Source organism: Juglans regia, chromosome 16 (genome assembly GCF_001411555.2).
Source record: "Juglans regia cultivar Chandler chromosome 16, Walnut 2.0, whole genome shotgun sequence".
NCBI classification, from domain to species: Eukaryota; Viridiplantae; Streptophyta; class Magnoliopsida; order Fagales; family Juglandaceae; genus Juglans; species Juglans regia.
The window spans coordinates 23,342,931-23,399,853 of record NC_049916.1 but is presented as its reverse complement, the minus strand read 5'-3'; the positions used below and the strand labels follow the sequence as shown (position 1 = coordinate 23,399,853).

Below are 56,923 nucleotides of genomic sequence, written 5' to 3'. Positions count from 1 at the left end.
GGTGAGATACTCACAACCCCGTTTCCTAGCCATCCGATTGCTTTATCAAATCCGGATGTACCTTTCTTTGACGGCTCTGCAATTTTCTCAAAGGTTGCTGACAAACTAATTTCAGGAGTTGGGAACTTTCCAAGTGGACTTGGTCTTCAGTGGTAACAAACATTAATCCCAAGTGAGACAGTCCTGTTTGTCCAATGATCATACATATTTGAGTCCACAATTTATCACATCCGAAGCAAATTCTTTTTGTGCATTGAAAAAAAAAATTAAGACATGATATAAGCTAGAAATATATTCTTGCTAGATGATGGCTTCCAATCTTACAAATGAAACCTTTTTGCATGTGGGCCTAAGAATCAGAATGCATTAATCTGTACAAGGAAAGCCTAGTCTATTCTTCTACAATACAGTTAGGTGTAGCTCTAATCTAACTCCACATCAAGAGTCCCTCGGTTGGTCTCATAACCAGGAGTAACAAATCATAAACCAACCTTTCTATGGTTAACTTAAGTAAAAGAAGGGAATAACTCAATTATTCTCATAACTGCAATGCTAAATCTGGATGTGCTGCATCAACTCTGCTAGAACTAGGGGACCCTGGAGACTGAAATCTGACATTCAGGTCTGGAGGAACTGAATCTGGTTTCTGTTGCGGTGACAATCTGGAATCGGTTTTCTGTTGTGGTGACAGCCCTTGCCGAGATGGCCGCGGATGAAGCCCTCTTACTTGGACTGCCAATGCCTCACTACCAGAGTTTGGCAATGAGCCGTCAGAATTAGTTGAAGTTGAACTTTCCATAATTTTGGGGTCTTCCGAATTACGGCTGTTTGCAGTTGCCAGATGGGCAAGGTTAGTATTAGTCCTAGATATTGTATCAAGCATCCGAGGTGACTGTAAGCTAAACCCAGGAGGCCTGGCTGCTCCAATTAGTTTCCCCATTTGAGCTGCAACGTTAAACCCAAATGAAGCGTTAAATCCATTCATACCAGGTTGAAGAATACCGCTCTGATGAATCTGAAAAGGAGGCCTTGGCCTGTTTGCAACAGTACTACTATTCAATATGTTAACCCCAGTATGAGAATTAAATCCTTCAGCAACTTCTGGTTTAACTTTCAGGGGTTCAGGCAGTTTATGCACATAAATGGGGGATGAGGATGTGGTGGCAGATGGAAGGAGATGCTTGCCTAGATGGCCATCCAAAGCTGAGTGAGTAGAAGGTACTTGTTTTTCGGACAAATTATTTCCTTCAGGTGTCTCTGATAAGGTTTCTCCCTTCGATTCAACAGTGCGAATTGCAAAAGAGTATGAATTTTCAACAAGAGGAAATGACCGTGGTGGTGACAGTCGACCAAGTAATGAAGAAGGTAGTAGCAGTGGCCTTGGAAGTGTGACATCATTTTCTGCAACCCATCCAGGGCCAAACTTAAGGCCAGCAGGCAAAGATCTCTCGATCTTCTTAGAAGAAACTTTCCAAGCACCAGGTCCAAGATTTGCAGCAAAACGAGCCAGGCTCCTTGCATAACCAAACTCTGAAAGAAGCCCTACCTGATTCATATAAAAAAGCCAAGTCAACTAACCAACAAAAGTCAGGACCCGATAAGATAACCAAATAATTTGTCAACTAAAAACACAAAAAAATTCCGAGTTATATCTAATTAAAAATGATTCCTCAAGGGGAAATATTAGAGGCCATTGACAACGTAAATGTAGTTTAAAGGTGCACAAGTTCTATCTAATTATCACATCGTTTATAGTTTCTGTCGCTTTATGTAACTTAAAACTGCAATACACTATAGGTCATTGCCAGCTGACAGAATAATTTGGCCAGATCATCGAAGAATTTTAAGCTAACCGTTGATTCACTGGAATTTCATACGATCTTGAGTGGTATCACTTTTTCAGAATCAAAGAATTAAATAGAAAATTAAACAACAATGTAATACATACAGCCATTAGCTGCTTCCGCTCTCCAACAAAAGTAGTTAGCACGGACATCTCTTGTCCACCAGGCAATGGCTGGGAGTGCTTATATGTATTTCGTCTGTTCTCATCAAGTACAATTTGTTTCTTCCCATGCTTCATTTGATTACCCTTCATCATGGAAACTGTAAAATAAGTGACAGAAGCTCAAATCAAGCAGGATAATTGAAGATGATGGACAACCAAAAAGCAAGTTAATAATCTAGTTCCAAACCTGTAGATTCATCATTCCTGCCAAATTTGATATCACCCAACCAACTAGTATAAACATCATTATCGCGAGAACCATGAAGTCGTCCAGATGAATCTGCTAAAGCAGACTTGTCCAAAAGATGAGTTCCCTTTCTCAGATCATAATTGGACCAGTTGGTGTTTTCTCCCCCAGTAGCAAGAGTGGCATCAGTGGAAAATTCTGGACCAGCAAGCTCCAAGGAAGGCCTGCCCACTGATTTTTTAAAATTTTTGGTCGGTGGTCTACCTCTTCTAACTATTTTTGGTTCTGGGTCGTTATCATCACTATCTTGCCTCAAATTTTCAAAGTTCTTTCTTGCCAGCTCATGTATGGATCGTGCCTGAAAGAAGAAACAAGTTTTAGACAATACAAAAGATATTGAAACAATGCAAGATAGAAGTTTAAAACAGACCATACCTGTCGAAAATATATGGTATCAGGTGCATTATACTGCATTGCGTTCGAACAGATTAAGAAAACATCTTTCTGCATGATAATCAAATGAAATTTTCATTCTCAGGAAATGCAGTCACTAGCATTCTTCAAAAATATGAATAAAAAAAGTCTTCTAGAGCATCATTCCACCAAGTCATTTGCCTAATATCAATTATAGGGCTATCATTGGAAGATGATGCAGATTTAAAGATTTTTATAATATACTGTAATGAATCATTTCCTCGATATGGATTTGAGCCAATTTCTTAACAGAACATCACGACACAAGAATACATCATAAATCCTAGAATATAAGAAAAACATCAACAGAAGTTCACTCGACCTTGCCTTAGACAACTAAAAGATGATCGTAAACATGGAAGGGAACCACTAAATAATCTAACTACAACAGCAGAATGGCCCTCCTGTTTATCATCCTCAACGACACGTTGGGCTACATCAAGCATCAAGTGTTAAGCCTGATGTCTCTTTGTATTGAAACACTAATGTGACCCTGTGAAGCTCCCGTCACATGCAACTTAAAAGAAAAAACACCTCCTGTATGCTCTAAATTTAATGCAAAGAATGCAAGCAAATATACAAAGCAAAGAGCTTTTACTTCCTACAACCAGTTTCACAACCATATTACTCCTGGCTTGACATCGTTTGTTTTGTTCCACTATAAAAACAAGTTTTTTCTTTCTTTCAGCTAAAAATTGTTATCATCTGGTATCAGAGCCCAGATTGTGCAGATATGGTGGCACATAAGCAGCCAAGTCAACTGCCTGTGGGAAAAATGAGAGAAACCAATTATTTTGCATGCTTCTTAAATTCATTAACTCCAATTACCCAATAGGAGGCATGCACAGTGTGTAAAAAAGTTATTCTAGGCTATAGCCATTCCAATACATTAGCTGTTAAAATAATTGTCACAGAATTATATGTAAACAAACTGAGTATTAAGCAGTGCATCACAGCTTGGCATTTTTAACTAGATCGTGTTCACCAAGAAATCTAAAATCTAAAATCTTTTATTTCATTCTCAAATTGGTAAAGTCGATCGAGCCCACCAAACCCTTTTACAATATGAGTTAAGCCAGAGAGATGTAAAAACCCAAGGAAAGCACAAGTCACATGTGAACTTGTTTTTTTTTATAATTAATAAGAGATTTTATTACCAAGAATAGGCATAGCCCAAGTATACAGGATGTATACAAAAGAAAATACCTACATACACTCAAGAAACTGAAAAAGACTAAAGCAAATCAAGAAAATCATCTCTATTCAATACAAGAGCCCTAGCCCACAAACTCAAAGTAGTAAAGAAAAACTCCCAAAGTTCTCCCATCAAGCGTTCTCTGTCTTCAAAACACCTCCCATTCCTCTCCAACCATAAGCACGACATCAAACACGAGCCGGTCATCTTCCAAATGGCAGCAACACGTTGTCGTCCCTCAAAACCTTTCCACCAAGCAAGAAAATCCACCACTTGCTTAGGCATCACCCAAGCCATTCCCATCCTAGCAAAAATCTCATTCCACAAAATCTTGGCCACCTCACAATGAAGAAAAAGATGGTTAACAGATTCACCATCTTTTTTACACATAAAGCACCAATCTACTACATAAAGTCCACGCTTTCTTAAGTTATCCGTGGTCAGAATTTTTCAACGAGACACCAACCAACAGAAAAATGCCACCTTACTAGGCACCTTAACTTTCCAAATGCATTTCCAGGGGTAATCACAAACACAATGGCAGGTCAGCACCTTATAAAAGGAACTAACCAAAAATCTAGAACTTCCTGCATGAACCCATAGCTGTCCTCCCTTCCCTGAACAATCTTTACATCATATAATCTTCCAAAAGAATATGAGACTACATTCACTTCCCAATCATGCACATCTCTCACAAATTCAACACTCCATTGAGGATTATTATTCAAGAAAGAAAGGGAATCAGCGACTGCAGCATGTTGATCCCTAGCAATTCTAAAAAGGGAAGGGAAAACATTCTTGAGAGCTGAATCCCACACCAAATATCATGCCAAAAATTTATCCTTGTCCCATCCCCATGATTGAAAAACTCCCCCCAACCCATCCTAATGAACTTCCACAAACCCATCCCATACGCTCCTCTTACTTCATTAGAGCACCAACTCCCCCACATTCTCCCATATTTAACATCAACTATATTTTTCCATAATGCATCCCTCTCACAATGATCTCCATTACCATTTTCCAAAAAGAGCTTTGTTAAAGAGCCTTAAATTACGCACCCCCAAACCTCCACACGAAATTGGTTGACACACCTTATTCCAACTTACCAGGTGAAACTTTCTTTCCTCCCCTTTACCTCCCCACAAGAAATTCCAAAAAATCCCCTCAATTCTATTTGTCACCCCTGCTGGCATAGGGAGAAGAGAAAGGAAATAAGTGGGAAGATTAGACAACGTACTCTTTATCATAGTAGATCGTCCCCTTTTAGACAAATATAACTTTTTCCAACCAGCCAACCTTCTCACAATCTTCTCGATCGCCCCATCCCATGTCAAAACAGATTTGTGAGGAGCACCCAAGGGAAGACCAAGATACTTCAAAGGCATCGAATATATCTTACACTCCAAAATATTAGCCTTGGTTATGTTAATTCTAAGACCCAAAATATTAGCCAAGGGAAGACCAAGATACTTCAATTTCGGACTTGGTTAAGTTAATTCTAAGACCCAAAACCGCTTCAAAACATAACAACAAGGCTCTCAAAGAACGAAGATGTTCTTGATTGGTCTCACTAAAAATTAAAGTGTCATCGGCAAAAAGAAAATGTGATACTTTTAAGCAATTCCGAGACTCATCTCCCACCACAAAACCCAACAGGAAACTTCCTTCTACCGCCACTTCAATCATTCTACTCATAGCATCTATGACTAGAACAAGAAAATGAGATAACGAATCTCCTTGTCTCAAGCTAGGTGAACTATTAAAAACCCAACCGGGGTGCTATTCACCAAAACAGAGAATCTCGGAGTCGAAATGCAATGCTTGATCCACATACACCACTTCTCTCGAAAACCATATCTCCCAAGTAAGTACGAAAGGAAATCCCAACTAACATGGTCGTATGCCTTTTCCATGTCCAATTTGATCAAAATTCCAGATTCATCCAATCTAATTCTACTATCCAAACATTCATTAGCAATTAAGACCGAATCAAGAATTTGTCTCCCCCTCACAAAGGCATTTTGAGATTCCGAAAAAATTTTATCCAACACCACACTCATGCGATTAGCTAGCACCTTGGAAATGATCTTGTACACCCCATTTACCAAACTAATAGGCCGAAAGTCCCACATTTCCACAGCCCCCACCTTTTTAGGAATTAGTGCAATAAAATTAGTATTGAAACTTTTCTCGAATTTCATAAATGAATAAAATTCAAGAAAACCCTTCATAATATCTTCCCGCACTATGTCCCAACAAGATTGGAAAAAAGCCATTGAAAAACCATCCGGGCCTGAAGCCTTATCCCTCACCATTCCTCTAACCACATCAAGAACTTCATCATCTTCAAAAGCTCTCTCTAACCATTCTGCACTTACCAGGTCAATGGAATAAAAAATCAGCCTATCAAGCTTAGGTCTCCACGAAAATTCTTCCCTAAACAGCTTCTCATAGAAATTGACAATATGTTCCTCAATGGCCTCTTGATCTGAAAGGATGCAGTCATGAAGTACCTCAATAGCATTATTTCTTTGATGAGAGTTCACCATTTGGTGAAAAAAATCAGTACACTTGTCACCTTCCTTCAACCAAAGGACCCGAGATTTCTGCCTCCAAGAGATTTCCTCCATTAAAGTGATCTTCTCTAATTCAGCCATCACCTCTTTTTTTCTCTCCAATTCTTCACTGGATATGTCCCACTGGATATGTCCCCAACAGCTCCCTCTCCTCCAAGCACTGCAGTTTTTGCAGCAAAAGCTTCCTCGTATTTTCCATGATCCCAAGCTCCTCCACATTCCATTTCTTCAAATCTTGTTTTAATGTTTTGAGTTTACCAGTCAATACAAAGCTCGGAGTACCAAAAAAAAAGTACGAAGACCACCACGACCTTATCCTATCCACGTGGACTTGTACTCCAAAAGAATTAATCCATGTTACCATTGGATCATTATAAGATGCAAGAACTTCTCAGTCTCAAGTAATGGGGGATCACATTCACTATCTTCTCATACTAAATCCAGGATATTACAATACCAATTAACAGTTAACTTCAAAAGAATTAACAACGTTACAATTAGAGCTCCTTGGAATTATTATAGACCATAAGAACTCCCTCGCAGGCAATATAGAATTCACCTCTCTCATACTGAATTGGGGTATTACAAGAGGTACCTTAAGTTTCTAAAACTTAACAGTTCCAACGAGTGGTACAAACACGAAAATCAGATCTTCAAAAGGAAAAACTCACTTGGTGTTAAAAGAGCTCTTGTTGTCACGGATTGACTGAGAACTTTATACACAACTGAAATATGTAGTCAATTAGCATGAAAATCCCAGTTTAGCATACTTGAGCTCATAGGCTTGATACCACAATGTTCAACAACAAAAACTCCCGTATGGAAACTAACTAAATGCTAGGTCATGTTCCCTTTATCTATCACATCTAGGATATATTTGAATGCATCCAGTGCGCAAATTACACATAGGAGGAAGGGGAAAGGAGGCAAGACTTCCTTTTATAGAAGGTATAAAACCTACCAGCTACGACAAGATCTGTAATCTTAGCGTTATAGAACAAGGCATTTAAATTGAATAAAGCAGAGAGGAAATCGAAATCCTTCAAAGATGAGTTCAATGGTCCTGATACCACACAAATGCAACATGTATGGGAGGTTAATTGGCCAGCCAATCTAACCAATAAGATGTTTCATACAAAACACAGCCAACAGAGAGCAAATCTAAGTGCAAATTGCAAGACTTTTATATGATGTCAGTCAGGACAGCTGAAGATGAAATTTATCTCTAGTCCCTAGAAAACCAAATGCCAACTGGAACATCTACAAGAAATTAAAAAACTACAAAATTCAAATTAGGAAACAGGAAAAGGTGTCAAATGAAGTTGAAACCGCACAAGCACAACCCAACCTCAAACTGTTCCAAGATGGCATAAGCTCCACTAGTAAGTTTATTCCTCACGGTTCCAAAATCCATTGGGTGCTCTATCACCTCATGGTAGTCAGGAAGCTGCTTAAACAAAGAAATAACAATACAAAAGTAAGAAACAAATGCATAAAAGCCTTAGAAATTAATGCGTCACCTTTCATTTTGAAGAACTAACCTCATTCGGGTCCACTGGCTCAGAGAACACACCATAAGTGTCCTTCCTGGTATTAAAATCAAAAAACAAAAACACATCAGCAAACTGAAAACCTAAAGCTACATGATCAAAGTAATCAAAATACGATCTGGGAAAATGAAAGACAAACTTTTGAAGCCTGTCGAGAATGAACAGTAACAGCTTTTTATCCGGTAAAGGCGTTGGGGGTCCCGAATCCAACTGACTCCCTGCACATCATCATGCACATAAGCACCGACCAGAAGCAAAAGGCTCATTTTTTTCTTATTTAAGCAAATGGGCGTCAGGCTATTCGCAAACCTTGGTGGGCGTCTGTGGGGTTTGCACCAGAAACGGACTTGTCGCCCTGCAAAAAAATAGAAGGAACATATATTTTCCATTATGGGTATGGAAGAAGAACCAAAGCGGTATGAAAAAGCAAAGTACGCTGGCATTCAAAACGTCCAAAAAGGGCAAATACAGTTACAAACTGTGAAAACTAATTATTATAAAGAAAAAAGAAAAGACAAATTAAAGCTTTTCATCAGATTTGACAGGCAACTCATTATAAGAGAGATTCAGTAAATAAAGACGGAGAACAATCCCAAAAAAAACTCGTACGAGAATTGTAGGGTTACAAAGAGACTCAATTTCCTAGAGCAAAGCCGGGGCCGAGTCAAACCCTTTTTCCGCCTGAAATTCTAGAAGCTCAATAAAAGGCAAAGTCTACAGGGTGCGAAATTCAAGGAGTTTTCAAATTATGTCAACGCATGAGTCCGCCGAATAAAAGAATAGTTGTCCAGATTAAAAAGCCAATTTGGCGGCTATGGCCGCAAAACTATTTTTGTTTATTTTATTCAGGCAAAGCAACAAGAAATTCGATACCTTGGAGTGGTCCAGGAACCCAGATCCATTCCCGATCGCATTGATCTTCTTCTTCTTGTTGCTATTCGAGGCGGCGTTGCTCTCGTTCACTTCCTCGGCGTTGGAATCAGAACCGCACGAATCGGGAGAGGCGCCGGAATTGAGGGGCGATTTCTGGGAGGGCAATCTGAGCACCAGCTTCAGCTTCTTCTCGCGGCGCTTCCCGGCCAATTCTTCGTCTTCGTCGTCGTCGTCGTCGTCGTCGTCTTCGTGGGTGTTAGGGTTACGGCGAGTGGAACGCCGGAGAGGGGAAGTAGAGGCGGCGGGGAGAGTTGGATGATTGGGGGTGGAATGACGTTCAGAGTCGTGGTTCCGCTTCTGTTGCTGATGCTGATGTTCTTGTTCCTTGAGCGTACGCTTCTGGAGATCTAATAGAGAAGGCCGTCCTTTCTTCTTCTTCCTCCTCTCCACTATCTTACCCATCTCTCTCTCTCTGTCACAGAGTCTCTCTCTCTCCCCCCTCTGTGGCGAGAGAGGGACAAACAAACAGGGTGTTAGTTTTTTTTATTTATTTTTTAATTAAAAAAATTGTTTTGTTTTGTCTTCATTTATTTATTTAATTTTTATTTTACTTCGGAAAAAGAGGGGTGTGTTCTGTGACTGTTAGGAAGGTGGCATTCCAAGCACGTGATGTTGGCACGAGTTTCCCTGCCTTTGCCACGTGTTCTTTTGTTTCGAGCTCGAGTTCTGCTGGCTTGTTCTTGTTCAGTCGGAGTAAACATGGACAGAAACCACAGACGAGGTCAAAAAGTTCGGTCAACAAGCTGACAATATCTACCTTGACCGTCAGAAAGCGAATGAAGAGGACAGTCGCGTGGCGCAGAAGAAAAAGAACCAAAATTTATTAGGTCAAAGAAAAATTATGATCTTTATGCCACTGAATTAGCCATGTATTGCAGCGTTTCTATGGCAACTCACCCAGTATACTAATTCCTTATCTTGCTTACTAGGGACGAATTTCACATTCGGTGAGCCGGATTCTTCTTTTGGGTCTTTCTTTTACTTGGATTGATCTTGGTTTGCTTGATAAGGTTTCCGAGGCGCTAAATTTTTGGGTTTGTTTTGGTTTGGCATTTGAAGCCCGATTCCTCTTCTGGGAATGTTTTTGTTTTTTATTTACTTTTTCTGTCTGATATGGTTTCCGAGGTTGACGAAGTGCTAATATTTCTGGTATATATGTTTTGGTTTTTGGCTTTTGAAGGCCTACAAGACCATTGGAATGGTGGGAATCAGGTGGTGACATTTTGGGAGGGAGAGATGAGGTTGCTAGTGGGACATGGCTCGCTTGTAGCAGGGGTGGACGGGTGGCTTTCCTCACAAATGTCAGGGAAGTTCAGAAGTTCCAGAGGCCAATAGTAGAGGGAATCTCCCAGCCCGGTTCTTGAAGGCGATTGGTTTGATCAAATTTTGGCACCCACTCCCTGTTTGATCTGTTCTCTGTGTGAATGATTTAAAGGGTTCTAGAGATATGCATGTTGATTCGAACATATAGGTTTTGCCGTGTACTTTAGTGGACAAAGACGCGCTAGTCTCACGATACCCAAAAACACTGATCATGAGCTTTTTTAATCGCCTCCATAATCATTTATATTACTCCCAGCAAGATAGTATAATATTTTTGACAATATAGAGTAGCGTTGTTGTTGCAGGAAGTCGTTTGGTTTCGTAAGAAGTCATTTATGATCTACAATCAGTAAATCGTTATCCATAGAGAACTTATCAAAAAAATTGTCAACCATAGAGAAGTACTGATCTCATTTTCATTTGATCTAGGCCATGCAAAGTCTACCATTATACCCCTTTCCTTGTTGCTTAGATTATTTGATTTGCGTATCGATTGTGATGATTGATGTGAGATGCGCTAAAGTACTTTCGTTCTCATGCACTTCGGGGACGTTTCAACTTTGAAGTAGTTTTAAGCTTAGTTCAATTGAGGACTAACTCAAGTGATCTAGGTCGACCGACTTTGTTTCTTAGAAAAATATTATTGTTACAAGTTTCTATATCATATAGTTGTAGAGCAAGAAGAAACCCATAATGGGTTTAACCTGATATTAGCTGATCTTTGTTCCAAAACCATGCTTTACGTAACTAATAGCTAGAGTGAAAGAAGGTAACAACTTCGTTACCGATCGATCAGGTGGAACCTGGGATTCATGTGTACACAAGTGCACGGTTAGATTCTCCATGCAGGTCAAAGGTAGAAGGTATGTTACACTCGGTGTACATGATATATAATTGCAATTCTGGTTACACAAAAGAGTTTTATTTCTTTATGCCTTAATAAGAAAGGAAAATGCTTCTTGTTTCTTCAATAGCGACCTAGATAGACCTTATCTCTTGTATATCATCTTGTGTATTTGGGCTATTGCTTAATTTTATTTTTTAATAGGTAAGTTATATATTGCTTAATATGCATACAATACCCTCATACTGAGTTCAAACATCAGTTTGAAATTGTTACCCAGTCGTTGATCAGCCTGAAAAAGAAGACAAGTCATTATAATTTGCAATAGAGTAAACCGTTAAATATGCCGAAAAATAACTACTCATGAAAGAGATGGTTGAAACTCTTAACGATGAACACGGTTAAAAATTATGAAAGCATGCTCCCTCCCATTTTCCCGCAAAATGGAAAATATCAATTAAGTTCCATGCTATCAATTAATTACATCTAGGTACTAGTGAGAGATACAAACAGGTCCTAAAAATTGTTCATATTACAAATAATAGCCAAAGCTCAAGAAAATAAAGTATTGTTGAAAAATCGCTTCAGCTCCTCCAAATAACGCTCTATGTCTTCAAAGCACCTCTTATTCCTCTCTAGCCACAAGCATTACATAATGCAATAAGGATCATTCAGCAGCTATACGTGGATTCCCCTAATTCATGTCCAACACTCCAGAATATCTCTAACTTTTATAGGTATAGCCCAAGCCACTCATGTCCTATTGAGGATCTCATTCTATAAACACATTGCTAACTCATAATGTAATAAAAAATAATTCACTGATTCTTCATCACTCTTGCACAAGAAGCATTAATCTGCTATGACAAGATCACGTTTTTTCAAATTATCCGACATAAAAATCTGCCCGAGAGATGCAGTCCTTACAAGTGACTGGTAAGAACATAACTGGTTCCACAAATTCATGTGGCCAACATTGTCTGATGAGAGTACAAATGGATAGTTTTTGAGTAGACACATAAGTTTTATTGTACACATTGCAGTTGACACATGAGTTTTTTGGTTGTACTTTTGTTGTACACATTGCAAACAATTTTTCATATGAGATTTGCTAGGCATCAATCCGTATCCGCTGCACACCTCGCATATATTTTTATTTTTATTTTTTTTTACACTCAATGCATTGAGTGTGCAGCGGATACGGCTGATACAAATATTTTTCCTTTTCATATACATTATAACCTCTCTTTTTTTCTCTTTTGATTATAATGTAGATTTTTCACTCTACATTAGTTAAGCACTAATTTTTTTGTTTGTATTTAAAATTCATCTCAATTCATCTTAACTTATCTTATTTTATCATTACAATTTTTTAAATTTTCATACAAAATATAATAAATAATTCAACTTTTTCAAATCTCAAAATAATTTTCACAAATTCTCACATAAAATATAATAAATAATTTAATTTTTATTCTACTATTCACAAATCATTTTAACCCATTTATAAATTCAAACCACTCGTCCGAGCTGATAGAGAACACACTGCATATGTACTTATTCGCATAGGATGGTCTTTTACTCTCTCCTAAGGTACGGCAAGTCGAACACGTGCAAGCTACAGCACAGCACATTGTTAGAACTAGGACTCGCTGCCATTCCCAGCTGACACAGCTCTCTTAGGACATGTACAAGGGTTGCAGCTGCAGTGCTCGCCACATGAACATGTTGCGTTTGGTTGTGCACTGGTTCATCACATTACATTATATATTTTATAGTAACTGAGAATGATCCAACAATCAAACTTTATATCTATTAATTATACTAGGTGTCAAACTTGGATTCTTTTTAAGTTAGCAAACAAGTGAATTCTTTTTATCCCCGGTTACATCAACTGATGTATTATATTATTAATTTACATTTGAGCATTTTTAGGACTTGGTGATTAGGAATTAACAAGAGTATTTGAGACTCAACTGTCAAGTGGTGAAGGCCTTGATCTCGAGATATCACTCTCTTCAAGGTCTAAGGTTTAACAGGTGCAAACAATCATTTAGAACCACATCCGATTTAACTAGTTTTGTATAGGAAAAATTTCGAGAGTGAAGTACACAGGACCGAAGTTTACTCTGCAGGGATAGGTCTGAAGGGTCATGCCTGGGACAAGTTCCCGACATTTAAAAAATAAATAAAAATCTCACATGAAATACCTTTATTTCTCCTGAGTTCACATTTTATCATCTTCATTCATATTTCATGCCCATTCTTGGACTTTCAAGTTCAGAGTCCAGTTCATACTCGGCCATACAATGTAGCTAGTCCTAATGCAGTACCAAAATCATCTTCATAACGCTCAAGTGCAATTGAGACCCAATTCCTATCACGACAACAAAAATCAATGACATGCATGAGCCTAGTGGCAAATTGATTGCCCAACTACTTATAAGTTATTAATATTTTTTAGGCATTCATGTGGGGAAATGGTAGAAATTTGGTTATCATGTGCTGAACTTTTTATTAAATATATTGAAAAACGTGCTCCATGCAATCATGTTTATAGCTGATCGAGGTCCTAAAGTTGTGATAGCCAACAAAAGAGTGCGATGAATGAGAGCACTGAGAGCGATGGGTGTATGATCGAATGACTGACAGAAGTGCTCTATTTATCATCCCCTCTTTCGCGCTGCTGCTGTGTATCTTTTAATGTTTTTTTTTTTTTTTATTTCTTCTTCCATCAAGCATTGCGCATCTAAATTCTAAATGGTATGTAAAGATAAGTAACTTATATGTTTTTTTTTTTATTTTTAAACAAGTGTTAAGCAACTTTTATGTTATATTCCTAAGATGCAAAGAGTTTCCAATTTGTTTATTTATTTTAAACAGTTTTTCTATACACAATCTCCACATGTAGACGTTGTGCAGTCGGCTGACGTGGTGCCACATCAGCTGATATTAAAAAAAAAATTTGAAAACGAGAGAAAACATACCTGAAAGCATATTAAACCCATTTCATTTTGCATTTCCCGCTTCTGCTCTGTATGCAAGACCAAAGCCGATTGAACCCATTTGCCAAGCTTTTTTCGTCAATTGAAATCCATCTGCAGATTGAAACCCATCTCTTTGGGTTTCTACCTCGATCCAATTGTGTTGGGTGCCCCATCTCCTCTCCACCTTGTTCCCATCTGCCTTTCCAGTTTCTTTCGTCTTGAAATTGCTCTCAACTAGTCACAAATTTTTTATGTTAGGTTTTTTTTTTTTTAAGAGCGTGAATCTGGGTTTGATTGCAAAGAAATTTTGGGACTTGTGAGTTCATTTTTAGTCTAGAAAGCTTGCTATTTGAGGTAAGAATCATGGGTTTTGTTATTCTTAGATGTTTGATTTGAGCTTGAGAATTATGGCTTTTCCTTTTTGTTTGATATGAATAAATCTTGAAAATTTTCCATTATTGAGATTTCAATGAATGAAACAGAAGAATTGGTTGAAATCGAAAAGAGATTGGTTCTCTTAAGGTTAATGAATTTGCTAGTTTAAGTATTCCAAGATAATCGTAGGAAGAAACCTTTTATTCCTGGCAGTGAAAAAATGAAGACTTTGGAGCAGGATTCATGGTGTTTTATGTATTTAGAAGTTGATTCGAAGAAACGGAAGAACTATGAGTTAGAGAAATTATATTTTGGAAATGTAAGAATGAGTAGGGCAGCTGGAGAGAAATTTCTTAAGGGTCTTCGAAACACAGTGAGGACGGACGGAGTAGATGGGTAGAGAAAGGTAGAGAGGGGTCGAAGAAACACAGAGAGGTCTTTGGGTCTTTGAAAAATAGAGAGGGGTTGAAACACAGAGAGAATGAGGGAGAGCTGAGAAAATGGGGGTAAACTAAAAATAAAAATGATTCGAAACACAATGAGGACGGACGGGGCAGCTGAGGAGAGAAAGGGGAAGAGAGGTCGAAGAAACATAGAGAGGTTTCGGGGTGTTCGAAAAACAAAGAGGGGTCAAAACACAAAGGGAAGGAGGTAGAGCTATGGAAATGGGGCAAACAAAAAAAAAATGAAAATAGCGTCGTTTTGTTTTGTCCACATCAGCACCGTTTACCCAACGCTTGCACCAACCGACTCACTCCAGCATTTTTCTATTTTAAATTTGTGTTGGAGGATATAATCTGGACATAAATATTTAATTTACTAGATTTAGTGCACTCATTAAAGTCACCAACTTTGGAGCAAACTAAACATATCCTATTGGTAAAAGAGCCTATTGGAATTAGCCTCGTGCCTATTTACATTTGAGTATTTCTCACTTTGAGTTGGAGAAAAAGTAAAATACTAATATTCTTTTATGTATTTTCCTTTGTTTAATTCCATAAAATAGACCTTTCTATCGAGCCGCGTAACTCTTTCTGATGCATCATATGATCTACACACTTCATGTATGGAACAACATACCCCTGCAAGCTGTGGATGGATAAAATGTTCAGCTTAAGATTGAGCCCAATCACTAGGCTATATTAGAGGACAAGATAAAGAGATAGGAGTGGGAGACAAGGAAGGACATGGAGCAGGCAGGTGACAGGGGACTTCAGATTAGGTTAGAGGGAAATGGAGAAGAAAATAAAAGCTAACATATGCAAAAGGATAAGATCCTATCATTGCAAACTGGCACATGCAATAAGGAGATGTATAAAAAGCCTTCAACCAAATAACCAAGGGAGCTCTCAACTTCTTCTACTTCCTCTTCTTCTTCAACCCCGAAAAGGAGCGCTCTAGAGGGATTTTCTTCTCCAATAAATGGATCTCCAACTTTATTTGTACAGTGATATATGAGGGATCATGAGTGATTATAAACAAATACATTATAGTAGAAACTTCCCTCCTTAAAACTTCATGGACGTAGGCATAGTGTCGAACCACGTAAATTTTTGTGTCTTTTTTTCTTTATTTTCTCTACACTTATCTGCTATGGACGTACGCACTATCACCTTATAGCTGCATCGGAACACTACCGAGGGCTCCAAGCAACACCGATCAAGGCCCAATCTATTCAGTGGACCAATAATGACTCTTCTTTCTCTCATTCCGATATGTTGTGCGATTTTTTCAGCATCAACACAAGCGATCGAGAAAAGGCATCTTGATGGATAATTAAGATTCAAGAGACACTTTACTTTGACAGATAATAGGCAGAATATAACTTTTGTAATGGATTAACAGTCAACAGTATGAGATATTACATGTTTAATGCCTAATCTTGGTTTGTGAAACAAATTAATATAACTTCACGTGATGCGTTCAATTTATTTTATAATAAAAGTAGTTTATAATTTAACATATCACATTAAGAGCTCTTTTGGATAGGTAGATGAGATGATTTTAAATGAGTTGAATAAAATATTGTTAGAATATTATTTTTTAATCTTATTATTGTTTTAAAATTTGAAAAAAATTAAATTATTTATTATATTTTGTATAAAAATTTGAAAAATTTGTAATAATAAGATGAAATATGTTGAGAGTGTTTTTACATCTAAACAAAACTTCATATTAATTTTATAAAAATAAACTCACAAATTAATATCACTTTTAGTGATACGTTCAATTTATTTTATAATAAAAATAATTTTATAATTTAATTTATCATATCAAGTTATGTTAATTTATAAATTTATTTTTATAAAATTATTTTAGTGATAAACCATTTCTATATTCCTTAATAACAATTAAACAGTTTATTGTATATTGTAACAACTAAGAGTACTCTCATTGGAATAGCTAAATTAAAGTACATTTTTTATAAATGTAAGATGAATTTAATTTTTAGCTATTCCATTTATATAAATCTCCACATTGGAATAGCTATTTTTTTATTATATGACAATAAAATAATATAAGATGAATTTAATTTTAACTATTCACATCAAATCTTCAAATTGAATTATCTATTTATTCATTATATAATAATGAATAATTAATAATTTTGAAAAAATTTTAATTTTTTTAATTATGAATTTATTTTATTTTATCATATTTTACTATTCATAATATTATATATTAATTTGTAATTGTATTCTAATTATATTTTTTTAATTGTCATTTACAAAGAAGAGAAAAATAATTAATATTAAAATGAGAGAGAAAGAAATAATATAAAAATGATTTGATGAATGAATAGTATGTTCCAAATTTAAAAATTAGTTTAAATATTACTATAGCTATAATTCAATGTGAGCAATTTATTGACCTAATAATTAAATTCTCATTAGATTTAACTTTTAATTAATCCAATAAAAATGCTCTCAAGAATCATAATTCAGACTTCGCATATGAGAGTCCCATCATTCATATTCTCAACTTCAACTTTTGACAAAGATTCAACAAAAATAAAACAAAAACCAACAACAGTTTTCGAAAATGGATGTCTGCTGAGTATGCATCTTTTTGTTTCTGAACAGCACCGACAGAGTTCTGCAGAATTGGTTAAATGAACTATGAAGCCATTTTGTATCATCGCTGACCTCATTGAAACCAGCTGTAACCCTACAACAACAGACTTTCCCACCGCCCAACAAGTGGGCCACTATAACCGGTCTGTGCCATCATGGGTCTGAAATATCTATCTCATGAGTCATAATAATATCAACCTTTTTTTGTGTACTTTTGTGGGTCCCAATCTTAGCTGTGATTCACATATGTCTACCGCATTCAACTCGTAAAAATATCTTATCTCATTAATTATAATTTTTAAAAACTTATTTATTATTTATTTTTTGTGATGATATAATATTAAATAATAAATTTATAAATAAAATATAATAAATAATATCTAATAATCTAATATTATATTATATTATAAAGTAATAAAAATTAAGATAACAAATAATATTACTCTTAAAAATTAATATTATAATAATATTTTATTTAATTTTTGATTTTTATATAAAATTATCTCATAACAGAAAAATCTCCGATTCTACAATCTCTACTGCCCCACTCGAATAGGATTGAATTAAAGAGGATCACGATCTGCCTGGCTTTTGTTCTTTCAAAGTCTTGAGCACACAAGCCAAAACCCTTTTGCCCAAAGGGAGGGAAAAGTAACAAACCAACAGGAAAAGCAGTTACATAGATCACTGCTGAACTCATGAACATGACCATCCAGGTGGAGATCGAGGTTTTGGCCCTTTGGGTAAACCTTTTTGCTCTATTTGACTTCGATGGTAATCATTAGTAGTGGGCTGGCTAATCAAATCACTTCGTTCATCTCACTATTTTGACAGCCTTTCCTACTTGGTGTTTGCCATCAAAATGGCAATATGCAAATGCAATCAATCTACCATTCATTTAAACTGGCATTTGCAGTGGAAGACCAATAACAATGGCGTAGACAATGCTAATGCAGGGAGCAGAAAGGGTTTCATATCTCCAATTTCATCTGCACAGTAGCATTCAACCCTTTCGTCATTGTAATTTCTATCCCAACGATTTGTATCAATCTTTGATTATGCATAAGTTCAAGCAATGTATCAATCTTTGTACCCAAACTCGGAAAAAAAAAAACAAAAATCTAACCCCATTCATGAAGATGAACTCTTAAACAACTGAAATCTAGAAAACCCCACAAGGGAAAATAAAAAAAAAAATTAAGATAAGCTAAAGCATAGCCGATCAAGAAAGTGGCTAATCCAAAGCATTAGGACCAGCACAAGCCTGCAAAGCAGGGCTCCAGATCCACTGCACCAGAAACCTCCTTCCATTCCTCCCATTCAGATTAAATGTCCTCCCCACCCTATCCCTCATTACCTGTCCTATATACCCACCACCGCCTCCCGTACCGTACAAACCTTCGCACAAGTCCCCGATCTCCGTCGGTGCCGTGGGATCTTCCCCGGCGTACCACGCGTTGACCAATGGGTTCGACGACAGTTCGGCCAGCTCGTGTCCGATCACGCTGATCATGCCGTCCACGCCGACGTTCTTGTTTGGCGGTCGAAGAGCCCCGGGACCACCGCCCGCCATGTAACCCGGTAAAGCGAAGGGGTAGGCGCACACCTCGGGGCACTGCTTGGCGGAGTTTCCGACCCAGGCGTAGGGAATCGTGGAGCCGACCATGGACGGGAATGTGAAGTAGTGGAAGCCGCAGACGGCGCGGCAGAAGTCCTGGACGACGACATCTTGGGCAGTGAGAACGAGGTAAACGCCATTCTGGTGATCCACGGGGAAAGGCGCGGACTTGACGGCGGTAGCGATGACTTGCTGGATGCTGAGACGGGTCAGTTGGGTCCCGTGAGAGTATTTGAGATCGCAATACTCGCCTGCGATGAGGACTGTTCGGGATACATTGGCGCCAGTCTGGTCGGTGTAGAGCGAGACTGTCCGCCACCATTCCGAGACCGACGGTGATGGGGCGGCGGGAGTGGAGGGGGAGAGTGAGAGGATGAAGTCTTTGATAAGTAGCTTGTTGGAACGAGACCAGAGGCCGTACCAGACGAGGTAGATGTTGATGGGGGAGGAAGAGAGGACGGGACCCATATGGTAGCGGAGGTGGACGAGGTTGGAGGAGCCCTCGAATTTCTTCGAGGAAGAGAGCGCTCTTGGTGGGAGTTTGGGGTTGATCATGTATTCAGCGTGCGTGTTTAGGGTCTGCGATGAAGAGGAGGAAGAGGAGGAGGCATCGGCGGTGATGGTGAAGTGAGAAACGAACAGCAAAGCTGCGACAAAGAAAAAATGAGGTGGTGGTGGTGGTGGTGATGACGACATTTTCAGTGGAGATGGTGAGTGAGAAATTAAGGAGAGGGATGGGTTATATATAGCATAGAGGCCAGAGGGGGGAGGAATTGCGATTGCAGTGTCCAGCGTCCTACGGCCAATGTGTTGTCAGCCTTAAGGACCAAGATTCGGCTGGTTGGTACAGTAAAATAAGATAAATTCAAATAATTTGAGACAGTGTAAATAAAATATTATTAGGTTATTATTTTATAATATTATTATTATTTTATAATTTAAAAAAATTAAATTATTAAAAAAATTTTGTATAAAAATTTTAAAAAATTATAATAATAAAATAAAATAAAATTATCTCTCCATCTAAATAGAGCTTCAAAATCAATATTCAAACTCACCTTGCGGCCTATAAGGTGAGATTTTGAAATTGTTAGAGCATTACTATTAGACTCAATAAAATTATATTTTGGTAAAAATTTAATTAGATTGTATAAAAATTTATTGTGATGGATTCAATAAAATTACAGTATCTTTAAGTTTGATAATTTTCACTAGTCAAATTTATCAAGTTCAAGTTACTGGTCAAATATTATTTTGGCATAAAAAATTTTCTCTCCCTAATGTTATTCGTTTCGTGCAAACTCTCAACTCCATAAAATTCCTTCGTCTCAAAAGTACAAAGCGTTCAAATTCCAAATTCAATCATAGAAGGTGGCTAATCTCTATCAGTCATCATTTCAATGACGTGACATCATCTTACTAGAGTGCTTCAACTTCTAGTTTTACAATATTATAATTAGTTGATGCCAATGAAATTATCAAAATCAATATTTTAATATAATAGTGATAGATTTGGAAAGTCTATTATTTAATATTGTTGGAAATTGGCTAACTAAATTTATAAAAGTGAATTCTCTAATTAAATTTTGGTCAAACTTTATTGAGTCCACTACTAATGCTCTTAGGTTACGTTTCGAACATGGAAGAAGTTGAATTTATTTAAGTTGAGTTTAAATTTAAATTTAGTCCAACATCTAAATATACAACTTTTAAATTACTAAATATCACTCAACTCAAAATTTTTTACACGTGAGACTCGTAACATTTTTCAACTCAATGTTTTTTTATACGTAGGATTTATAACTTTTTTCAACTTCCCATAAATACATTTAAACCCATCTTAGGTGGCCTTACAAAACTCACTCTACCATCTCAACTCATTACTATTTATAAAAAACTCAACTTATCTCAACTCAGCTCAACATCTAAACGCAACCTTAAAGATTCACCAAATGATAACCACTATTTTACATTGCACATCTATGTAATATAATTTGATTTATAAGATAAATTTTAAAATTTAAATTGTTACAAATCAAGTTATATCACATAAATACGATGTAATATAAAGATATTCAAATAAAATTATTCTAACTAGAATACAAAATATTTGACATACCACGTCAACTCATATCCAATTAAATATGAGAAATGGCATTTGTAATTTTAGAGTGTACAAATCATATGAATTATTTTTAAAAAATGATAAAGATAGAACTAACATGAAAAAATTAATTTTTTAATGATAATTTTTTTTTTAGTGAGAATGCACACTTACCCTGTAAGCGTATCTGTCGTTACTTTTTAAATATTCGTAAAAACCTTCTAAAGTATAAAAGTTTTGGTTCTTTTTTGAGTTGTATTTATTGGGAAAGCGGTGTTTGCGAGGGAACATCATTATCTTCTTGTAAAATAAACTGACATTTCCTTTACTTTCATGCTTTAGTTCACTGTATATGATCATTAGTTAGCATTTTACACACGATTTGTTTATTCAATGATGTGGTGGTGTTTGGAGTATCAACTTTTCTTAATTACCAAAGCTTTGATAGAGAGTAACGTTACTTAAAAGTTGTAAGGTGTACAAATTTTTTATATTTATTTTTTAAAAATGTAAGATTTATGGTTTAAAATATAATTTTTTTTTTATTTGAATCTCAGATTTATCCACATTTTTTAAAAAGTGAATGATTGTCTAAACAACTGACTGTTTCGTCGTTTCCTCCCAAAATTTTCAAATGTTCTTAATAACTTGTAGTATTTTATGACAAGGGAGGACCTTTCCCTTTGATAATTCTATGATGTGGAGTCATATATATGTAAAGATTGTCCATGGTGATGATCTATTGAGTTTTGCTAATCCTAAATTTGGCATCAACACATTTGTTCAAAAATTTAAAACAATAATATTATTTCATTATGGTGAGATCTTCGATAAAAAATAAAAAAAAACCTTGCAAATAGATTTTTTCATACTAATTATCTAATGATAAATGATAAACACACAATATTTTTCACAATATATTTTATAATCATGTTTTAATATGAGGGGTAATATTATAAAATACTATATAAAAGTAACATTATTTTATAAAAATACTCTTATTTTACATCATAGATTGTGAAAAGTACTGTAAAAAGTATTGTGTGTGTATTATTACTCGTTAATACTCTAGAAAAAAAAAAACCTTGCAAATAGATTTTTTCACACTAATTATCCAATGATAAATGATAAACACAATATTTTTCACAATATATTTTATAATCATGTTTTAAAATTAGGGGTAATATTGTAAAATATTATATAAAAGTAATATTATTTTATAAAAATACTCTTATTTTACATCATAGATTGTGAAAAGTACTGCAAAAAATATTGTATGTGTATCATTACTCGTTAATACTCTAGAAAAAAAAAAAACCTTGCAAATAGATTTTTTCACACTAATTATCCAATGATAAATGATAAACACAATATTTTTTACAATATATTTTATAATCATGTTTTAAAATGAGGAGAAATATTATAAAATACTATATAAAAGTAACATTATTTTATAAAAATACTCTTATTTTACATTATAGATTGTGAAAAGTGCTGTAAAAAATATTGTGTGTGTATCATTACTCGTCCTTATTATGACTGGCTGTGGCCAGAGGACCCCAACACTGGAACTGGGATTGGAATTTTATGGGATGCCCACATGTTTTTAATTCCCACATTTCCTATTGATCGAGATGGACCTTTTTGTTGCCAAGATTTATGCAACAAAGACACTTTGGGTGCCATTACAAGCCATATTGATTACAGAGATGGAGAGGATTGGTAGTGAGCTGTCTGGCTGTTGTTTGTTTTGTTACTTTGTGACAAAAGGTCAAGAGTCAGGACAAACATCCAGTAATTTTTCATGGAAGTTGGTAGCTAGCTGAGGAAGATAAGGTTCAAATTATATTGTCACCCTCTTTGTGATTTTTTAATATTTTTGCATATCTTCGAATGCATGATTGAAGTGATATCTCTGCGGCAATAGAGACAAGATCTGAATAAGAAGACATCTGAAAAATAATTTACAAGTTTAGGGTATGCAAGACGTTTCATCGATCTTTTAAGAAATGTGTGGCCCATACAAAAATGTAATTCATATATTTAATAATAGATTTCTTTTTTAAATGCTTGCACATCCTAAACTTATATTTAATATTAATATTCTATCTCGCAATAAATTATTGAACGTCCAAATAAGACTATTTTGACAGTTTGGGGGCAACAAGAAGTACGTTAGCATCCCATGCAATACATTCAATACGTATAATATATGAACGATAAAAGAGTAGGGTTACACCATTTCTTGATCTACTTGTTGAGATATTCTTTCACGTTTTGTTTTAATAGTAAGGTGAGATTAGATAATTTATAAATAATAATAAAATAATTTATGAATAATAGTAAAATGACTTGAGTTAATATTTTCATGCTATTTTGAAAAATGAGATATAAAAAATTGAATAAAAATAGTATAAAATTAAAATATTGTGAAAATATTATTTTTGTTTTGAAATTTGAAAAAATTGAATTGTTTTTTTCTATTTTGTTTGAAAGTTTAGCAAAGTTGTAATGAGTAGGTAATGATTAGATGAAGAAATTGAAAATTGAAAATTGAAAAGTATTTGTGTTTGTGGTGTTTGGATATTGAGATGAGATGACTAGGGAGTACTTTGCTATCCAAATCGGACCTTAATCTGTGTAACACAAGATTTTGTTTGACCAACAATAGAGAAATGATTTTTGAAGTCATGGTGTGCACAAGCGCTGCATAATCTCTTTAAAAAAAGTAAGTAAATATGGAATCCACATGAAAAAAAAAACTATTTTTTTAATAGTAGATTCACTTTTTTCAAAGTAACTACGTACCTTTACGCACTCTACCACTATATATAACATTATTCTTAACAATAAGGTAATGAGTCATTACCATGAATGTGCTTTAAATTAAAAAAAAAAATTGTAATAAACACTAAAAGAAGCCAACAAAAGCAACATTAAGGGCTCGATTGGTTCTTTGACTGCAGTCAGTTCAGCTGAGTTCGGTTCAGATTTAGATCACTTATAATATCTAAACACTCAACTCTCAGGTCACTAAACTCATCTCAACTCAAAACGTCTTTACATGTGGAATCCACGACATTTTTCAACTTAACACCTCTTTATACGTGAGATCTACAACATTTTTTAACTTCTCATAAATACATCTAAACTCATATTAAGTGAGCCCTATATAACTCACTGCACCATCTAAATCTACTATTATTTATAGAGAACTTAACTCAACATCCAAACACAACCTAAATGTATTTGCCCCCATTTTCTTATTGTTAAATGGAAGTTTATAATCTTGTATGAAATGGCTATGGTTTTTATCTTTTGTGTGGTGTTTTGGTAATGCATCATTGTTTCTATCTAACTATCAATGCAATTTCGAAAGGCTACAGAAATATTTTATAAAAGTAAACCCTTAAATATATATATGTCGTTAATATATTTTATAATAAAATAATTTAATATATTACATAAAATCACGTTAATTTGTGAGTTTACTGTTGTAGAATATTTTTGTGATTAGAACCTTTCTTTTCCTAATTTTATTCCCATGAAAACACTCGATATTAACCATGCTTTTCTTTCTCATTTATTTTTCCCCAATTCTCAATTAAGTATTTATTAAGTTTTGAAAAATGAGAGAAAAAAAGTTGAACAAAAAATATTTTAAAGTTAAAATATTGTTAGAATACAATTTTTATTTTAAGATTTAAAAAAGTTGAATTATTTTTTATTTTTTTATTTGAAAGCCTGGAAAAGTTGTAATAATTAATTTGAAAGTGTTTGTATTTGAATAATGTTTGAGAAGTAGATATGATGGAATGAGATGAAAACTTTTTCCAAATATCTCCTACAAAAATCCAGTAAAAAAAGTAAGTGCATCAAAGAGAGTGAAAAAGAGATAAATAGAATACTCACAAGTTGTTATTTAAGTTTGAGGATCCTCGTTTGCTTTCAGAAATGAAACACAATATTTTGAAAACTTTTCTCAAGTTTTATACGGTCAGATACTTTCTGACAACAAACACCCATTTTTTATCACATTTTTTTTTTAAATATCTCTGCTCATCTTTAATTATTTTATCACTGTTCATTGATTGTATTATACACAAAAAAATGCGTCCGACCCTCTCCTATCTCTCTCTCGTATGTTGTCTACATCATTGACAATATTTTATCTCAGTTCATTGATCGTCTGGTTGTCTCGTACGGGTCGTCTCCCATTGGTTGAATTGACTGTCTGCTTCCCATATTTTTCAAACACAATCTAAAAATGTTACAAAAAAAAAACACAATAATTGGTGGTCCTAGTTTTTCTTTTTTTATCAAATACTACAAAATGAGTCGAAACATTTTTATCTCATCTCTATAAACAAACACACACATTTTAACAAAATTATCTCATCTCATCTCAACTCACATATCTCAAAACTATTCACACTTATCTAAAAAAAATCATCTCATCTCATCTAATCTGCGAAAATAAACGAGACCTGAATAGGGATAGATTAGTCAAGTGAACATTAAAATATTTATTATTATCAGTATAAATATTTTTTGACAACATTAAATAGACAATAAATAATATGCAAGTTATATAACCCATTTGATATAAGTTAAGATCTTCAAGCTGAAAGATTTTGAACCATTTTGGTATGTTTGGATAGTGAGATGAGATGAGATGAACTGAAATAAAAGTTTAAAATTAAATAAAAGAATTTTGCTATAGATCAACCATTATTCACCCTACACCCCACACTTGATGTGGATTTCCCCCCCTAAAATCCTTTCATTTTCTCTATTCTGGATTTTTTCCCCTCATATCCCTTCACTCTCTCTATATCTCTCTCTCTAGCCAACTCATTTTCTCTTCCCATTCTTCATCTATTCCCAACGTCCCAGTCGCTGTTGCCGCTGCTACCCATCGACACCACCCTCCCGACATTGCCGACCCTTTCCACCTCCGATCTCTATCCTCCCGCGGCTCCTCCCCAGCCAAAGCTCTAAGCTTCTCTCTCTCTTTCTCTCGGTTTCTCTCCATGAAATTGCCCAGAGCCGCCAGTTGCGCCACTGCAAACAACTCTCATTGTCGTCGAGCCACTGTGGGTCTTTTCCTCCTCAGCCTCTCGCCTTATCACTGACACTCATTCACTCCCTTCCTTTCGGATCCCAACAGATTCGTGTACTTCCACCGTGCATTGCCTTCCTCCAAGGAGTAGCACCACCGCAAGGCCACCCCGAGCCACCACTCCACGCCATGACGCCATCCCTCACTTAGCCCTCTTCCCTGAGTCTCACTCCATTTTTTTCTCTTGGTCAATGCCACCCTTGACCACCCTCACAGTCGCTGCGAGCCATCACACGACAGCAGACCGTGAAGCCCAGTCAACTGGTACCCCTATTCCTTGCACCATCGAAAGCCATCACTGCTAGGGGTGTAAATTTAAACAGGGAAACCGGACCGGTTGGTCCGGTTTTGAACCGGTCGGGTCCAGAACCGGTTCCTATATTATGAAAATCGGCCGGAACCGGTCCAGTTTCAGTTACGTAGTTTTTGGAACCGGACTGATTGGAAAAAATATATAAATTAATTTTATATATTATACAAAATATTTATATATATATAAGTATATATATATATATCTTACATATGAACATTTATAATTTGTTTGATCATATGTTATTAATATAATTATATATAAGATAATGTTATTATAATTTATAAAATAAAAGTTTAATCTTACAAATGAAAATCTTAAAAATGAAAATTTAATTGATCATATGCTTTAAACATAATATATATATTAAATTATTAATAATATTTTATCATAAGAAGTAACATTTTATTATATGTTTTTTACATTTTAAAAAAATCGAAAAACCGAACCAGACCGGATCGGAAACCAGTAAAAACCGGATGTATCGGTTTAGGAGGGTAATCGATTTTGAAAAATGAAAAACCAGTACATACCGGTTCGGTCCTAGATTTTATCTAAAACCGGACCAGACTGGACCGGTTACACCCATTATCACTGCCTAGCTTAGCTCTTCCACCTAAGGTATAATTTTTGAAGGGAAGGGGAGATTGCGCTTTCTTGCTTCGGGGGGTGGATTGAGAGAACCGGTTCACTTTAGTGAACGTGGTTTGACATGTAGAGTGTGGGCCCTAAGGTTTGATAATCGATTGATAAGCATATTTATTATGAATAAAATATTATTAGAATATTATTTTTTAATATTATTATTATTATTTTAAGATTTGAAAAAATTGAATTATTTATTGTATTTTATGTGAGAATTTAAAAATTTTTTAATGATTAGATGAGATGAAATGAAATGTTTTTTGTTCCAAACCTAGCAGCCTATCCATCATTTCAATTTTGAGACATGCTTTGGCCACAAAAAAAGTTTTACAAAAATAACTCACAAAATGACATAACTTGATATAATATATCAGATTTGTAAAATTATTTTTATTATAAGAAAAATATTATTATACTTACATGTGTCAACTATTGAAAATGATAAAAATTTTAAATTTTAAATTAAAAAATAAAATATTTATAAAATAAGACTGTCACTTAATACATATAATATTATATATAAAATTGTACGTAAATATAATACTACTCTTATTATAAAATAAATTCAATATATCACATAAATACATATCGAATTTGGTTTCGTAAAATCTCAACGTGCTGTTAAATTTTTTCTTACAATGGGCCGTAAGCAGTGACTGGGCCAACGGTATTATTGAAATATAGCAATAAAAACGGAGGTACTTTTGTCCTCAGGTAATTAAATAACAACGATTTTTATTTTAATTATAGAAAAAGGGAAAAGAAAAGAAAATAAAAGAAAAGCTTCCGACTCCTTCTTGTCGTCTCCATCTTTCTTTCATCTTTGTCTGAATCAAAAAAACTTCATAGAAGCAGAGGCCAAAGCAATTAATTTACCCGATTTAGGGCCTCGAATTTTGGTCTCGGTTTCCGCTCTTCATGCACACGGACTCTGATTGGCTTTGACTCCATGTTCTGATCTGCGAGAGTTGGAAGAGTTAGAAGATAATCCCCTGGTGCTGCTGCTGCTGCTGCATCCACGCAGATGGCGTCGGTGCAGAATCAAGCGCCGAATGTGGATCTATTTGATGCGTATTTCCGTCGAGCCGATTTGGACCGCGATGGCAGAATCAGTGGCACCGAAGCCGTGTCCTTCTTCCAAGGCTCCGGTTTGCCCCAGCAGGTTCTTGCGCAGGTCATCCTCTCTTCCTGTCTCTGTCTCTGTACATATAGATACGTGTGTGTGTCTGTCTGTGTCTTTGCGTGTAATTTAATTCTTATTGTCTGTACCATGGATCGGATTGATTATAAATTAGTCCATAAGTGGTTTATGCTGTTGACGTTAACTTACAATTTCATAGTTCTCTGATTGATACTGTTTTTTTGAAGCTTAATTCAATTCTCTAATTCGTATGACTTTGTTTTGGTATGAAAAGGTTTTAGTACGCCTGTATTGTGCTTAGCTGTTACTCCATTTTGGTACATATTTGGTGCATTATTCAGTGTGCTTTCTCGAACAAATTTTGAGGCAGATTGTGGTAGCAAGGGTCAAGAAATGTTATTTGCTTACACGGGTCTTTGAGAATTTGATTATGGTAATACAATTTAGTAGTGCATACACGACTTAATTTGTAAATCACCGTACCCATGAACAATTTGACCATAATTAAATGGAAGATGGTTGTTTCTGAAAGATCTGATCATCTAAATATTTTAGAATATCTGCTTTAGGGGCAAAGCTACGTACTCGAGGCATAAGTTCCTTTGATGATTGTTAACAAGCTTTACAGTCAATTTTATTGGTATGAACTGATATACTTTTGGGTCCTAGTAGTCTGGTAACTTAATAGTGCAAGATATAGCTGAGCAGGATAGTTGGTGAGGGTAAGGGTAAGGGCCCATTTGGAACACAACTGTTCTCAGATATTCTCAAAATATTTCCTTTCCAATCATCACTCAAACATAAAACACTTTTCAATTTTAAATTTTCAACTTTTTCATCTAATCATTACCTAATCTTCACAACTTTTCCAAACTCCCAAACAAAACACAAAATCCTATACAACTTTTTCAAATTTTCAAACAAAAATAATATTAAAAAATAATATTCAAACAATTTATTAACTTTATAATATTTTAATTAAATTTTTTCTCTCTTATTTTTCAAAACCCAATAAAACATATTATTCAAACTATTTCACTACTATTCACAAACTATTTCATTACCATTTACAGATATTCTGAGATATTCTTAGTATCCAAACGAGGCCTAAATATATCATTTTTTGAGATTGGATGTATAAGGTTCGTGAATTGTCAGTGAAATAGAATCACAACTATTTATTTTCTTTATAACTTTCAATCAATCATTTCTAGGATCTGAACATTGGAATAATGTGTCACTTATAACTCATATAAAAGACTTGTGAAGAAAAAAAAAATTCTTCGTATAATAGGACCAATTTAAATCTTGTTGCCCTACCCGTCAGGGTGCAAGATAGTGGTCAAAGGGTAGAGTTCGCCTGAGCTGTAGACTCATACATCCTAGGTACGATTCAGCACTAGTAGTTCTCCTAAATTACCTGTTACACGGTTTTGGTGGATGTGCTCATGTGTCTGGAGTTCACTCCCCGGGGGCAGGTTTGAAGGGCCTTGCCTTGCTGAGACTCCACATCATTAAAAAAGAAATCGTGTTGCTCTCTTTTTGGTTAGAAGATTTGGAAGGATAGGGAGAATTAGAATTAAAGAACTATGGTACCTTATTCCAATTGTTTTTTATATTGATACTTATATCTATGTACTTTAAGTAAATATTGTTGGCAGTGGAAGTAAAAATTTGGGAATTGCCTAAGAACATGCTTGGGTGATCACTTAGCCATTTGTGGGTTATTGGCTTTTGAGGTGTATTTTGGAAAGGAATGGCTGTGTGAAACTTGAAAGGTGGTGGCCTTAGAGCTTGCGGTTGGTTGGGATGATTGTGCTTTGGAAATGAGGAGATCCCATGGGGTTAGTCTTGTAGAAAAGATAGGAGTAGGAAGATGAAGGTTGTTAATTCATTTCTCTGGGGATGCATTTCATGTTTGATTTGCGGTGTAGTGTTGTGAGATTCATTTTTTTTCTCTAGGAGGCTAAAAATGCGAAGTGAGCTGACTATACAGTTCCTTCTAAAGGTTTCTTATGTTGGAGTTCTAAATTTTGGATTGGGAAGAAGCTCTATGTTAATTTGTCTTACTTCTTTTTTAAAGGAGCCTTGTTTGGGGTTGGAGAGGATATGCGAGCGTGGTGGCAAGCTATCAGTAAAAAACCTGAGGTTCAACTATTTCATTAGGTTCTTCTGGGATAGAGCAAGATGACCTTCCTTGGATTTGGATTACTTGTGCTCCTACTGAGGTAGTGTTTTTTTCTCTCTCTTTTGAAAGCTCTCGTGCAGGAAAATTTGCTTAAAAGAGATCTCTCATGGTGAATTGGTGTATACGCTCAAGAGAGATGGAGAGTTTTTGGGTTCTTTTATTGCCTTGACAATTGTTAGAGATGTTTGCAATTTCATATATTTTTTTCTCTTCTTTGTTTTAGTGGGTAACTTTCTCATCGAGTGAGATCGGTAAGAGAGTTGGCCATGGGAGAGAATAGCCTATGCATTATGGCATTTCTTCTTTTTTGAGGAATGTTCTTGTTCTTTTTCTGCGTGACGTTTCCTTATTCCACTTAATTTCTTTATTTTTTAGATTTTATTTACCATAAACCTTATTGTTTGCCAATGTTTTAGGGTTGGTCTCCTCCATATACTTTTTTGTGTACATGGCTGCCTCCCTCTGGGGCTTAACTTTCTTTTGCAAAGGAAAAGGACAAAATTATGGAAGTACTAAACTCAAGATTATATCTGATTTAATCTGTTTCACTTTATATTGGTGTCTTATCTTATTATCTTCAGGTATGGGCGATTGCTAACCAGAGCCAGAGTGGTTTCCTTGGTCGGGCAGAGTTCTATAATGCCCTTAAACTTGTTACTGTGGCACAGAGTAAGCGAGACCTAACCCCTGAAATAGTAAAGGCAGCATTATATGGGCCAGCTTCAGCTAAAATACCCGCACCCCAGATCCATTTTACTGCCATGCCTGCACCTCAGGTCAATTTTTCTGCCGCAGCAACTACCCCTCAGGTTGGTGCTGTTATTCCAATGCCCTCCCCCAATCTCGGGTTCAGGGGACCACAAGTACCTCCAAACGCGGGTGTACACCAGCAGCATTTTCCTTCAGAAGGAAGTCAGTTGATGAGGCCTCCACAAGTATTACCAACCGGAGGTGCTGTGACTGGGCCTCGCCCTCCAAACTCAAGCATTTCAAGTGATTGGGTAGGTGGAAGGGCAGGTGCAGCTTCACCAGGAAGTGCCTCTCAAGTCCCAGCCAGTGGAATGGGTCCCTCAACAACTCATGATGGATTTGGGCTGGCAACATCTGGGTCAACTGCTGCATTGCCACCTAGACCACAGGCTACATCTGGAATGAATGCATCTGGAAACGGGTTTTCTTCTCATTCAGTTTTTGGAGGTGATGCCTTTTCGGCTACCCCATCTCAACCAAAGCAAGGTTCATCTGCACCTACGGTTTCTGCAGGCAATTTGCAGGTCTCATCAACTTTTGTCCCAGTATCTGCCGGGACCCAGCCTCCTGTTAGGCCAAACACTTATGATTCTTTGCAGAGTCCACTAATGCAACCTGTTAGTGGTCAGCTTCCACAGACCCAGTCACTTGAGAATCAGAACCAGAAGCTTTCAACGCAGACTACTGCATCTAGTTCAGCTGGAATATCACTTGGAGCTGAGAGTTCTGCTTCCAGTCCGTCCCAGCTGGCATGGCCTAGGATGACTCAGACTGATGTTCAGAAGTATACCAAAGTATTCATGGAAGTAGACAAAGACAGAGATGGGAGAATCACTGGTGAAGAAGCCCGCAATTTATTTCTGAGTTGGCGACTGCCCAGAGGTAGAACTATTTTTTCATCATTGAATTTTATCCGTGATTTTTTACCTATTACTAAACTTCCAATGTGGTTCGTCTTTGTATATTCTGTTAGTTTAAATACGTTATAAGTAAAATCAGTTTAAAGCTTCCCTTATCCCAATCAGGTGGTTGTGGATTGCTATTTTGTTCCTTCCTGTGGAACTTCTTACTGGTACAGTGGTTCATATTATTTAGTTTATGGCTTCAAGTGCCAAATTTTCCAGTTGAACAGCCCAGATGATGTCAGACTTATTGTAGGAACTTGGCTGCTGGATCACCTATGTGTGTTTTACACAAGTTTCTAAGTTAGTTGGATTCCAAAGATTGGCTTAGGTCTGGAAAATGTGAGCCTTGATATTTGTTTAAATTATAATTCTCGTTGAGTGCATTTCTTTTGTTCCTTTGCCAATAGTTCTTTTTAATAAGGCTATGTCGTTTTTTTTTTTGTCTGATTTCTCTGACATGTTTCATCATATTCTTCCTAGAATATTTTAATCACACAATCACATTGTTCTCACTGTAGTATATGTTTTATACTTTCCAGATGTCTTAAAGCAGGTGTGGGACTTATCCGATCAGGATAATGATAGCATGCTTTCTCTCAGGGAGTTCTGTATTGCTCTGTATTTGATGGAGCGGTACAGAGAAGGACGTCCTCCTCCAGCGGTGCTTCCAAGCAATATTATGTTTGATTTACCGACCCCTGGGCAACCTATGACCAACTACAATGCAGCATGGCGACCTCCATCTGGTACTCTTCTCCACTACGAATCATTTAGTTTATATTAACTTGTATAATTGAATGACAATTAGCTCCTATATGTACTTTTTTTGTTCAAAGGTTTTCAACAACAGCAAGGGATGCCTAGTTCTGGTGCTCGGCACATAACAACTGCTGCAGCAGCAAAGCCTCCAAGGCCAGTTCCAGTTCCCCAGGCTGAAGGGTCACAGGTCAATCAGCAGAAGTCTAAAGTTCCAGTGTTGGAGAAGGACCTTGTAAATCAGCTCAGTACAGAGGAGCAGAACTCACTCAACTCAAGGTTCCAAGAAGCGACAGAGGCTGATAAAAAGGCACTTATTCTAACTCCATTTCTCATATTTCCCTTTTTGAGCTATTTTATCTTTTTAGAAAATTTCCTGTATTCTCATAATTTGCTATATCTATGTATATAGCAATAAAAATAGGTTTTTAAATACCAGTTGGTTACATTTTTTTTTTTTTATAAGTAAAAAAACTTTATTGCTCAAAGAATAGGCCTAGTGCAGTATATACAATAGGGAGCCCTGGCTAAAAGGGTGCAAGAGAGACGAGAAAATCATGAAGGGCCATGCCATTGAAATCAACAGCGATGGCCCAAGTACAAAGAGTGCTATAAAATGATGCTAACAATTCCTCTAATGATCTCTCCTTGTCTTCAAATGACCGCGCATTATGTTCCTGCCATAGGCACCTCATGATACACATTGGAATCATCTTCCAGACCTCTTTAATCTGATGCATACCTCCAATGTTTGGCTAGCTGGCTAACGCTGCCACCACATTCTCCGTCATGGCCCAAGCCAACTCTACTCTACTAAGCACCTCATTCCATAAAGCCTTTGCTGTCTCACAATGCAATAGAAGATGATCTATCGACTCTCCCCCTCCCCTATACATACAACACCAATCTACTATTATAACCCTCCGCTTTCTCGAATTGTCAATAGTGAGTATCTTGCCCAATGATGCTGTCCACACGAAGAAAGCAGCTTTGGGGGGCGCCTTGTGTCTGTCTCCAAAGCCGTCTCCACGGAAACTGAATGTTGGGCTCTTGGGTGAGAGCCTTATAAAATGAACGAACCGAAAATGCACCTTTCCCGGCGGTTAACCACCACAAACCATCGTCTTGTTGATTGCTTGGCTTCACAGAATACAAGAGGCTGTAAAAATCAGCAAAACTGCCCATCTCCCAATCTTGTGCTGACTTACTAAAGCTAATATTCTAGTGAATTTGTCCACCCGACATCCCCATAACATCCGCCACTAAAGCCTCTTTGACACTAGCAATTTGGAATAGTGAAGGAAAACGGTCTTGTAAAGCATTATTGCCACACCAAATATCTTTCCAGAATTTAATCCTGGAGCCATCGCCCAACTGAATACGAGTGTGTCGAAGAAAAACCCTCCAACCTCTTCTAATTTGTTTCCACAAACTCACTCCATAAGTTCCTCTAACTTCTTTAGTGCTCCAACCCCCCCATATGTTGCCATATTTGCACCCAATCACCCCTCTCCACAATGCATCCGGTTCTTTACTATATCTCCACAATGCATCCAGTTTTTAAATAGCAGTTGGTTACTTTGGTTGGTTCTCCATTTGACTACAATTGTACACTACTCCTTACAATACCATGTTTTGGATGTGACTAATGATGAAAGGTGAACAAGTAATGATTTCATGATCAAGCTGCAAGAGAAGCAGGTTTTCAATTGCATTGTGCCACTTGCTAGCATCATTCTGTCCTCCCCTCCAAATGGATCCACATCATTGTTAAATTCATGTTCTTTTCTTCATGCATTATTTTCAATTCGAAGCCTATGCTTCTCCGCAACTATATAGCAACCAAAGTTATAAAAAAAAAAAAAAGTCTGTTTAGCTTTTCTAGATTTATGTAGCTTATATTTTATTAAGTTCTTCCCTTTAAGATTGCTGTCGATCCTCTGGACCTGACTCTTTTTGTCCATGGTAGGTAGGAGAACTGGAGAAGGAAATGCTGGAATCTAGACAGAAAATTGAGTTTTGCCGTGTTAAAATGCAGGAACTTGTGAGTACTTAATGTTCTTTCTTTCTTTCTTTTTGAAGATTATATGCCATCTGATGTGTGCACTTGTTATTGTTGTTGGAGATCTAGTAGCTGCTTTTGGTAAGTTAAAGACTTCTAAGTCAGAAATATTGGTTGCATATGATTAATCACCGAAGAGGGACTCGTCACATTATATGCTTTTTGCATATGTGCAAGAAATTGACGTTGATTGTGGATGCATATTATGTGAGCATTAGGCATATAAGCGTTAAGGACAAAAGGCAAAGAGCTTCCTAATATGCAATTCTCTTCATACCCATGTACTCCAGTCCTGATAATTAAAATAAAAACATTCTGATACTAGCAGTAAGGACATGTATTGGTTGTATAATTCTGTTATTTTTCCATAAAAATTCTACTTGACAACATCATCATCTTGTTTGTAGACCTTTTCTCTTTCCCTGGAAAGATTCCTTGATTGCACTGTATGTTAAGCTGGAACAACCATGCAAAAACATCACGTTTCCTTGTCTGGGAACTAAATGTGTCGTACCATTACCCTTGCAGTCTTGCACACTTTGTATGTGGTATTAGAAGCAATAATGCATCATTATTTTTCTTTATGTTACCTAAATGTCTTTTTCATTTCGGTACTAGGTTCTATACAAGAGCAGATGTGACAATCGCCTTAATGAGATCACAGAAAGGACATCTGCCGATAAACGTGAGGTATTTTTTGGATGCGGAGCTTTTGTACATTTCATCCTTCTTTTAAGTATTTGCCCATCGAACAGCATCTGTGCTTCAGGTTGAGTCCCTGGCCAAGAAATATGAAGAGAAATACAAGCAATCCGGTGACGTAGCCTCCAAGTTAACCATTGAAGAAGCTACATTTCGTGATTTACAGGTATCTGTTACTTTTTTTCATGAATGAAATATAAGGAGCCTTCCATTGCTCATTCAAGTATTAAAAGAATGCCATTGCTTACTGTTATATTTATGTTTAAAGGTCTTGTGCTATTCATTTACAGGACAAGAAAATGGATCTATATCAGGCAATTGTCAAGATGGAACAGAATGGTAGTGCTGACGGTGTTCTCCAGGTATGTCGTAACTAATATAGTCCCATGTAGGCATTTTGAGAAAAGTTTAAAGTTCATTTGCTGAAACTTTCAGGTCCATGCTGATCGTATCCAATCAGATCTTGATAAGCTAGTGAAAGCTCTAAATGAGCGTTGTAAGACATATGGGTTACGTGCAAAACCAACAACATTAACTGAGCTTCCATTCGGTACATTTCTGTGATACTTTCCATGTATTTTTTATTCCATTTAACCAGTTAGGCAGTCTCCAGTCATCCTTCATATTTTTTACCGTGTTATGTGGCATCCACATGACATATTCTCCATGTCTGTCTTTCATTTTTTAAGATGAAGATTGCTCAGGGTTGTAGTTGTCTACATGTTAATTCTAGTGGGTCGTTGGGTCCACTGGTCATGTCCTTATACGCCATAACTCACAGGGTATGATCGGTGGAAGCATATCCCAATACAAGTAACAGCAGGTGGCAAAGGCTTTTGACTTTAATAGGATACTAATGTGTAACTTCAGCAACAAAAATAAAACCCAATAAAAAAGGATGCTAATGTGTAACTTCAACTGGAAACTTTGTCAAAACCGGAAAGAATTAAGACTCACGATAAATGTGTTTCTCATGAGCCTCCTTAGCATTTTTAAAATCTTTCTTAGGCTTGCCAAAACCTTTTATAGAGCACTGGAATAAGTTTGAGTGTGACCTTTTAGGCTTTTAGGTCAGTTCCTTTAAGTTGTCAATTCTTATTTCTCTTTGAAACTATGGTTGGAGAAAGCATGTTCACTTGCCCATGAAACTTCCTACACGTAGAACTTAAATTGCTTTGTATTTTCCATTAACAACAAATAGAAATAGTCTATTATTATTACCGTATCCCCATTTTGCTTGTGAAATAGTAAAGTATGTACCAAGGCTGAGTTTTGATTATTGAGAAGAATGCTATTGTGTTGTGTTGGGTGTTGCTGCCCATATTATTTGTATCTCTTTCCTTTATTCTGGGCTTCATTTGATTTAATCCAGTGTACTCTGTTAGTGTTGTCCTGGGTTTGCCTTTTCTGTTATATAGCACTGACTGGAAGTGTTATATTTTTCTTTTTATTATCAATTTTAGGCTGGCAACCTGGCGTCCAACAGGGTGCTGCTGACTGGGATGAAGATTGGGATAAGTTTGAAGATGAAGGTATGTATTATCATGCTCTGTTACATGATAATACTTGAGAATAGATATTTCAGTTTATATTCAATTATAATTACATGAATATTTTGGTACTTTCCATTTTTCAATGATTTGGTGCACTCTGATTGTGGTTTGATGCTTGTATACCTGATGTGATAATGGTTTTATATGTTTTGCATGTGGTGGTTTTTGTACGTAAAAGTTTTGAACCGGGGTGTAATATTTGTGTTGGCTTTTAATAATCTCCTACATCCAGGGTTCACTTCTGTCAAGGAGCTTACATTGGATGTCCAAAATGATATAGCACCTCCAAGGGAGAAATTTAAATCAGCTAGGAATGAAAAGGCCTCCACAATTGATAGCCCAACAGCCGCTTCTTTGCCCGATGCTGATATGAAGCCAGAAAAACCTCCGATTATGGATGAACAGGCTGTTGAAAATGGATCAGCACATAATATACGTGAGTATGACTCAGCAAAAAGTGCTTCTAACAGTCCAGCAGCGAGGAGTGCTATTGCAAGTCCACCTCGAGAATTTCCAGATTTTAACTTTGACAAGGCAATAGATGCAGATGCCTCACCTCGTGATAAAGATTATCAAAGGTATTCTTTTAAAGATTTCTGTGGTATTTAGAGAGAAGGAAAAAAAAAAGAAAAAAGAAAAGAAAGATACCATGCTGTCTGATCTGAGAATCTTCCCCTGTATTCTTTTTGACATCCGTTCGTCCTCATGTATTGCCTTCTGATGGTCTAGTTTAAATATTGATTGAAATTGTTCAACCATAATTCCTTATGTATCCTTTATCATTAAATGGTGATACTTGTAAGTTATCACATTAACCTTGTGATTCGTGCATCTCACATCAATGCTTATTTTTTTAATTTTTTTTTCAAATGATAGCTATAAGTCGTAAGATGGTGATAGTGATGTCACTAGGTCCATTGAAGAGTTTGTTTCTGGGGTCCCTTGCACCCAGAGCTTAAACTCTGAGATGCAGATGGTTATTGGAGGGGAGGAGAAGGCAGAGGCAAGTGAGTCATGAGAGCTGAGGGAGTCTGATGAAGAAATGGACCCTGATCCGTTGTGTGCTATCCTTCTTGAAATTGATTGGCCCAATTCCTCATCTGATTGGGTGATGCGGAAAGTGGATGAAATTAAGGATTTTGTGGGACTCTCTTGTGTCGGATTTGAGGAACAATTTAGAGCACTTCTAATAGCTATAGAGGCTGGTCAACCTTCATTGGCTAGATCCGCTCTTAAGAAGGAGAGGGAATTGAAGAGGTTATCGTGCTCTATTAATTATAACGCAAAGGGAGGAAGTGCCTTTAGAGATAAAGGCAAGGAGAGGGTTGTTTATAGTCATCAATGAAACCAACAATCATCTCTTGGAATGTGAAGGGGCTGAACGATTATAGAAAACGTCTTCGGGTAAAGAATATGATTCGAAAGTGGAGTGCTGATATTATTTGTTTCCAAGAAACCAAGCTGAAGTTGGCTAATCAAACAATTGTGAACAGTTTATGGAGCTGTCAATGTGTGGGATGGATTGAATTAGTTTTGAAAGGGGCTATGGGTGGTATTATTACTACGTGGTATAGGAGGTTAGTGGAGATGGTAGATCATTATGTGGGAGAGTTTATGGTTGCCGGTTCAAATGTGTGGATGATGGATTTGAATGGGCTTTTGCGGGGATTTATGGTCCTAACGTGGACATTACTTCTGTTGGGATGAAATGGGATTTATAGTAGGAGTATTTTATGGGATGAAATGGCGGGTGTTTACTGCTATTGGGATGTTCCCTGGTGTTTTGGAGGGGATTTTGACATTACTCGATTCCCTAGCGAGTGAGTGGGGGATAATTATTTCTCTCATGCCATGAATACTTTCTTTGATCTGATTTTTGAGCTTGCTTTGATGGATCTTCCGATGGTGGATGGGGATTTTACGTGGTCCAATGGAAGGGCATGGTCTAGGCTGGACATATTTCTGGTTTCAGCTTCTTGGGAGGTTCATTTTTCTGATGTGAGGCAGAAAAGGTTACCGAGATTGTGTTCTGACCATTATCCTATTATGTTGGAGAGTGGGGGCACTCTTAGAGGACTAAGTGTCGCCGGATAGAATGGAAGATTATTCTGACGGCTAGTTAAACAATAGAAGCTAGAAATTGAGATTGAGAATGAGAAAAAATCGCAAACAAAGATAAACTCTTAGATAAACTCTGAGATTAAGGTTTTACTATAAAACAAATCAATCCTTCCTTTTGAAACCCACAAGCCGGGCTTAAATAGTTAACTAAAAATGGCAAAACTGTAGTTAAGGCCAAACAATAGAATTCAGAATAATATAACTATGACTAAAATCTAGCCTAAGAATCCGGAATAAAATTGTTACTAAAGATAAACATTACCATAAAAGAAAATTAACAAAAAATGAAAGAGTTGACTAAAATTGATGATTTGGAGGTAAAAACGGCTGATTTTGGGGTCGACAAGGGGCTCACTAGGCGAAGCGTGGTGACCACGACGTGCACACCAGAGAGAGCTTTCTGGATTGGGGTCATATGTGCGGTTCTGACACTTGTAGCTAAAGTTATAGCTAAAATACGGATGTTGACACTTCTCCTCACCCAACCAAGAGAAGTCTGCTCACCCAACCAAGGGATAAGTCTCCTCGCCCATCGGAGAGATAAGTCTTCTCGCCCAAATCTGCCGCTCCTCACCCAAATCTTTATCTCTTCTCGCCTACTTTGTGTTGATCTACCTTCTCTAAGTAGTCCAGTGCTTTTAACGTTGCATCTGTCAGCTGAGCCTCATCGGTCTCGGATTCGGACTCGGATCTCCCTGTATCACTAAGGAGACGTTTGGATTCGAAGATGACTTGAGATGACTTGAGATGACTTGAGATAGATTGTGAATAGTAATGAGATGAGTTGTGAATAGTAATAAGATTTGTGAGTTAAAGTTGTTGAATAGTAATGAATAATAGTGAGATGAGTTGAGATGAGATGAGCTGAGATGACTTGCGAATCCAAACGTCTCCTAAGGTATTTTAAATTTGAAAATGTGGTTGGAGGTTGAGGGTTTTGTGGATAGGGTGAGAATGTGGTGGTCTTCGTACTCTGTTTTTGGTACTCCAAGCTTTGTACTGGCAGGTAAACTTAAGCCATTAAAAACAGATTTAAAGAAGTGGAATGTTGAGGAGTTTGGGAACACAGAAAATAAAAAGGAAACTTTTGATGCAGCAGTTGCAAAGTTTGGAGGAAAGGGAGCTGTTGGGGGACTAGAGAAGATCACTTTAATGGAGGAAATCTCTTGGTGAAAGAAATTCCGGGTTCTTTGGCTGAAGGAAGGTGTGCACGAGATTTTTCATTGTATGGCGAACTTTCATCGAAGAAATAATGCAATTGATGTTCTTCATGATGGTGAAAACATCATTTCAGATTAAGAGGTCATTAAGGATTACATTGTCAATTTTTATGAGAAGTTGTTCAGCGAAGAACAATACTCATGTAGACCAAAGCTTGATGGACTGTTTTTTGACTTCATTGATCAGGCAAGTGTAGAATGGTTGGAGAGAGCTTTTGAAGAGAATGAAGTTCTCGATGTGGTTAGAGGAATGACAAGGGATAAGGCTCCAGGTCCGGATGGTTTTTCAATGGCTTTTTCTCAATCTTGTTGGGATATACTGCAGGAGGATATTATGAAGGTTTTTCGTGAATTTTGTTCATTTATGAAATTTGAGAAAAGTCTCAATGCTACATTTATAGCACTTATTCCCAAAAAGGTAGGGGTTGTGGAGATGCGTGATTTTCGGCCTATTAGTTTGGTGAATGGGGTTTACAAGATAATCTCTAAGGTGTTAGCTAATCATATGAGTGGGGTGTTGGGAAATATTATATCGAAATCTCAAAATGCCTTTGAAGAGGGAGACAAATCCTTGACTCGGTATTAGTTGCTAATGAGTTTGTGGACAACAAAATTAAATCAAATGAATCTGGAATTTTGATTAAATTGGACATGGAAAAAGTGTATGACCATGTTAGTTGGGATTTTCTCTTGAATTTGCTTGGGAGATTTGGAGAGAAATGGTGTATGTGGATCAAACATTGCATTTCGATGTCAAGATTTTCCATTTTGGTGAATGGCACTCCGGTTGGGTTTTTTTAACAGTTCACGTGGTATGAAACAAGAAGATCCGCTATCTCCTTTTCTTTTTGTTCTTGTCATGGATACTTTGAGTAGAATGTTGGAAGCGGCGGTAGAAGGTAGGTACTTGTCAGGTTTTGAGGTGGGCAATGAGGAATGGAATAGTATGAAATTATCTCATCTTTTTGCCGATGACACATTGATTTTCAGCGAGCCCGATCAAGAACCTATTCAATCTTTGAGAGCATTGTTGTTATGTTTTGAAGCTGTATCTGGTCTTAGGATTAACCTAAATAAGTCTAAAATTGTTCCAGTGGGTGCCGTAGGTAATATTTCAATTTTGGCTAATATTTTGGAGTGTAAGATTGCTTCATTGCCGCTGAAGTATCTTGGTCTTTATTTTTTTTTTTTTAATGTTGGGGAACCTCTCCAAGGCAGCGTCCTTCGGACCTAGCCCTGCAGAGTAAACCCCGGTCTCGTGTACCGCACCCTTGGAAGTTTCCCTACACGAAACTGGTTAAATCGCTAGCTTTTCACGAGGAGGTGTAGTCCCAAAAGATTGTTTGCACTCATGAGATGTTGAACCTTGGACCTTCGAGGGAGTGATACCCCAAGACCATGGCCTTCACCACTTGAGCCACTCACCTTGGGGTTAAGCATCTTGGTCTTCCCTTGGGGGCTTTTAACAAATATGTTTTGATATGGGATGAGGTTATTGAGAAGATTGAGAGAAGGTTGGTTGGATGGAAAAAATTATATTTGTCTAAAGGGGGAAGAATTACTTTGATAAAGAGTATGCTGTCTAATCTTCCTATGTATTTTCTTTCTATTTTCCCTTTGTCGGTTGGGGTTGCTAGTAGAATTGAGAAAATTTATCATAATTTCTTATGGGGTGGAATAGGAGAGGAAAAGAAGTTTCATTTGGTTAGTTGGAATATGTTGTGTCAACCGGTTTCTTGTGGAGGATTGGGGGGTGAGAAATTTGAGGTTGTTTAATAAACCACTTTTTGGAAAATGGCTTTGGAGATATCATAAAGAGAGAGATGCTTTGTGGAAGAATGTTGTTGTTAAATATGGGAGTGGGTGGGGAGATTGGTGTTCTAATGAAGTTAGAGAAGCGTATGGGGTGAGTTTATGGAAGGGCATTAGGAAAGGTTGGGGGGAGTTTTCTAAACATATTAAGTTTAAGATGGGGGAAGGGAAGAAGATTCTCTTTTGGCATGACATTTGGTGTGGGGAATCAGCTCTTAAATCAGATTTTCAATCTCTTTACAGGATTGCAAGGGATCTAAATGTTATTGTGGCAGATTATCTTCAATGTACCGATAATAATATTATATGGAATGTTGACTTTATTAGAGATGTAAATGACTGGGAAGTGAATGTTGTTTCAGATTTTCTAGGAAGAATTTTTAACTCTAAAGTGATGCAGGGAAGAGAGGACAGGCTATTGTGGGATCATGTTGGAAATTTTAGGTTTTAAGTTAGTTCTTTTTATAAGGTGCTTAAGTGTCATTCTGGCTGTGGTTTTCCCGGGAAAAATATTTGGAGGGTGAAAGTACCTACTAAGGTGGCGTTCTTTAGTTGGGTGGTTGCTCTAGGGAAAGTATTGACCATGGATAACCTTAAAAAACGTGGTTTGTGTATAGCTGATTGGTGTGTCATGTGCAAGAAGGATGACGGTGAATCTGTAAATCATCTTTTTTTACATTGTGAGGTGGCAAAGTCTTTGTGGAATGAGGTTATTGGTCGGATAGGTTTATATTGGGTGATGCCTAAGGAAGTTGTGGATCTCCTTGCATGTTGGCGTGGTTTTGAGGCAAGGAAATATGTTGCTGCCAGATGGAGAATGATTCCTCTGTGTTTAATGTGATGCTTATGGCTGGAAAGGAATGAGAGATGTTTTGGAGACAAAGCGTTCTTTTGAAGATCTTTGTTATTTTTTCTTTTCTACTTTGAGTCTGTGGGCGAAGATCTTTGTAAGGAATGATGATAACGTAGTGAATCTGTTTCTGTCATAGTTTCCTGCTTTTTAGTGTGCAGTAGGTATTTCCTTTGTATATTTTCTGTGTACTTGGGCTGTGCCTATTCTTGGTAATAAAATTCTTATTAATTATAAAAAAAAAGCTGTAAGATCTGGAAACATACGTGCATGAAGAACATTTACATGTGATGACTGTTCGATTCTACATGAATGGAAAAATTCTCATATTATATCTCATGTTCATGACAAACGGTAGTACTTGATGGGTTGTTAATCTGTTATCTACTGCTTCTTTGCTTTACGTTTTTTACTAGTAATGTGCCATTTCATATCCTGGCCGAATTCAAACATTTTCTCCTGGTTTGCCCCTCCATTTTATTTAATTATTATAAGATATATCTAACTATGTAACCATTTTGTACAGTGATCATCGTGGTGATGGGTCTGTGTTTTCTGGTGATAAGAGTTTTGATGAACCAACTTGGGGATTTGACACTAATGATGATGTTGACTCAGTCTGGGGCCTTCCTCCAATCAGTACTTCCAAGGTATGCAAATTATACACCATGCAATTATCATGCTAGAAACATGCGATTATCATTCTTATTTTCATATTTTTGTGAATGAATTGTTAATAAAATAAGAAATCATATGGGGAAGGAAAAAAGAACCGAAAGAAGGGACGGAAAGGACATTCAGAATCTCTCATCATACAAGCATGTATGCCTTAAAAATATCATAGCTTGATGTAATTTCACATTATTTTCCTTTATGATTGGCACCAACTCAACCAAATGGCTGAAAAAGTTTTTATTCTACAGCTATATATGTTGGCTGTTTGAACTTTTATGTTTTCATTACCATGCTGGGTTCCCATTTAATGTGCCTTGTAAAAATATGCCTTGTCTAACATGAATCATTGATTGCGTAGGGGACGGATCTTGAAAGAAATGGAGATAACTATTTCTTTGGATCTGGGGAGTTTGGTCTAAATCCTATCAGAACGGACTCACCGCAGGCTGGTGGCTTTTTCCAGAAGAAGAGTGCATTTAGTTTTGACGATTCTGTTCCTAGCACACCACTCTTCAATTCAAGCAATTCACCACATAATTACGATGGATCAGGACCCTCTTTTGACAGTTTCTCAAGATTTGATTCTTTCAACACACATGACAGCGGATTTTTCGCTCCTCGGGAAACACTGGCTCGATTTGATTCAGTTCGCAGCAGTAGAGACTCTGATCAGGGTCATGAATTACCATCGTTTGACGACTCAGACCCTTTTGGATCTGGGCCATTTAGAACGTCACTGGAGAGTCAAACTCCTAGGAGAAGCTCAGATAATTGGAGTGCATTTTAGCTGGGTGGTTATGCACCTTATCCGCGTGTGCTTTTCTGCATTAAAATCTTCTCCGAGTGCTCTTTATTCGTACGATGCTAGCTTGGGAGTGGTTTGTATTAGTTTGTTTTTAGTTTGCAACCACCAAGTGCTTGTATTTTGTCCCTTTTTTTTTGTATTTCTCCTAGAGTATCCCCGGGTTTTATTCCTTCAAATTCTTTTTTCCTTTTGTTTTTCTTAGCTTGTTGGGATGATGTATATTTTTCTTTGGTAGTCTTAAGTTGTGTTGAAAGGATTAATATCCCAAGAATTTTACACGACTTGATGAGTATGTTTCTTGTCATCAAGGAGCTATCTGTATTCTATGCAATCTTGAATTATTTTTTGGTTTCTGATTTGTCATTTGATCTTCATAAACACACTCGACCAAGCTAATACCGACCAAGCTAGTAGTGGGGTATTTTCAAAATACTTGAGAATATCTTGACACAGCCTTTTTCAGTGCTGTAATGTCCCTGTTTTTCCAAATCGAGTCCAATGACAAACCTGTTTCTGTTTGGGGATCTTTCGGGCAAGGAAGGGGTTTGAGCAAGCAATGTGCTCACTTTGGGTTGGTCTGATTCCTTTTTTTTTTTTTTTTTTTTATGCTTCCAGAGATAATGAACTTCCTGTTGTGGTTGGTGAGGAATCTGTAAAAATAGCCGTTTATGTTTTCTTCTACCACAATTGTCAATGGTTTCCTATTCTTTCAGATATCAATCAAAATGAAAAGTTGAGAAAATTGGGAATCCGTACATTCTTATTTGCCATTGGCTTGTGTCAAACGTCAATACTGACAATTGGAAGCCCTGGTTGTTCTAGCACCATGAAGAAAGAAACAGGCAAGAGAAGGGAAGAATATCCTTGGAAGACATTTCATACTTGAGACGTTTATTACAGGTTAAAGACCCCAAGAAAATAGAAAAAAAGGGTTTCCAATTCCATCACATGCTATTATTATTCTAGAATAAAATCTAAATGCCAGAGTCATGGAAATTGTAATCAACCCCCACTGGAACATCACAAATCGCAATTTCTTAGAGATTGCAATTTCTCTTGCAAACATACAACCCCCTTGTACTTGGGCGTGCTTTTAATAAAAGAACATTTCCTACCAACATTGGTAAGACAGATTATAATATATGAAAGATCATTTCCCACCAACATTGGTAAGACAGATCATAATCGACTCTACGCTACCATTCACAGTTGATTATTGGTTTGACATTAATACATTTTTGAGGAGAGAATTGCTTGCAGAGCATACCAAGTTCCTGAAACTCCAAGAACAATTCCTAAAACCACAATCCCCACATCCAAACACCATCCTTTCCACCCCATCTCCTCCTTAAACACCAGCAGGTGAAACAAGGCAGGCAAAACAAATCCCAAAGCACAGCAAACCCCACTCCCCACCAAAGACAAGAAATCAGCAAAATTCGGGACCAACAAAGCCACCAAACTCACCAAGAAAACCAGGAACCACCTGAGCCACAGGCAGTAGGCGCCATCCCAAAACCTCCTCTCCACTATCTCATAAACCGGGTTCATCATTATAGGCAAGGTGAAGAACAGATTCACACACAGACCGAGTTTAACCAGCGTGCTCACCAAGCCTGCGCCCAAGTTAGCTGTGATCATGTCCTGTGTTTCTTCACCAAAAGCAAAGTAACCCAAAGCTCCAAATCCCCCATACAGCAAGAAAATGAAAGCCATTGTCAAGGCCAGAATTCTACCAAACTTGTCCTTATCTTTCATCTCTGATTCTAATGGCAACACCATCCCAATCCCTTCAAAGGAATAAACAGCCACACCCATACCATAAAAGAACACAGAAAGACCTCCAAATGCCTTCAGAGCAGGCATTTGTTTCAGAAAAACCAACACGTCCTCAACCATCACCACCCCCATAGCCCCAAGATCAACCACATCAGCAAAAATACTCAAAGGGGCCAAATGGGTCAACGTTGCTATCGAACTCAACCCCAGCTGAAACGGTAAACATCCCCATATGTAAAAGCTCTTGGGCGCCAATCCCAGGATTTGGGGGTTCGAATTCATAAGATCGGCTAAAGTATTGCCAATGAAAATTAAATAACCAATACAAAAACCAGTTTGGGATAAAATAATCAGAATGTCAACAAGGAATCTCCCGACAGGGCCACAAACTGTAAAACCCAAATCGCCAAAAGACGCAATCTTGGAGAGCTCTTTTAGGGATTCCAGCTTGCGGCGAGTGTAGACCAGACGCATCATGCAGTGGTGAGTGAGAACGGCCACGGCGAAGATCATGAGGAGGCTCATGACCCAGCCGGTGCGCTTGAAAGAGTAGGGGAGGCCTAATACGCCAGCCCCCACAATAGCAATGAAAACATTGGCAAAGGTCTTGGATTGAGAGGACAAAGCTTGTGGTCCACCCAGAAGCGGTGTATCCTCCCTGGCTGGTGGTGGCGGCGCTCTCAAAGCATTAGAGGATGACCCTTTTTCTAACCCCATTAAGCAATGTGCGTGAGATTAAAATCTGCACCTTTTCTTCTTCGTCTTCTCTCTTTTTTCAAATCTGCGACTTCTCTTCTTCTTCTTCTAATCTGTTTTTCAAGAATTGATTGATGAGAGGTTTTGTAATGGATATTTCAGGTACTGGATATAAGAGTTTCAATTAGCAAGAAGCACTTGGTCTAGATCTTTTTTGTATTGAGAATTGTGCCCGGAAAAAAAATGTAAATTTACCCAGAGTTTTGGCAGGTGCAGAGTAAGGATGGAGAGCGGTCCTAAATTTCTGGAGTTTCCCAGTTTTTATGCAGGATTTTCTGAGGCAACGCTGGACAAGAGATTGCAGTGTACCATTTGTGAACCAGACGTAAACTCAATACGAAATTTAAGGATTTCGGGCATGCAACCGGTAAAGGGTTAATTGTACTCACGAAATTCACTTCTTTTACACAATTTTTTATTTTATTTTATTTTGATATATACTAGAAATTCGGATTATCTTGATTAAGGGTCTTTTATTGTTGTGGTAAAAGTTTTAAAAAGTATTTAAATAGTTTTAAAAATTATTTAATAAAAAAATTAAGTTGTTTGGGTGTTATATATTAAATTATTTTTAATTTCCAATAAGTTAAAAAATACATTTGAAGAAAATGATGTTTTTCCTCGATCGTGTTTTTTCAGATAATGCAGAACCTAATTCGAATTTTAAAAAAATTGTCAATGGACAAAAAATACTCATACAGCTTTTAGATATTTACAACTTTCAAACTTTCAATGATATGACCATAATTTTTAAAAATTTAAATAATCGTTATTTCTAACTTAGAAAATATTTTTTTAATTTGTTTATAAACAAACGTAAAGTGTTTCAAAGTGTTTTAAACATATGATTATTAAATGATAAATAACATTTTAATAGTAGAACTTGTTACTTAAGTTATAAGCTATAAGTCTTAAAATTATAATTTATATTTCTCACTGCAATTCTATATATGCATTAATTGGAGTTATGGACATTAGATATTGATTATTGATAATTAAGTTTATGAAAAAGGCTTATTGCAGTCGGGTGGGGGAATCGCTGTGTAGTCGATGTCCATGTGGACAAAAAATGAAATGAATCGTTTCATTCAAATAGACAAAACGCCTTGTTTCGAATGGACAACCTAGACTTATCTCCTCTCTCTCTCTCTCTCTCTCTCTCTCTCTCTCTCTCTCTCTCTCTCTCTCCCCATTTTCCCCATCTCTTTCTCTCATTCGTTCTCCTCCCTTTGTGAATCGACTGCCCTTCGTGTTCCCCTTCCTCTATAAGGCATCATCTTCTCTTTCGATCTGCGAGAAGCGTGTTTTCCGTCTTCAAGATCTTGGCCTCATCTCCTCTTTCGTGTTTTCCAAGGCCTCATCTCCATCTTCGTGTTCCCTTTCGTGTTTTCCATCTTCGAGCTCATTGTTAACCCTAACCCTAACATTTTCCATTCATCTTCATTCTGAAATCTCAATCCTAACCCTAACCTAGCTCCTTCCTCTTCATTCTAAAACCCTAACCCAAACCCAGATCTAGCCCCTTTCTCTTAATCCTAAAACCCTAACCATCACTGAACTACATCGTTTCATTCTCGTTTCCGACCCCTTCTCCTTCATCTCAAGTGGGCATTGGGTAAATGGCTAACTGAGAAGCTGAAAGCTCGGTAAGCTCGCTCACTCAACTCTGAAAAGTAAGCTCTCTAATTTATATGACCACTCTTAAAAGTTGTCCAACTCATCTGATGATTCATTGTTTCATTTGTAGGTTTGAATGCCCAAGATCTTTGAGAATTGTAAGGATTGTGAATCTGGTTTTTTAATATTGTTCTGTTTTATTATTTTTTATTATTTGGGCAGTGAGGTATTCTGTGAATAGTAGTGAAAAAGTAATGATAGAATATTGAATGGTAATGAAAAGTAATAATAAAATAATAAATAGTAGTGAGATATTCTGAGTAAGCAGTCCCATATAGATTCTTGTGTTTATATTCTTGGATTGATATGTGTAAATTTCTGAATTGTGAGCATTGTGAATCTGGTTTTTAGTATTGTTCTCTTTTATATACTATATTTTTTTTCTTGGATTGTCAGTAAACAGTCCCGTACAGATTCTTGTGTTTATATTTATGGATTGATATGTGTAAATTTCTAGATTGTGAATCTAGTTTTTTAGCATTGTTCTGTTTTACATTTTTTACTGTTTAGTTTCTTGGATTGTGAGTAAACAGTCTCGTATACATTTTTGTGTTTATATTCTTGGATTGATATGTGTAAATTTCTAGATTGAGACGATTGTGAATCTGGATTTTTAGTGTTGTTTTGTTTTATATACTATGTTTAGTTTCTTAGATTGTGAGTAAATAGTCTTGTACAGATTCTTGTGTTTATATTCTTAGATTGATATGTGTAAATTCCTGGATTGTGAATCTGGTTTTTTAGTATTGTTTTGTTTTATATACTATGTTTAGTTTATTGGATTGTGAGTAAACAGTCCGAGACAAATTCTTAGGTTTAGATTCTTGGAATGTGAGTAAATGTTTTTTCTTCTATTGTTTAGATTCTTGCATTGTGAATCTAGTTTTGGTTAGAATGTCGTCGTCATCATCATCAATGTCTTATTCATCTTTCGTTAAACGTACTTTGAGTCAATCAGTGTACTTATGTGATGTTAAAGCCACACTTAAATGCTCAAATACTATAAGTAATTCGGGATGACCCTTCTTGGGGAGTCCAAAACACAACAAAGAGGTGACATCTAACGTTTAATATATGTGTTCATAGTCTCACTCTTAATATTATGTACATATAACATTTTTCTTGTATGTATAAAATGATCAGGGATTATCATATTGTAAATATTTCAAGTGGGCAGATAGTAATCAAGACATAGAGCAAAAACTTATAAAAAGAAAAAATGAACTATTGAGAAAAAAGGAAAGAGCTCCACAAGATACTCGATGAGATTGAAAAGAGGGAGATTAAGCTCTGAAAGAGAGCGGAAGAGATGCTCCGAAAGAGAGCGGAAGAGATCGAGAAGAGAGAGATTGTGCTATCCAATATAAATGAAGAGATTTTGAAGGAATTGGTGCTTATCGAGCTACAAGCTAAAGTGTGGTGTTCACGCACACTACTCTTGGTGTATTAGGCTTTTGCGATTGTTGTTTCATGTTTTTTAATAGGATCTAAGTGACATATCTTTTAACTGTCCACATTAGTAATATATTTCAAGTTATGGTTTGTAATATATAGTTAAGTTAGTTGGTTACTGTTGAGACCATTGTTAGATGTAATATATTGCTAGTCTGTTGGAGATGTCCTGGAGCCTTGTCATACATGTTAGATGTAATATATGTAATACTTAGTTAGTCTATAATATTACTTTGGTCATTTAGTTGTGGTTGTTGTACTTGTACTCTTAATTGAATATACTTTTGTTGAGATGTTTGTTTTTGAATTCGAAGTTAAACACAGAACTTGCATTATTCTTTATACAATATTGCACATTCTCAGTTGAGAACATTAATCCACCTGCTTATACATCTAACAAATGCATTATACATCCACATGCTTCCATCCATCTGCTTACAGAGTCAAAAGAGATTTTAAAGTTCCAATGTTTGGGAACAAAGGTCCAATATTGACATTGATAATGCACAAAAGGGGAAAATAATATCAATAAAAATAACAACAAATTGACTAGGAAAATAATATCAATAAAAATAACAACAAATTGACTACAAGTCCGATATCCAAGCTGGTGAACTCTTGCCAAAAGTAATGTATTCATGAGACATTCAATTAGGAAATTGTGATTGTCATACATATGATACATAATCACATCAATATATTTGAGTAAGTTATGGCTCACAGCAATCCTGCATCTCCCTATTCACCTATTCGGTATACCAAGGTCAAATCATACAAATTCTTGATCATCATCATAAACTTTCAGTAAAGAATCAACTGAACACAAGCACTCCAAAACATAAGAATCGAGCTAATGCTTCTCAACCAACTGAACCAGTGGTAAAAGTATTATATTTCCCGATGTGGTTGTGTCTCGTCCATACTCTCCAATTGTGTTTCATCTAGCCAAGTTCTTAGTATGTCCTAACATATAAACAATCATGGTAATTAATCCAAGGTTGATGCATTCTGGTAATAAACATTAATTCAACACATTCCAAAATAATTTTTAAATAAAATAACATACATGAGTTGGATTAAAGTATAATTTGTAGAGCTACGAAGCTAGTTTAATACAAGTGAGATTTCTAACCCAAATATTGAGACAAGTTCTAGCAAGTCTTAATATGCATAAAATGTTACGTACATCCCTTCTCAAACTAAATAAGGTGTGAGTTTGGAAGAATTTCGGATTGGATTATAATATCACTATATGAATGCAAATCTATTACATATAACTATAATAAACTTCTCACGATGCATGCATGGTCAATACCCAGTTAGAAACGGCCCAAATTGAAGTTTCAAGACATCTAAATCAGATTGGGTGCTTGATTTATTGGCCATGTAAAAGGGAGATTGATCCAGAATTGATACATGCTTGCAATGGACTATATATGAGAGGAAATATGATTTTTTTTTTTTTTGGAATTGCATCCAATTTTGAACTAGATTCGTAACATGGAGAGGTCGGCTCATAAGTTGGATAATTGATCATGAATCTGGAACACATACCTTATATATATAAACACAGTAGATTAGTCGAATTCACAGCAAGTCTCACAAACACAAACACAAACACAAACAAAAAGTGAAAATGTTGATTTGCACAAAAGACCCTTCAAAATATTTTTATTAAGCTGAGATGAAGCCTAACACAAATGCAAACTCAAACCCACAAAGGGAAGCTCCAACACAAACGCAAAAATCAAACGGTCATGATCAAATTTGAAACCAACTCAAACGCAAATCCTTTGAACATTTTTCAATAAATGTAGATATCCCTTTTTGTCGATCTGTGGAAGAATCCACAATTTGAAACCAATGTTTTGAAACCAACTCAAACGCAAAACTCAAATGGAGAAGCTCAACGAAGAGAAACTCAAAATGAAGAGAAACTCGCAATGAAGAACGCCTTCTGCGAGAAGCTCCATGGAGAGATTTCGATCTGCGAGGAGACCCGTACTATGACGAGAAGCTCTATGAAGCAGCCTTGAATGCGAGATGGTTCATGTTAGGGTGCTCAAGGAAGGGGATCGAGGCATGGCAGAAGAGAAAGGAATCACTTTAGCTGTGAGGTTAAAGACGAATAGAGAGAGGGTTAGGGGCAAAATGAAGTTTGTGAAAGCTGAAAGGGGGATTTTATGGTCATGAAACGGTGTGGTTTGTAAGGGGAAGGCTACGACGTTTGATTTAATAGGTAAAGTGATGGTTTTAAACGGTGTAGTTTTTGTTACTGCTTTCAATTAAAACATTGTGTTTAACAACAGTTTGTTGTAAGGGTGTTTTTAGTCATTTTATGTTAAGTCTGTTAAGATCATGCAGATTATGTGAGCAAGAAGAGGGAGGAAAGGATCATTGGGAAATCTTGAATGTTTGTGATCTCTATTCTTGGGAGGTTTTGGATTTCTCAAAAATGCAAGTTTATGAAATTGCTGTGATTCTCATCCATCCTCTTCTTCACTAATTCTCTATTCATTTACATTCATCTTTACATCCTTTATCAATTACACTATTATTTTATCAGAACCATAACAATTGGTATGAGAGCCTTCGATCCATATGGCAAAAAGCACCAGATCCAAACAAGACACCAAGCAACGCAAGTCTGAAGAACAAGACCAGGCCATCCAACAGCTCACCAAGCGGGTAGACCAAATCTTAGACATGCTATGCACCATGTTTGAACGACTTGAACGCCAGCATCTCCTAGGGAAATGATCCTAGAAGAGCATTGACGAGAGGCGTTAAACTAGAATTTCCATAGCTCGATGGGGACAACCCATTAGGTTGGGTATTCAAGGTAAATCATTATTTCAAATTTCATCTAGCACATCCAACACAACGTCTATTAATGGTTGCATATCACATGCATGGAGAGACACTTATCTGGTATCAAGATGCATGAGATAGCGGGCACTTCACCAGCTAGGAGACCTTTACCCGAGCTCTCCAAATCCGATTCGGCCCTACAGCTTACGATGACCCGATGGAGACCTTGACTAGGCTGAAATAAATATCAACAATAGCTGCTTACAGAACACAGTTTGAAGCACTATCTAACAGGCTTAAGGGCCAAAGGCCTTTCAGATGTGCACAAACTCGATTGCTTCATTGGCGGGTTAAGAGATGAAATTTGCCTGCCATTGAAGATGTTTAATCCAGTCAGTTTAAATGCGGTATTCGGATTGGCCAAAATATAAGAGAAGTATCTTATCAGCACAAGAAAAAACCAAAAAAATGGGGAGTGAAAATGGGGTCTTGCCTGCTACCAGTAACACTTCATATGGTGGGCAGTCTACTGAAGGGAGCAGTAAGTGGTCCAAGCCCATGGTACCTACAAAGAAGATATTTCCAACTCAAATGGATGAAAAGCGTTGAAAAGGACTATGCTACCATTGTGACGAAAAGTGGCACCAGACGCATGTGTGTAAGTCTCCAAAATTCTATTTGCTGCATGGTTATGAGGAGGCTGAAGCTAAACAAATGGATAATGAAAAGAAAGAAAATAAGGAGCTGGAAGAAGTGGTAGTAGAACCCAAGGTGGAGGTGGAGCCTGAAATTTCTTTGAATGTAATAGTTGGAACCCTCAGCCCGAGTATGATGAGACTTTTGGAGAAAATCAATGGAAAACGAGTGGTGATTCTGGTGGACTCAAATAGCTCTCATAGCTTCTTGGACCTAGCAGTAGCAAAAATGGCCAGGTTAAAGGTGAACTAGTCTACAAAATTGGCCGTAAGGGTAACAAATGGAGCAGTAATTCAGAGTGAGGGATATTGTGATTCAGTTCTCCTTAAAATGCAAGGTACTTAGTTTTCTCATTCTCTTTATGTTCTTAAGTTGGGTAGATGTGATGTTGTGTTGGGGTGAACTGGTTAGAGACCCTTGGGCCTATTGTTTGGGATTTCTCCAAACTATCTATGCAATTTATGAATGAAGGTAGAAGTGTGAAACTTAAAGGGCTGAAACCTTAGCCCTTGTCCCTTGAGGGGAGTAGTAAGGTCAGGTTGGCCTTGGTGACCAAAGGAAAGGGGTTTTTGTAACAAATTCAATTGGTGAAAAAGGGGGGAAACAATGTTGTGGGTAACGCAGAAATTAAAGAGTTGTTGGGGCAGTTTAAAGAAGTTTTGAGGAACCTCAGGGATTACCCCCTCCAAGAAGCCATGACCATAAAATAATCCTAAAGGAGGGCACCATGCCCATTTCTAACCAGCCCCATTGTTATCCCTATTATCAGAAATCTGAAATTGAGAGGATAATGGCTAACTTACTAAAATCTAGGGTAATTAAACCCAGCTCCAACCCCTTCTCCTCACCAGTATTGTTAGTGTGCAAGGCGGATGAGAGTTGGCGAATGTGTGCTGACTATTGCGCGCTAAACCAGCAAACAATGAAAGATAAATTTCCTATTCCAATAATAGATGAGTTACTGGATGAGTTGATTTGAGGTTGTGTTATCGTCAGTTAAGAGTGGTACCCAAGGATGCAGCAAAGACTGCATTTAGAACTCATGAAAATCATTATGAGTTCTTAGTGATGCCCTTTGGGCTCACTAATACCCCTTCCAATTTTCAAGGGTTGATAAACCATGTTTTTAAGCCATATTGGCGTAAATTTGTATTGGATTTTTTCGATGATATTTTAGTATATAGTGGTAGCTGGAATGAACACTTGGTTCACCTAAAATAGGTGCTGTACTTGTTGCAAGATCACAAGCTTTACGCAAAGCTGTCCAAGTGTATGTTCGGGCTGGAGAAGTGGATTATCTCAGTCACATTATTTCTGCTAAGGAAGTAAAGGCAGATCCTAATAAGATTGCTTCGATGTTGGAATGACCCACTCCTAAAAAAACCAAGGCCTTGAGAGGGTTCCTAGGCCTAACGGGCTATTACTGGAAGTTCATTAAAGGGTATGGTATGCTGGCAGCCCCACGACCAAGTCTCTTGAAGAAAAATGGGTTCTTATGGAGCAAAGAAGCTGAGCAAGCTTTTGTGAAGCTAAAGGAAGTGGTTACCCAACCCTCTGTACTGAAACTCCTGAATTTTACATGTCCATTCATCATTGAGTGCGATGCTAGCGAGAAGGGCATTGGGCGATGCAATCCGAGCAACCTATAGCCTTTTTAAGCAAAATGTTGTGGGTAATGCGCTTCTCCTCTCCACTTATGAGAGAGAATTGCTAGCCTTGGTGACAGATGTCCAGAAGTGGCGCCCTTATTATTGGGCAATCATTCATAGTGAAAATAGATTAGCAAGCCTTGAAGTTTCTGCTAGAGTAGAGGGTAGGCACGAAAGCACAGTAAAAATGGCTCGCTAAATTGATGGGGTATGAGTTTAAGATAAAATATAAGAAATGGCAGGAGAATAGAGTTGTTGATGCTCTTTCTCGGAAAAGGGGAAGGAGATTACTTTAAGGAAGGGGTCTTGGCACAGATCACCTTTCCAAAACCTGATTGGGTGGAGGAATTAAAGATGAGTTACCAGCTGTCGAAGGAGTTTTCAGATTGGTTGGCTAAGGCAGGGGAACCGCAGGAAGTTCCTAAGGGAATCTCTGTTGTGCAATGGCTGCTTGTGAAGAAGGGAAGGTTGATGTTAGTACTGAGGTCTCCTTTTATTAAAAAGATGTTCCATTACATACACACTGATCTGATGGCTGGTCATTCAGGTTACCATAAGACTTATCAGAGAGCCAAAAGAGACTTTTACTAGTCAAAAATGAAAAAGGACATTAAAAGGTGGGTGCAAGAACGTGAAGTGTGTCAAGCTGTTAAATACAAAGCTATCCCTCCAACTGGTCTACTCCAACTTCTAACCGTATCCAAACAAAGGGCTGACATCTCTATGGATTTCACAGAGGGTCTTCCAAATTCCAAGGGAGTTACTGTGATCTTTGTGGTGGTGGACAGGTTCACGAAATATGGTCATTTTATGGGTCTATCCCACCCTTACACAGCCCAGGATGTGGCTCAGATGTTTCTATCCTCAGTGTTTAAATTACATGGGTTCCCAAGAACTATTGTGTCGGACCGTGACCCTATGTTCCTTAGCTCATTTTGGAAAAGTTTGTTTACTCTCCAGGGAATTACACTAAATTTTAGCTAGGCCTACCATCTCCAAAGTGATGGTCATACCGAGGCCTTGAATAAAAGTTTGGAGGGTTACTTGAGAAGCTATGCAGGTAAAAAGTCTAAGACATAAGGATAGTGGTTACCACTCGCAGAATGGTGGTATAATAATAGCTATCACAGCTTTACAAAGCTGTCACCTTTCAAGGCTTTATACGAGTATCCACTCCCAAGGCTAATTACTTACAAACCCGACACTTATAACAATGACACAGTTGATCAAATAAT

The 56,923-nt window shown here is 36.9% G+C and overlaps 4 protein-coding genes and 1 pseudogene across 4 annotated transcripts; 2 read left to right on the top strand and 3 right to left on the bottom strand.

The window, feature by feature from the left end:
* Positions 1-279: 279 nt before the first annotated feature.
* On the bottom strand, positions 280-9,381 carry LOC109006651. Its single transcript, XM_018986004.2, has 9 exons — positions 8,867-9,381; positions 8,303-8,348; positions 8,133-8,211; positions 7,985-8,030; positions 7,792-7,890; positions 2,631-2,699; positions 2,196-2,553; positions 1,949-2,106; positions 280-1,546 (listed from the first exon to the last, which is right to left on the bottom strand). Exons 1-9 carry the CDS (start codon positions 9,326-9,328, stop codon positions 539-541), a joined length of 2,325 nt encoding a protein of 774 aa, XP_018841549.1. The 5' UTR covers positions 9,329-9,381; the 3' UTR covers positions 280-538.
* A 244-nt stretch (positions 9,382-9,625) lies between these two features.
* LOC109006488 lies at positions 9,626-11,007 on the top strand (annotated as a pseudogene).
* A 7,399-nt stretch (positions 11,008-18,406) lies between these two features.
* On the bottom strand, positions 18,407-19,936 carry LOC109006654 (protein EXORDIUM-like 5). The gene has a single exon (XM_018986008.2). The coding sequence runs from the start codon at positions 19,841-19,843 to the stop codon at positions 18,764-18,766; it is 1,080 nt and encodes a 359-aa protein (XP_018841553.1). The 5' UTR covers positions 19,844-19,936; the 3' UTR covers positions 18,407-18,763.
* An 8,168-nt stretch (positions 19,937-28,104) lies between these two features.
* On the top strand, positions 28,105-45,221 carry LOC109006655 (actin cytoskeleton-regulatory complex protein PAN1-like). Its single transcript, XM_018986009.2, has 13 exons — positions 28,105-28,502; positions 31,239-32,289; positions 32,852-33,058; positions 33,149-33,378; positions 35,038-35,112; positions 35,749-35,820; positions 35,900-35,998; positions 36,123-36,194; positions 36,268-36,382; positions 37,296-37,364; positions 37,618-37,963; positions 43,915-44,038; positions 44,422-45,221. Exons 1-13 carry the CDS (start codon positions 28,353-28,355, stop codon positions 44,848-44,850), a joined length of 3,039 nt encoding a protein of 1,012 aa, XP_018841554.1. The 5' UTR covers positions 28,105-28,352; the 3' UTR covers positions 44,851-45,221.
* Positions 45,222-45,800: 579 nt separating this feature from the next.
* On the bottom strand, positions 45,801-47,742 carry LOC109006656 (amino acid transporter AVT3B-like). Its single transcript, XM_018986011.2, has 2 exons — positions 47,599-47,742; positions 45,801-47,456 (listed from the first exon to the last, which is right to left on the bottom strand). Exon 2 carries the CDS (start codon positions 47,362-47,364, stop codon positions 46,096-46,098), a length of 1,269 nt encoding a protein of 422 aa, XP_018841556.1. The 5' UTR covers positions 47,365-47,456; positions 47,599-47,742; the 3' UTR covers positions 45,801-46,095.
* Positions 47,743-56,923: the final 9,181 nt, after the last annotated feature.

Bases quoted from the DNA above. Each gene is read 5' to 3' on its own strand.
- LOC109006656 (XM_018986011.2), bottom strand. From the start codon at position 47,364: ATGGGGTTAGAAAAAGGGTCATCCTCTAATGCTTTGAGAGCGCCGCCA.
- LOC109006654 (XM_018986008.2), bottom strand. From the start codon at position 19,843: ATGTCGTCATCACCACCACCACCACCACCTCATTTTTTCTTTGTCGCA.
- LOC109006655 (XM_018986009.2), top strand. From the start codon at position 28,353: ATGGCGTCGGTGCAGAATCAAGCGCCGAATGTGGATCTATTTGATGCG. The intron at 28,503-31,238 runs GTCATCCTCTCT...TATTATCTTCAG, and splicing joins CCCAGCAGGTTCTTGCGCAG to GTATGGGCGATTGCTAACCA. The intron at 32,290-32,851 runs GTAGAACTATTT...TATACTTTCCAG, and splicing joins GAGTTGGCGACTGCCCAGAG to ATGTCTTAAAGCAGGTGTGG.
- LOC109006651 (XM_018986004.2), bottom strand. From the start codon at position 9,328: ATGGGTAAGATAGTGGAGAGGAGGAAGAAGAAGAAAGGACGGCCTTCT. The intron at 8,349-8,866 runs GTATCGAATTTC...ATTTTTTTGCAG, and splicing joins GGTTCCTGGACCACTCCAAG to GGCGACAAGTCCGTTTCTGG. The intron at 1,547-1,948 runs GTATGTATTACA...TATATGAATCAG, and splicing joins AGCGGAAGCAGCTAATGGCT to GTAGGGCTTCTTTCAGAGTT.